Genomic DNA, 72,089 nt, shown 5'->3' on the forward strand with positions numbered 1-72,089 from the left:
AATGTAGAAACCTAAAAAATATTGACAAAAACCTTGCTCTGATTTTCATGCACTTACACTGTTCACATGATTTCCTTTCAAGGAAGTCTTGGCTTGAGCAGAAAATGTCTTATGGGAAGAGTGAAACTGATTGGGTTCTGCGGCTGCATGTGCTGCAACATTCACTCTTTGACATTAGATACCTTATGGACAATACATTTAGCTATCATCTGCAAGGGCGTACTTCACATGCAATTTTCACAAATGTGATTGTCCACGCAAAGTTTGGATAATACCCTTCATTCTCACAAGAATTATTCCTGTGAACTTTTTCACAGATTTTCCTACCCCAAAAATAAGATGCATGGTTCAAATCTGCATTAGTTTTTTCAATGGCACTGCTACTCAATCTAGATTACACAATATCTTCTTCTTGAACAGCATGTTAAAAGCATTATTTTAAGTGTCAACATCTAGTGAAAAGAATAAGATTACTCATTATTGTGACGTTTTACTGTTTAGGCTTCAATCATAAGAATTGAGTTTTCAGGAGGCCAGACAGTAAAGAAATACGGACAAGTCTGTTGCTAAGCAAAGTACATGGAACCAGAATATTGAGTTTAAATATAGTGATGCCCAAATATTGCAACAAAAATATTGATGACCAAAATATCAAGAACAATACTATTTAGGTAAGTATTAGTTTAATATACTTCACATGTATGTACCGTACCCTGATTATATATTTATTTTCAAGGATCATAGATGTGGAGTTAAGAATATTACATCTATATTCATTAGTACATGCCTAATTCTTTGATATTTGGTTGTCAATATTTTTGCTGTACTTGTGTAGCGCTATGTTTCTGTAGATGAAATTGTGATAAACAACCCTGTGAAGCATTTGGTCATGACTGAAGACAAGGACGCGGATGGCATATTGTTCACAAGCTATTTACCTAATGGTACGTTATCTATATCCTAATAAACAAGTCAAGTATCTTAAAATTTGCGTTCTGTTGATGTTAGACTCTGGCCTCACATTAAAGATATGGCAATAGTGGAGAGACACGACAGTGACCACAATGCGCTCTTTAGAACTTAATCTACCTACACGCAAGCCATCAGGCAATAGGCCAGACCATTTTGATAATAGGCTTCAACTGACCACAAACAGATGGGCAATTAAATAGAGTGTCATTAAGAAGAATAGAGACAAAATAATAACCATTTATGATATGGTGGAAAAGGCCCTGGGTGAGCTACTTAAAGTGGACCTGACCCGGGGGCATTTATATAGAATCCAAAAATAGGGTTGCCGGAGGACTCCACCATCTTGGTATAATAACACTTGAGAAGCAAAAAGTGGCATTCTTTGGAATATCATAGCCACAGGGAATAGGGAAGGCATTGCCCCTATTGAAATTTGCATAGATGCAGATATTGGGATATATCACTTCTTGAAATTGTATATCGGAAACAAGTTAAGAACCTCTAGAGATCTGTCATGGAAGCAATCTATAGTAGATATATGGGAGTACGGTGATAATGAGGGATACGGTCGCATTACCGGTAATTAAGTAATTATGGCTTTTTAAAGAATCTCACCCAACAAAGCTTTGGGCATTGACAGAATACCAGGTGAGTTATATTTGTCAAATATTGATGTGTGGGGAGCGTATTTTTTGGTTCTTTTCAATGTCATATTGCAAGGGATGCACATCCCTCACTTATGGTTCGGGGCTGACATAATACTAATCTATAAGAAAGGCTGTCCCCATCCAATTACAGACCTATCAGTCTTATTAATACTATCTAAAAGACATTTAGTAGAATAATACTGGGAATACAGCAAGAATGGATGGATGAAAAGGAGATCGTAACCCCCTACAGGCTGGTTTCTGTAATTCCACCTCTTCCATTGACCAGGTTTTTAGATTGCAACTTTTTTACTGGAAAACTGTCACCTTGGAGAAATGCAGACTTTACATGGAGTTTGTTGTTCTGAAATCAGCTTTCGACTTAGTACACAGGAAAATTTGATGGCAAGTCCTGGCTGACATGGGCGCTCCAATCTACCTTTGTGCAATTTTAAAAAGACTACATGAGCAGAACTATTCTCAGGACCATTGTGGCAAGCTGGGGGAAGTTACTAACCCCTTTCTGGACACCAGAGGAGTCATGCAAGGGTGCATATTAGCCCAATCACTCTTCACATTGTTTATCAATGATCTTCTGCCTTACCTGAATCAGTGTGACAATGATGCCCACTACCTGGATAAAATGAAGGTGCCCCCCCTTAATATTTGCGATGATACCTTGCTCATTTCCAAATCTCCTCTGGGCGTTCAGAAGATCCTGAATCATTTAAAAGGTTATTGCATACCTAGGGGTTTGAAAATAAACATTGGTAAGACAAAGGACATGGTGTTTAACCCATGTTGCTCTACACGAGCTAAACCCACATTAAACGGGACTCCCCTAGAGCAGGTGCACACATCTGAGTACTTGGGGATTACCTTGAATTAAAATATCTATTGGCAAGCACATATCTCCAAATGTAGACTCTCTCTTGAGCGACATAATGGTGGGCTGCTGACATTTTATAGGGGTCCTTTCATAAACCCATCTCCCCGATAACGCAAATCTATAGACTCAAGGCCCTGGGCTCTACATTATATGGAGCAGAGCTCTGGGCACACAAGACGGCTAACGCACTGTCAGTGACAGTGAATAGGCTCTTGAGGCAGCTATTTAACTTACAAACTAGTATGCCGCTGATTCCACTAAGATTTGATACAGGGGTTACATTGATTGTGGAAGGGATTGCCATCAAGCCCATATTATATATACTGGAGAAGGATATGGGCTACTCCAGTACTGCACACGTATCATCAAGGGCTGAAGGAAGTAATGGAAATGCGGGGGGCCGGTGATCTACCTTGACGAGGCATATCAGTGATACACTAGGCAAAATAGGGAAAATACAGATTATGGGAAAATCCTGAGGGAACATGCATGCATACATCAAAAAGAGACCTAAAGGAAAGTTTCAAAAAGCCAAAAGTAGACAGTCTACAAGCAACTTCTTCTCTGGGTGCATTGACGGATGGGTCTCTACAGCATAAGGCCGTATATAAAGTAGAAACGTTAGCGGATGAGATGGAGCCCAATCTTGCCAGAAAGCTGTACCTGCAGTTTAGACATGGGTCACTATCCCTGCATGCCTTCTCAGATAAATGGGTGTCTTCTTACAGTGAGGGGGATCAGGGATGTCTGACCTGTGGCAGGGCTACTGAAACCGTGGCACACATTATGTCCTTTTGCCCCAGGTGCAGACTGGCTAGGTCAAAATGGATCATGACTATTTGTAGGAATCTGGGGTTTGCCTGGCATACGGAGGCTCTGAGAATACTCTAAATTGATACAAGTTAACACATTGTATTTGCAGTGTCAAAATATTTGTTTGCAATACAGTGTATCAGGAAAAAAGTGAATTCCAACTGCTTCAGTTGATATAGGATTATCATTGGTAATGCCAGAATATAAAAAGGCACACGTGCTTATGGACTTAAGTAAAAGAGTTTTTTACCAATATTTGACTCTGGTAAAAATAGCATTTATATTGTCTGTTAGGATATACATGGGGATATGTACTTCTTAACTTCTTTATTTGAGGGTAACCGTCCACACACTACAATCCTACATGTGGATAATCATAGTAAAAATTGCGACAATCTAATTTCTTTAAGGCTTTTAATGTTCTCAATGTTTTTAATGATGTATGGAGCAGGAGGTAAATTGTATCTTATGTGTGTATTTCAATATATATTAACTTGTATGTCTAATGTTTGAAACAGATTCCTGACTTTTATGACTTAAAACCGAAATAAAGATTCTATAACGGTAACGGAAAATTTGCGTTCTGCTAATACAACGGTTTAATAAAAAATAGAACTAATATGTTGTTTTTTTTAAGTGAAACAGAAGCACTTCTTCAGCACACTTGATTTGAAACCATTGATGATGATATGATATTATTAAGACACAGAACTGTATCAGCTATCTTAAGGTCAACATGCCGGAAATTAAATGGAAAAACTAGTCACTTTGCAAAACAAACATGATTCATGGATAAAACCACTTGACAAGGATGGATATGTAGTTCTACAAGATCTAGAAGACTGAGAAAATGCACTGAAACCTCCATTGCTGGAGAATGTGGGCCAGTCTGAAAGGCCCTTTGTGAATTAGCTGATTAGGTTTTTTTTTTTATCAAACTTGTTTTTATTGAATTTTCCAAGACATTTATCAATGAACATGGTAATACATTCAATCGTTCTACTTGCATACAGCTGGGGCAAATCTATTTCATTGTTCAGAGTCTATCGGTTGCTCAGAGTCATTTCCCTTCCAAATGTCTGATTACGGATTACCTTGAAGCATACATTACATCTCAAATACATTATCTATAACAGTGAATCCTCCCTTCCTCCCCGGGTCCCCCCCATAAATCTGTTTCCTGTAAAAAGTCATTAGGATGCTGCTTCTGAAACTTGGCAGAAAATTGGGGAGTGCAAGAGTAAAATGGAAAAACATGTTAAACAGGAAAATAAAGTAGGCAAAAAGGAAAGACAATTGTTTTTTTTTTTAAACGACTAGTCTAAACTAGCCAGGGTCCCGGGCGACTTGGGGATGTGATGCGGGTCTTGGGGTAAGCTCTAGCGTGAGTAGTGACCTTGCTTAAAATTGGAAAAAGTGCAGCGCCCTAACCCAGGTGGTCAGTGGGAGACCTCTAGATAGGTAGCTGACCAGGAGACCCGAGGCGTATTCAAAACTTTAGAACTCATCTCTGTAGATGTCGCTCATGCGCTCCATGGTGAGCGCTTGCCATAGGCGGGCTTGCCATTGTGTTATAGCTGGAGCTTCTGTCTTCTTCCAGGCAGCAGCTATTGCTGTCTTGGCCGCCCCCAGACACAGCCACATTATGGCTTGGTCAGCTTTCGTTTGGTATTTCAAAGGCGGATCTCGGAGACCCAGAAGTGTAAAGTCGGGAGAGTCTGGGATGGGATATCCCAGTATTTCTTTAATTTGTGTCAGGATTTCTGCCCAAAAGGGGTGAATTGTCAGGTAGTCCCACCAGATGTGGTGAAAGTCACCCAAAAGGCCTCACCCTCTCCAACATAGGTAGGTTGTGTTAGGGAATATCTTTTTAAGTTTGCTAGGGTATAGATACCAATCATATAGTATCTTGTAGTGCGCTTCCCATTGGGCTAGGGAGTGGTTGTGACGCTTTATGTCTCTCCATAATGCTTTCCATTGTGTGTCTGTGATATCATGGACTAATGTGCGTTCCCAGAACTTGAGATATCTTGGGCGCCCGAATGGCAAGGTATGCAGTAGTAGGGAGTAAAGGAAGGAGATGGCCCCTTTTACTGAGCCAGCGCCCTTCACATAGCGCTCTAGTGTCGTGAGATCTTTCCTTGCCCCCTCTCTGATCTCGGCTTCTCGGGCCAAGTGGCATAGTTGGAGATAAAGTATTCTGTGTGAGGTAGATTGAAGTCCCTTTGACAATGTTCAAATGTTAAAATGTCCCAATTATGGAATAAATCAGCCAGGGTAAGGCAATTCCCCTCCCGCCATGCGTCAAATGGTCCCGGCTGTAGTGCAGGTGGAAAAGCTGGGTTATAGTGTATGGAAGTGAAAGGTGATGGAAACGTTGTCTAGTCAGTCTGCCTCAGTATGTTATCCCAGGTTTTGAGAGTCATTCTGATGGGGATATTTATGTAGGCATTTGCTGGATGATCTGGCTTTGGCTTCCAAAGAAGATCACATATCACCCTCCCTGTGATAGCTCGGTCCATGTGTAGCCAGTTTATCTGACTCACGTTGGGATCCTTTGACTATGAACTTGGAGTTGTGCCGCTTTATAGTAAAGGGTTACAGCAAACGAATGATGGATGGAATGCTGACAATGCAAACATTCTCCCCAGTCAACCGATATGGGTTAAATCCATTGTTCTTTTGCCCACTACGCCACCCCAGTTTGGACCCAGCCATATGCAAATCAGTCTTGACCCTGTGCCCCATGGGAACAGTCCAGACCAAACTGCCAGGCCAGGTCCTCCCTGGACTGGAAACAAGCATCATGGGACTGGTTTCAGGGTATATCACCCTTCTTCCGCCAGGCTAGCTTGAATCCAGTGGCACAGTGAGCAAGGGACCCAAATCTGGGCATACCCATCCCACTTAGGGCGAAAAGTGTTATAGCAAACAAATGATAGATGGAATGCTAACAAATGCAGACAAAAGATCTGGGTTAAATCCATCGTTCTTTTGCCTACTACGCCACCCCCGTTTGGACCCAGCCATATGCAAATCAGTCTTGACCCTGCGCCCCATCGGAACAGTCCAGACTGAACTGCCAGACCAGGTCCTCCCTGGACCGGAAACAAGCATCCTGGGACCGGTTTCAGGGTATGTCAAACTTCTTCAGCCAGGCTAGCTTGAATCCAGTGGCACAGTGAGCAAGGGACCCACGTCTAGGCATATCCATCCCACGTAGGGCGAAAAGTGTTACAGTAAACAAATGATGGACAGAATGCTGACAATGCAAACATTCTCCCCCAGTCAAAAGATCTGGGTTAAATCCATCGTTCTTTGCCCTTTACGCCACCCCAATTTGGACCCAGCCATATGCAAATCAGTCTTGACCCTGTGCCCCATGGGAACAGTCCAGACCGAACTGCCAGGCCAAAATAGACATAGCGGCTCCCAACGTTTTAGGTCGGCCTGAAGTTGACGGAAAAGCAGCTGGTAATTAGCCGCAAATAATCCTGAGATTTTGGGGGTCAACTTTATCCCTAAGTAGGTCTATTCCCTCTTGGCCCACTGGAATGGGGTTGAGGTCACAAGATCCTTCATCTCTGCTTCCGTTAGTGTCAGGTTAAGGGGGAAGGATTTCGGTAGGTTAATCCTTATATGAATAACTCTAAACACACAGACAGAGAGGGGGAGGTAAGCCAACGCATGCCTCCCAAAACTCTAGGAAAACAGACTAGTGTGGTAGCTGCAGAAAGGGTTTTACCCATTAATGATTATAAATCATCAGTACCCTACTTGTGCTTGTTAATCCCTAGCAAAGGACCAATCTTTTTGGATGTTGAACCCCCACACACATCATGTGGCATGCTGCATCATAGGAAACCTCCTCCCCTATTTTCGATGTTGAGTTTGCCCTAGTGGTCCTATCTTACCAGGGTGGGGAGAGGTTGCCTATGATGAAGCATGAAACATGATGTGGGTGAGGCTTACTCTTCCAAAAAGATTGGTCTTTTGCAAGGGATTTCCAAACCCAAGTAGGGTGCTGATGAATTATAACCATTAATGGGTAAAAAAATATATTGCAACATATTTAATTCTGGTATATGCATGAAAATATATTAAAGTGCCCATAGTCAATAGAATTAAAAACCATATTTGATATTTTCCTTACAAATCGATAAGGCATGTTTATCAGACTAAAATAAAACACGGTTAACCTTCCGAAAGAAGTGCCTAACCACATTCCTCTGAATAATTTGGATAACATATAAAAGTGACGGACATTAAACATCAAATCATTATGTGTTCATTTATTTTAAATGTATTATTTTAAATTAAGTTCTTACATATGCTAAAGTCATGCAATGGTGGCCTCTCTGATTTCAGTGTAAATTTAAATTCCCATTGCGAAGGGCACGCTGTGTTTACATGAAGTTACTATGTGTATTTAAATGCATAACGTCCTCCTACACGCCATGAAGGAATAGTGTTGCAAACCTCACCTTACCTTCTCATCTGACTGCCTAGAAACAGTTTTCGGAGGGTCAGTTCACGATTGTTGAGCAAGCTTTCCTCTTGCCTCGCGAGGGAGGCCTGGAGAAGTGTACATGGTTTATCGTCCTTTGATTTCCCAAAGAAAATCAATACGGTAAAGTAATTCTTTCCTGCGATCTTTCCATTAGCCCGGCACTTCGGAGAGCAGTCAGAAGATGTTCATTTTCTTTGATGTATTAGACTATTTCAGTGGCCTCAGACATTAATAGGCCTCTCATCCTGAGAGAGTACATACACCCTTTCACATCAGATGCGAGTAGAACTCGTTTAGAAAAAGTGAAATAAAGTCTTTTTTTTTTTTTTTTAAATGAAAATCACCTGGAAATTTTATTTCTTCAGGATTCACTGTAGAACAAGACACATATGTACTGTATTGTAATGTATGGAATGTGGCAGAAGTTGTCATAATGCGACCCCTCCATCAGCTTAATTCCACAACAGTGAGTCCATGCGTTCAGCTACATTGTTCTGCATCGAAATACACAAACAGCTGTTCAGTCAAAGAGGATTTCCAATGAGTACGCCTGTGCCATTCTTGTGTTCTTCAGCAATAAATAGGAAAATGTCTCCAAAAGATACGTGCGATATGGTGTGCTTGAAACAAATGTTACTTCTAAAGGAAGCAATTACATACATTTTAAAATGGTGCCAAGTTATTTAAGCACCATCTGTTTCAGACTGGAAAATATGAATCAACACAATTGTAATGCCATTTAAAATGGTCCACTGACATTTAAATGGCTACTGTATTCAAAATCGTAATTAAAAGCATATCATGTGTTCATTAATAACAAAGACATGTGCATTTGAGCCATTTAGCAAAATTTCAAGGCATTTTAACTTTTGCATTAGCAAAATATTGTTGGCATGATTTATGTAAGGACATTTTAGTTTTCATAATTAGTGATTTATCTTGTAGGGAGGTTAGTATTATCAAAGTTATGTGAGAAGCCTAAATATTTTCAGAGCTTAAATGTAGTACTTCCCAAAGGTTTACAGATGACTTTGTAAAAAGGTGCCTTTTCAGCATTTTCTCCTTCCATATTTTCTCAACTATTTTAGAATTTCAGTTCATTGCTGCTCAACCGATGAAACTTTAGAGCAGTCAAAGCATTGCTATATCCACAAAATAGAATTTCCATTCGGACAGCAATTATTTCTGTAAAACACACAAGATGATGGACGGAATGTTGCACATTGGCAAAACGTTTTCCAGCCCGATCTACCAAGCCATGTCTTCCCTGGACCAGAATCAAGCATCCTAGGACCGGTTTCGAGGTTTCACCCCTCTTCAGCCAGGATAGCTTGACTCCAGTGGCGTAGTGAGCACAGGACCCACGTCTGGGCATACCCTTCCCACATAGGGTGAACAGCAAAACACACAAGATGATGGACGGAATGTTGCACAATGGCAAAACACTCACCCCCAGTCACAGATCTGGGTATAATCCATTGTTATTTTGCTCACCACGCCATCCCAGTTCAGACATGGCCATATGCAAATCAGTCTTGACCCTGTGCCTCCTGGGAACAGTCCAGCCCGAACTGCCAAGCCATGTCTTCCCTGGACCGGAATCAAGCATCCTAGGACCGGTTTCGGGGTTTCACCCCTCTTCAGCCAGGATAGCTTGACTCCAGTGGCATAGTGAGCACGGGACCCACGTCTGGGCATACCCTTCCCACATAGGGTGATCAGCAAAACACACAAGATGATGGACGGAATGTTGCACATGGCTGGGTTCAAACTGGATCGGCATGGTGAGCAAAAAAACGATGGATTTAGGCCCGGGTCTCTGAACTGGGGAGAATGTATGACATTGTTCTGCATATTGTCCATCAACTGTTGTTTTTGCATTTGTCACCCCGAGTGGGAACGGTATGCCCAGACGAGGGTCCCGTGCTCTCCATGCCACTGGAATCAAGCTATCCTGGCTGAAGAGGGGTGAAACCCTGAAACCGGTCCTAGGATGCTTGTTTCCAGTCCAGGGAGGACCTGGCTTGGCAGTTCGGGCTGGACTGTTCCCATGAGGCACAGGGTCAAGACTGATTTGCATATGGCTGGGTTCAAACTGGAATGGGATGGTGAGCGAAAAAACGATGGATTTAGGCCCAAATCTCTGTACTGGGGAGAATGTATGACATTGTTCTGCATTCTGTCCATCAACTGTTGTTTTTGCATTTGTCACCCCGAGTGGGAAGGGTATGCCCAGACGTGGGTCGCGTGCTCTCCATGCCACTGGAATCAAGCTATCCTGGCTGAAGAGGGGTGAAACCCCGAAACTGGTCCTAGGATGCTTGTTTCCAGTCCAGGGAGGATCTGGCTTGGCAGTTCGGGCTGGACTGTTCCTATAAGGCACAGGGTCAAGACTGATTTGCATATGGGTGGGTTCAAACTGGAACGGCATGGTGAGCAAAAAAACGATGGATTTAGGCCCAGATCTCTGTACTGGGGAGAATGTATGACATTGTTCTGCATTCTGTCCATCAACTTTTGTTTTTGCATTTGTCACCCCGGGTGGGAAGGGTATGCCCCAACAAGGGTCCCGTGCTCTCCATGCCACTGGAATCAAGCTATCCTCGCTGAAGAGGGGTGAAACCCCGAAACCGGTCCTAGGATGCTTGTTTCCAGGCCAGGGAGGACCTGGCTTGGCAGTTCGGGCTGGACTGTTCCCATGAGGTACAGGGTCAATACTGATTTGCATATGGCTGGGTTCAAACTGGAACGGGATGGTGAGCAAAAAAACAATGGATTTAGGCCCAGATCTCTGTACTGGGGATAATGTATGACATTGTTCTGCATTCTGTCCATCAACTGTTGTTTTTGCATTTGTCACACCGAGTGGGAAGGGAATGCCCAGACGTGGGTCCCGTGCTCTCCATGCCACTGGAATCAAGCTATCCTGGCTGAAGAGGGGTGAAACCCCGAAACCGGTCCTAGGATGCTTGTTTCCAGTCCAGGGAGGACCTGGCTTGGCAGTTCGGACTGGACTGTTCCCATGAGGCACAGGGTCAAGACTGATTTGCATTTGGCTGGGTTCAAACTGGAACGGCATGGTGAGCAAAAAAACGATGGATTTAGGCCCAGATCTCTGTACTGGGGAGAATGTATGACATTGTTCTGCATTCTGTCCATCAACTGTTGTTTTTGCATTTGTCATCCCGAGTGGGAAGGGTATGCCCAGACATGGGTCCCGTGCTCTCCATGCCACTGGAATCAAGCTATCCTGGCTGAAGAGGCGTGAAACCCTGAAACCGGTCCTAGGATGCTTGTTTCCAGTCCAGGGAGGACCTGGCTTGGCAGTTTGGGCTGGACTGTTCCCATGAGGCACAGGGTCAAGACTGATTTGCATATGGCTGGGATCAAACTGGAACGGCATGGTGAGCAAAAAAACGATGGATTTAGGCCCAGATCTCTGTACTGGGGAGAATTTATGACATTGTTCTGCATTCTGTCTATCAACTGTTGTTTTTGCATTTGTCACCCCGAGTGGGAAGGGTATGCCCAGACGTGGGTCCCGTGCTCTCCATGCCACTGGAATCAAGCTATCCTGGCTGAAGAGGGGTGAAACCCTGAAACCGGTCCTAGGATGCTTGTTCCCAGTCCAGAGAGGATCTGGCTTGGCAGTTCGGGCTGGACTGTTCCCATGAGGCACAGGGTCAAGACTGATTTGCATATGGCTTGGTTCAAACTGGAACGGCATGGTGAGCAAAAAAACGATGGATTTAGGACCAGATCTCTGTACTGGGGAGAATGTATGACATTGTTCTGCAGTCTGTCCGTCAACTGTGGAGAAGTGTGGCTCAATGGTTAGAGCGGCAGACCCTGATGCAGAGGTCTGGCCCAGGACCAGGGTTCAATTCCCCGCCTCGGTGGGTCTTGGGCTCAAAAATTCCATGAACCTGATAATTCTTGCCTCGGTGCCTATTCCAAGCATGGAGTCCCACTCTGCAACTCTGGGCAATAGCTTGCTTAATCTCCACAACGGCCCCCACAACGCTAAGGATGCCTGGCCTCCACCTTGGGGGTTCCCAGGAGTGGACACCTCACAGGGAAAGCCAGGATGGGTTCCACAGCGGTATTCGTACAAGCGCCTTGAGACCCTTGCGGGTGAGTAGTGCGCTATACAAGTATCAATTTACATTTACAATGTATGACATTGTTCTGCATTCTGTCCATCAACTGTTGTTTTTGCAGCAATTATTTCTGTGCCTGGCTTTATTTGAACATTCTCTATGAATGTTTTCTGGTCGAAAACCAGTGATCAGTTAAGGACTAGCAAGTTGGGGTGGAAACCGAATCACATAAGGGAAGGAGCCCTGTTTAGACCCTTTCTCTTTTGTGAATGAGGGTGGCAACTTTCGGTCGGGGGAAAGGCAGTGGCCAATGTGACCACTCCAACTCTCAATCAAGTTTAGAAAATAGATATTTTTTTTTTAAGTAGCCCCATTTTTACTTTAAGGAAATTTGACTGCTTAAAAAAGAGTTACATTTTGAAATGGAGTGACATGGATGGTGGTCTTCTGTCCCTTGCAAACCACCATCACCGTGATAGTCAAATGCAGGAGGTCCTGATTTGTGACCTAGCTAATGAATATTAATTAAGCAGGTCACTTTGCAAACACTGTGATTTCCTATTTTGTGAACTGACCTACTAGTATATAATCTGGTTTGCAAAATCAGATTGAAATTGCAAAATGGCAGTGAGTAATTTGGGACCACGTTTTGCAAATTCTGTCTTAGTACATCTGGCCCCTAATGCCATGAGTAGCATAAGATACCTAGTCACAGCCCTAATATGCTTAGGTTAATTCACAATTTTCCAAATATAGTATTAATTGTTGAGGTACTACCTTAAAGGTCAAGATAATGCCTCAAATGCATAGGCACAAACTCAATTGCCATGGCACTGTCCCAATTCACAGGTGATGAGGTGGATTTTCCTGAACCTGGAAATTCTCATATGGTCATCATACAGAATCCTCCACTTGTTGTATGGACCTTTGGTTGTCGACTGAAAGCGTTTCACAGGAGCTAGCATTAGCAACACATTTCAATTGCAGTAAAACCAATTTGGCTCCACAATAACAACAGAGACGGTGATGTCTAAACCATAGGTTTTATTGGCAAAGTTTAGTCAGTCACAAAGATTCATCAATTAATGAAGTCAATGTATTCTGAACCAGCACAAAATCATATATGTATGCAGTCTGATTTTGTATATTATAAGAAAAAGGATCCTACAAAGCGCAGAATATAAAGTAGATAGGTTCCGTAAAGGAACTTCTCTAATCTAAATAAAGCTTCAATGTATCAAGAGGAATTCAGAGAGGAAAGTGTGTCAACTTCAGAGAAACCAAATTAAGATTCTCATGGGTGAAATTGACATTCAAACATGAAGATCAGCGCCCTTAGCAAAGGGAATCTGCAGAGTTGAGAAAGGTCTTGTCTCAGGAAAGTCAGGACAGTATCTGTTATCCCACCGACTCCCTCTGAAGGGTTCAATGAGAAGACTATGTTCTCTGGGAGTAGGTAGAATCCCCAGATTCTCAGCATCAAACATAGAAGGTAAAGCTGTAAGGCCTTGGAGTTGGTAACAGTCAGTCATGCCTGGTACAGGAGGCTCTTTCACATCAATACTTAATACACATCACCAGCCAAAATTTAATTAGGCAAGCTAAATCTCACAGTTCTCTTCAACAAACAATGCCTGGACCCAAATCATAAGTATACAAAACAGTGATGGGTGGAAGGATTGAATTAATCTCAGCCACTGGTAATCACTCGGGCCACATCCCAATTCCTCATTAGTTTGCACACCATGTCCCTCAGTTTGGACCCAGCTATATGCAAATCAGTCTTGCCCCAGCTCCAATAGGAACAGTCCAGACCATACTGCCACGCAAGGTCCTCCCTGAACTGGAACACAAGCAGCCCAGGACCTGTTTCGCCCTAGTTATGGGCTACTCAGCCTGGCACAGGTTGGTTCCAGTGACACAATGTGCACTAGAGCCACATCTGGACACACCCGTCCCACTTAGGATGACACAAAAAGTATGAAAAACAATGATGGAAGGAATGCTTGAATTAATCTCTCTCACTGGTAAGCACTCAGGCCACATCCCAATCCACTGTTATTTTGCACACCATGCCACCATAGTTTTGGACTTAGATATATACAAATCAGTCTTGACTCTGCTCCGATAGGAACAGTCCAGCTCGAATTGCCAAGCCAGGCCCTCCCTGAAATGGAACGCAAGCAACCTAGGACTGGTTTTGCCCAAATCATGTAATACACAAGCACATAATAAATAAGGGGAGAGGAGTTGGCCTAACGGCTAGGGCGGTGGACCTCGAATCTGGGGAACTGGGTTCAAGTCTTGGCAACGACGCTGAACATCCTGTGATTCTGGGTAAATCACTTAATCTCCCCGTGCCTAATAAAAAAAAATGAATGTGTCCTCATGTAACGCAACTGGTGCTATGTAAAGCGCTCTGATACCCAATACCTTCCAGTCAAGTTCGCGCTATATAAAACTGTGTAAAATAAAAAATAAATTAAAAAAAAGAATTGGTAACCTATGAATACAGTGAGCATGAGAGATCAAAATGCACCAATCCCTCCTCCGATGGCTAGAGTAGCCATCACACAAAACAACAAACATTTCTAAGACCAGCTTTAAAAATGAGGCCTCTTCTGCTGTTTATGTCTAAAATCCTCCAGCTCCTTCATCTCATCATAGAATGTACACTACTTATCTTCCAACTCAGCTTCTCTCTTCCTTTTAATCCTCATTCCTTTTTCTACAGAGCATTCTTTAGTCTTCATATACTATAATCCCAACAGCATAGCAAATAGGCAAATTACATAATCACTAATAATTAAAATTGTCCTTAATAATGCACCATAAAGTCCACACACAATATTGCTAAGCCAACTACCTACAGCACAAAATCCCTTCCCAATCGCTTTCCAAGTACCTGTCACTTCTAACTCCTTCAATTCTGTTGATACTTTAGGAAAATTCTCAGCAATCTTCTTAATCTATTTGCCTTTGTCTGGGATGTAAGTGCAGCATTGCTGAACATTTAGCACCCAACATAGTCTGCCCTCTTTTGCAAGTAAAATGTCTAAAGCAAGACAATTCTGCAAAACCATAGATCTATAACCTAACAGCTCAGAATCAATAGCTTTCAATGCTCCAATTATGGTAGTAGCAAGTTTATGTAATAATGTTGAAAGCTTTCTAATCTCCACATCATTTAGAACAACACCTACAGAGGGTATCATGACACCAAAAATATGTCCTACTATTTGTGAAGTTATGCTACTGCGCTTAGGCCAAACAGGAAATTCAACAGCCTGGCCAACTAATGTTACAGAATTATACACAAGGACACATTCATTTTTGTTAGGCACAGGGAGATTCAGTGATTTGCCCAGAATCACAGGATGCTCAGCGTCATTGCCGGGACTCTAACCCAATTCACCAGATTGGAGGTGGACCGCCCTAGCCGTTAGACCACATCCTCTCCCCATTTTGTACATGTACAACAAAATATATATTTACACCAATTTCAAGACTTGACACCCACAATCATCCCTCCTCACCCACATAACTAATGTCCCCACCCATAATATTCATCCTCCATCCATTCTCCTCAACCTAGGATAATCCACCAGTCCTCTGACTTGAGGATGGCAGGCCAATTGGCAGCCTCTTCCCTATCTCACCTACTTGCCTAATATTGTAAAGGTTTTGATCTAGCAAGCCATATATTGTCGGCCTGCTGATGTTGGTTGCCATAGATTTTTGCTAAATAACTTGGATTTAGGATAGCACACCTTAGAGTGCCCACTTTCCTTATTACAAGGCCGGGATATTTGCAGACTATTCTCATCCTTCGATAAGGCTTATGGACTCTCTGGGGAAAACAAATGTGCAGATATTTAAACTATTAAATCACTTTAACATTATTTCATATGGGGTGTTATATTATGTTCCACCCTCCATTATCTTCTACAGAAGTGTTGTGACGTACCTGTGAGTAGACATGCCTGGTGCTAGAGTTATTTAAGTGCTGGGCCATAGTACATTTACTACTGCTTTACAAACATTAGACTATAGTAACTTTAGAAGTGTAGTTTATTAATAGCAATGGTCTTACTCTTTTCCCTTTAATAGCCACTCCCCCTTGTTACTCCCACATTTACTAGAAAAACATATACGCATGTGTGTGGGGATCTCTGCCATGCTGGTGGAGATTTCTGCACAGAGAAGAGAGGAGAGATGGAGGTCTCCGCATGCAGGTTCATGAATCGCATTTTGAAGCACATGAAGTCATGAAGTACTAATTTATGTGCTACAAAATGCAGTTTGTGAATATGCCCATACCTTTTTAAATTGTGGGCGCCCTCCAGTATCAATCAGATATCAGACTCCAGCAAAAATGCTTTTGGTTGTTAAGCTGCGTACATTACAACCTCCACTGCCACCTATCCCGGTCTGTCCTGGCATCTTTACTTATTTGCGGAGGTGCGGAAGTACATAATTTCCTCTTTTCTGGGTCTCACATATGTATGAGGGCATGTTAATCCACAGCATGTCAACTTCCCACTATCTACATCCTTTTGTAGCCAACCTGCTTCACAGGGTGGGGTTTCATCATCTTTGCTCACCATACCCAGGATGTTGCATGTCTCTGTTATTGACTTGGTGTAGATTGACCTGCCATTTCCTTGGTAGGTAAAAACAATGAATGTCACCATCTGCAATCAGTGTCCCTTTTCATGCTTTCTCCCCTTAAAATCTGCTTTTTATCCTTCAGTCATATTTATTTCACAGTGGGTGGTGCAGTGTCTTTACCATTCTCAACCCAATCTGCAGTTTGTGCTGCTAAGTGGCTGCTACCTTTATACAATGAGATTCCCCATCACCTCCGTGTGGGCTTACCACAGAAGCGGCCGCTGTGTGTTACCTGCATCGCCACATCGTGCCCCTCTCTTCTGCAGGCGCAGGCTCCCAGAGTGCACTGTGGCCAATCCTGATGCTGCTGTCATGCTGCTGAAAGCAGTGTCAGGATTGTCCTGAGCGCGGATGATTTGCACTCCGAGTTAGACTAGGAGCCCGTGCCTGCTTTCTCCAACCCAGCAATGCAGGTCGGGTTGGGGAGAGCTTGATGGTTTGGCTGCCCTGAGACAGTGGCCAGACCGTCATGCGCACTGAATACCAGTGCAAAACTCTCCTCCACCAGCCTGTCATCACCCTGGCCCTGCCTACAAGCCTCAAATCTGAGAGAAAAAAATAAAACAATAATAAACAAGGGTTTGGCTGCTGGCAAGTGGGGCTATGCTCGTCCGCCATAGCGGAGGAGCCACTGCTGGCTTACCCTCTTCACCATGCCTTTTGTTTCTCATCCTCCTTCCTTTTAGCCACTACTTTGACTCCAGCCATCTTTATTCAGGCATTCACCATTCAGATTTTGGGACTTCCACCCTCACCTCTTCGGTTTTCCTTCCCAGTTTTCTTTCTATCTTGACCTTCAAATGACTATTTATTTTTGGCATTAAATTCCAAACACTTCTGGTTTTGACTCAATGTTGATTCAATTCCTTGAATTTTGTACTCAAGACCATGAACTAATACCATGTGAGAAAGTTAAAACAGCTGGTAAAACATTAAAAGGTGTGAAAACAGGATTGATAACAGCAGCAAGGAACCATGTAGAAACGCAAGCAAGGCAAGCATCCACTGTATATGATGTCCTCAACTGATGTGTAAGTCATCTTACAAATGTGCAGAGTTGAAGGTAAGTCGAAGCACTCTGTACTTGTAGGCTCTCGATATACCATTGCGGCCCCCTTGAAAAATTGGAGCTAGGTCAATAGTGTCAAAATACCAGGCTGAACCAGTTTTGCTAAATTATATGTTTTTGCTGTGTAACACATCCAGGTCATTCCATTAAATAAGTTAATGGAGACGGAGATTGGTAAGAATACTAACAAAGGTATCAGTGGCAGCTTCTGTGGCATTTAAGTGGTGAGGAAGAGTGGGGGAGGACAGCGCGGGTGAATAAAAATAAAAAAATAATGCTTTCCTGCATTCTGCCGCATCGGTGCTCTTCTGGCCTCCGCACCGCAGCTCCCGGCATGCCACCGGGTCCCCTACGCCAATCCAGGTCCTGCTTTCATGTTGGTATTACCCAGCATGAGAGCAGCACTGTGATTTGTGTGAGTGCTCTAGTTAGGTGCTCACTTTGGGACTATGACCCACTGCTTTTTCTCCACCCGACTGTAAAGCACAGCTCGGGTGGAGAGATATCAGTGTGCATGATGGTTTGGCCAGCCTTCGACAGCCAGACAAACTGTCATGCGCACTTGAAGCAGTGCCACCACTCCTCCTCCTTTTTGGGGCTGTGTTGACATGAATGGACGGCCTCACCCTCGACTCACTGCAGGAAGTAAGCGAGGAAAAAAAATAATAACCTTTGTTATTATCATTTTATGTTTCGCTGCTCAAAAGCAGTGGGGCGACACTCCTCCACCTTAGCGGTGAAGCCGCCGCTGTACTACATTCTTACTGACTCTTTCTCGCAAGTGGAAAATGGAGCAAAACGGCAGAAGAACATTTGTGTGAAACTGAAACTAGAAGGCTTGCCACGACAATCATTGAGGGGCGAGGCAGAAATAAATACAGTGTTACAATATGAAATTTAAAAGCTGTTTTCAAAGATTACATTCGAACTAAACATCAAGGGAAAATGCATGAAACCTGCTTTGGGGCAGGTATTACAATGGAGAGATTCATCTGGAACTTGAGCTGAAACATTGCCTTGTCAATAGAGAGCAAATACTACTCAACATCTACTTTCCTATTCACTCCTGAAGGGAGCCTAATTAGGCAAAAGTGAGGAAACTGGGTGTGGTTCATCACCTGTTCATGTGGCCATTCTCTATTATCTACCTAGAGTAACCGGATAAGATAAGTAATGTGAGTGAGTTAAAATAATCTGTTCTGCTTCATTTTGAGCAGCGATGACCATCTTTTTCCTTAGACAGATATCAGATTTATAGGGCTGTGTTCGATAATAAAGGCAGCTATGGTATTATATGTATATGTATTATCAGAAGCTAAAGTCCAAATAATAAATGCAATTATTAGTTATAGAACTCACAAGGATGCTGCTGTAATGAAGACTGGAGCGAAGGCAGGTTAAGTAACACCTTTATTACGGTCTCCACTCTGCCACCAACGGCCCTCAGAGCACAGGACACAGTACACTCAGCATTCTTCTCAGTCAATCTGCTCTTGTCAACATTCAAAGGCAGCCTCGAGCTCAACAGCAGGAATGTACCAATATGAGGAGAGGAAGGTGGGGGGGGGGACAAGGTAAGACTAATTACAAGATGGACAAGGGAGAGACTAATAACAAGTTTCCCAAAGTGTCCAACCATAGTAACCATAAAAGGGTTATAACAGATGCGTTCAATTATCTGATTTGCGAAGTCACTAACTTCTGTTTTCTGATGATTACCCTTTCCATGCACCTTCCAGTTCTGACGTTAGCAATAGGTTAACAAGGTAGCAGATAGTCATCATTGGATGAATTTGCCTTCAAGGAATGAGATCCGGATTTAAATTCCACGATTGTCCCTTTAAAAAAAATAAAAATAAAACATAACCTTTCCATTGACTTTGACATAAAATGCACCTTTGGTCTAGATAGGAATGGAAAAAAGGGCGTGATTAGAAGATTTTGGCGATAGGATACACTGCCACAAACTCTACATTAATTCTCGTTTAATTAGATTGTGGTGCCTTGATGCTGCTGACCATGTTTGTTGAATGCTTTAAGAAACTGAGGCTAAATGAGTATGTTTTCATCTTGGTAGTAAACCTCTGAGAACGCAAGCCACAGCCTTGCACGCCCACAGTTCATGTTTGCCTTGCAGGTTCGGAAACACTTACATAATATTGTATATGAAATTCAGCAACACAAAGAAAAATAATATTAAGGCTGTCCTATTAAAATGTAACTAGGGAAAAATGAAATGCATTAATAAAAAATAGTGGAAAACAGTGAAAGGGTTTTAGGTCTCGAGAAACACAAAGATAGCTTGAGGGAATCATGGCATTGGTGTTCGTGCTGCATGCAGTTAATGGAAAACGCAAACTAGAATATGCTCTGTGGCGTCAGATCTATGGTGAATGGTGTGTAGGTCAGTGGGACATATGTTTCATAAATTGTGGGCATGTGCTCAACTTCACAGCTCAAACTGCAATTTTAACATTGACCAGGAAAATACATAATTTAAAGACTAGAGCAATTTAAGCAATCTACTTCAAATCCTCAACCAGCATCTACTGTCAACTCTACTGGCCTATGCTATGCTAATCCAGCTTGGATATCATGCCTTATGCCCTTCTAACAGGATTGGTCAGACCACAAGTCGGTACCATTCGAAATCAACACCAAGACCCTACCCTAACAGCTCACTTCTCAGACAAATAAAATCTTACTAAGGAATTTGATTTCATTATTTCAGATTATAATACAACTGATGATGAATTTAGATGCACTACTGCAATTAATTTGTCGTCAATCTAAACCAATCCGCCCATAATTTATTGACAATCTAAACATTTAAAGAAGATTTCTCTGGACTACAGAAAAAAACCTCCATTCCTCTAACCCCAAGGAAATCTACAAATCTTAAATGCCAAAAACTACTACATATACAATATCTTCTAATAATTGTGCTGTAATTTGTTTCAAATACATACATGAAAACATGCATTTCCCAGAAACAATATATCTTGAACTATCAGTCAACCCGTGTAAGGAGCTTATGTCTTTTCTCACTCATTTCAGAGACATAAAGACCTGAAGACTTCATGTCTAACTGACATCATCAACCTGGAACCATGCACCAAGAACTCCACTTAAAAAATTCAAATCTCCAAATAACCACAAACACACATTTCATACTCGGTGCCTCAATGCATAAAATCACACTGTACACCTCTTTACTGAACGAGCATCTTTTGATGACTTTTAACCACCACCCTCTCTTTCTCTGTGTTATCTTACGCTATGTTATATCGATTTGTAAAAGCACACTAATCGCCCTAAAGGATATCCAGGCGCATGGGCAGGTGTGTAGGTGTGTGGTCCTCAAGGTTCTAACGGGAAGCAGGGTTTCAGCTTTTTGCAGAACGTCACTTTCTTGCGGAACTCAAGCGTGTGAAATTCCTTGGTTTTACAATTAACCAAACTCTGACTCTAGTACACTCTTCAATAAGTTGGCCAAATCAATACATTCTTTTGTCTATGCTCTGAAAAAAAACATGTCATGACTCCCAATCAGTTAAGAACCTCTGCCCATGTGTTGATTAGTTCTCATTGAATCCACATGACTTTTGGGTGTCACACACTCTTCCTTCTTCACTTTCAAGGACATTTTCCACGCCCCCTGCTTGGCTGATCAATTCTTTAAAGGGCATTGGATCACAATGCACTATTGCTGAAGGGACTACATTGGCTACCCATCCAAATCTGGCTCACAAGGTGTTTCACTTAGGTCACCTACACAACACAAGCTGGCATAGCTGCTTATGGTTTCTGATGGTCTGAGGGTTCCTGCTCCTTTTACAAGCCCGCAGTCTGCATACTGCCCTAGCCTCATAGCAGTCCCTCTCCAGAGCAGCTTTTAGCTATTTGAATTTAGTACCACCATCCTTCCATCAAAATCTAATTGTTTTATCTGAAAGAAAATATTGAATATATACCTATTCTGTCTTTGTCTTAAATGATTGTGGTGTATTATCTCTTTCTTGTCTCAATGCATAAAATCACACTGTACACCTCTTTACTGAACGAGCATCTTTTGATGACTTTTAACCACCACCCTCTCTTTCTCTGTGTTATCTTACGCTATGTTATATCGATTTGTAAAAGCACACTAATCGCCCTAAAGGATATCCAGGCGCATGGGCAGGTGTGTAGGTGTGTGGTCCTCAAGGTTCTAACGGGAAGCAGGGTGGTGTATTATCTCTTTCTTGCCTCAATGCATAAAATCACACTGTACACCTCTTTACTGAACGAGCATCTTTTGATGACTTTTAACCACCACCCTCTTTGTCTTAAATGATTGTGGTGTATTATCTCTTTCTTGTCTCAATGCATAAAATCACACTGGGTGTATTATCTCTTTCTTGTCTCCTCGCTTTCCCTTTCTTTAGCATAGTTTTTGCTCTATCTCTCCTGCAAGAACTACCTTCATTACTTATACTGTATTTTTGCTGGATAACTGAAAAGCACAACTACTGCTCCAGAGGTACAGAAGCACTATAAAAAAATCAAAAGCAAATAAATAAATGATGCAGAGTTCCAAGTAGTTACCAAAGAAGTACTAACTAAAATATTGAACATAATAATTTCAGTTGTTTTACAATCACGCAGTGGACACGCCGAATATCCGTCATCAATTACAAGCACTTTGATTTCTGATAGTTCAGTAGCAGTGAGTTCATCATCAATTGCATATACAGTAAAGGGAAATATCCCAGATGCCTTCAACTTCCGCAAACTGATCGTTGATAAACGTACTACTACCCCTAGGGATAGGTACCATAAATAACCGCGTGCAAGGCCTCCAAATTGTGTTTTTGTTAAAAAGAAAAACTAAGCCTATGGGTCTTCTCAGCATGACTGTGCACATTTTTTGCCATGGGTGCATAGTTAGCCTAAATGTGGCAATTATCTGCTACATCTAGTAGTAGGAGAGGATTTCTTATTTATTTTGACAATGCATGCATCACAACCCTTTGCAGGTACTGTAAGATGTCAGTGGACCGTGACAGAATCCTAGAAAGAGCCCTCAAGAAGAACTAGGGGGCATATTATCAAGCACGGCGTTAAAATGATCGCCGCTTTAGCGGCAGAAAACTGCCGCTAAAGCGGCGATAATGGGCTTGATAATATGCCCGTGAGAATTCCAATAGAAGCCCATGTTGACACCAGAACATGGGCTTCTATGGGAATTCTCAGGGGCATATTATCAAGCCCATTATTGCCGCTTTAGCGGCAGTTTTCTGCCGCTAAAGCGGCGAAAATTTCAACCCCGTTTCTTGATAATATGCCCCTAGGTGCTGGGGGATAGTAGATGGACAGTAGAAGGTGTTAAGAATGGTGGGCAGGCAGGCCAGGTTCTCTGAGTCCACATGAAATACTGTGGTAGGGGCCAGTGGGACAGTTGGGAAACTTGTTGGGTGGCTGGGATGCATTTTAAATTTCAGATTGGGTACTTAAATCTGCCACGCGACCAAGGTTTTTGCAGCTGGAGCCAGAGTGGACAGCTGCCAGGCACAATTGAGCCTTCCCTTGCCTTGTGCAGCTCATATTTACACTTTTTTACAGTTCGACTAGCTTTGCACAGCACAAACCTATGCATAGTTTTAAAAAGGTTTGCAAAGTTGTGAGGTATGAGGTCTCACTTGATTGCAAATCTCTATTTTCCAAATGAGTAGACACACTCCTGACAACGCCAAAATGTATATTCTCAATTATGATGAAAAATGGTAACTGGAAAAATATACACCGGACCCAGGATAGAATCCCAGGCCTGGTGTGTAACAAAAGTATTCACATTGTCTTACAATACCTAAAATATTAGCGCTAGTAACAATCCAATATATATATATATTTTTAAGCAGGGCCCTAGCAGTAGTGGAACCTGTGTTATGGTCTACAGTTTTCTATCTCCATTGTGATCCAAAGAAGAAGAAACACCAAAGACTAACTGATAAAAAAAGATGATGAAAAAGAAAGAAACAGTAAAAATGAACGCTGAGGGGAGCAGTGGTAATTAAAATATGAATGTAAAGAGGGCTTGTTAAACCAAAGGAGGGAAAAGAAAATGAGAGAGGGAGGGAAGGAGGACGCGGGAGGGTAAAGACAGAAGGGGAGTTGAGGCAGTTGGAGAAATATTGGAATGCGGTCAGGAAGTCTCTAAGAGGTCATACTAACATTTTAGAAAAAGAAGGGGAAAGAGGAAGCATAATCGGGCAACGAAAAGCACAAAGTCAAAAGCAAAGAGGATCCTCTGCAGTTAACACGCAACATATCTGATAATGTCAAACAATTTTACAGTTAGGTTAACTAGTCAAAAAGGAATAAAACAAAAAAATTACAATACTTAAAGGTTGGCTGCTAAAGTTAGGCAGTTTAATATAAGAGGCTTCTCAACAACTTACAGAGATATCAATTCAAGATCCCAGGAAAGAACTAAGAATTGCAAGAGGATTATTTCTTTAATAAGAAAGTCTGGAAATCCATATTTTTGCTGTATCCCCCATGTTTTTCTCGAGCCATCTGGATTTTTTTTTCTTCGGCTGTAGCTAATACCTGCTTCTCAGTCCTCAACAGCATGTGCTCTGTTTAAAGGAGCAACTCTTTTTACTCTAAATTACCATAATTGCCACACTGGCAAATAAACTGTTTACATGCAAAAGTACTTGTAAATAGGGCCAATAGGTAGCCTGCCTGAACTGATTTAATGTCATATTCATATTGCTGGCTGCGTTCTTGTAATGTAATGTAATGTAAAAGAAACTTGTAAATGCTCGTGGGTGTGTCCTGGGGAGTTCCCGGGGAGTTCCAGGAAGTGATGTCAGGAGCGAATGCAGACCCGAGGCAGCGATGGAGACGCTGTGCGGGAACTGCAGGTAGGCCCAGAGGGGGAGAGAGGTTCAGGCAAGCACGAAACAAACAAACAATTTTTAAAATGATTCTTAGATAAAACTCCCGGCTTTCCGCCTCAGGAGGTTGCTGCACGAAAGGCGCATTTCAAAAGATTATAGAGGATTCCAGTGGAATATATTCCATGTTTCTCAAGTTATTGAAGATACGAGGACGTACCAATGCATTTACTAGCAAATAATGATTGAAAATTAGCCATTACACTGGGCTTCAAAAGAGCTTTCTTGTTGGTAAACTTGGCCCCCACGTGGGGGCGCCAGAATGCAGAGCTGCAATATGGGTGGAGTTTTGTAGGCCTCTGCAGGCTGAAGAAAAGGTCCGACATTTAATCCATATGAAAAATAGGCCATCTAACTGAGAACTAACTGGGAGTGTGCCCCTAACATGCATTCCGGAAGAATGTGGGGTAAACTGACCCTGACACTCACAATCTACTTATCAAACAACCCTGACCAAGCAGACCAGTTGGGCATGAGCGACTGGGTTGGACAGCAGGCGCTGCTGAAGACTGTAGACCGGGTTCAGTGTGCTACCATCATCTTCCTCCATGGCGGCCACTTGAAGAGTGATGCCTGCCCCTGGAGAGTCTGTTAGTAATTGTGCAGGGACTTGGACGGACATGCTGGAGCTGGTGGGGGCTCCTGGGGCATCTGGTACGGGCCATGCTCTGGGGTCTACTGTGGGCTGGCGCCCGGCTGCTCCTCTGTCTGGAAGGTCTAGAATGTGGCTGCTGGGAGGTGGCCCGTGCTCACTCCTGGGAGCTGCCTGTGGACAGAGTGGGTCCTGAGGCCAAGGGCTCCTACCAGGCCCCCATCGCAGCAGCCAATGGAATGAACATGGAAAATTAATGTGTCTACCATTTCTGATCGGGCGAGGGATGAGTGAGCAGGATGGGCCCTCATAAGTCTTGAATGTGTGGCTGGAGGCACTACCTGGCAAAGTTGGAGTACTTGTGACTAGGGTGGTCTGGCCTGGTTTGACGCTGTGTCCCCCTCTGGGGTGAAAGACATGAACAACAGAAGCCTAGACTAGCGGGACTGAGGCCTCTCACCCACCATTTCCCTCCCAGGCTGGGTCACTAGTGTACCCCGGATCTGCTTGTGCAGCGCTGCATTAATGGGAAGTGATGGGGCCCAATTTCTTGCACTTGTAGGGAAAGCCATGAGGATCTGTCACTGGAACTGCTGCCATTGTTGCCAATATGTAAATTGATTACTTTATTTGATCCCCTGGGCGACCTCTGTTTCTAACTTGGTGGAAACACCCTTGGAGTGGCCTCCCTAGGCAGGTAACTCCCTGCCAGGCCCTCGACCCTGCACCTTATCTGGGAAAACATTTGCTGCAGATGGAAGTCACGCAGGGTGGACCTGATAGACTGCCTGACAGCCACCCCTTTGTTTCACAAACAATGGAAAAAAGACAGTAAAGCATGCCAAAACAGCATTTGAATCTGCGCAGGTAACAAGGCTGATAGGTCAAGAGGGGCTACAAAGCAACAACTCACCTCAGACAAGCCAGGGGGCCCCACTCAAGCAAGACCTCTGTGCCCTTTTCACTGCCATGAAACAGAGTCTAATCTAGATTGACTCAAAGATTGATACCTTGACAGACAGGCTTGACCAATGAAGGAGCGTATTAATAATCATGCCGATAGGCAATCTCAAGCAGAGGATGCCAGATGCAGAAGACAGTGCTCCAGGGCATTGCTAGAAACTGCTGCACATGGAACATGTTCAGGCGGTGATCAAGGCTAAATAGGACAACAATTTAGGGATTCTTGGCATCCACTAGCATTGTTGAAAAAATGCTGAAAACCAGCTGGAAAGTGACTTTATCTGGCATGTTGAAGGGGTAAGAGTGGTTGGAAGGTACAGAGAGGGTGAAGTCCATCTATAATGTTACCATGCTGATCCCACAACGGTTCATAGACACTTACCTATACACTTTTGTCACCTGGATAGAAATGAGTGATTTCAGTGTTCTAAATTGGAATGTAAGAGGCCTGAATATTCAGCAAAAAGCTTGCAAGTTGTTTGCTTACATAAACAGGACACAATATCTACTGTGCTTTCCTAATGGATAATCATCTTACAGACCGAACATCATCCAGACCTAAAACAAAGTGTGTGAGTGCTGTGGACATGGTGTCATACTCTGCTCATGCCAGACGGGCTGCTATCATAATTTGTAAGGGTACACCATTAAGGCCGACCCGACGGACCTCAAGCACTATAGACCCATCTCTTTGATCCCCTTCCTAGCCAAAGTAATTGAGAAAGCCATCAACGCCCAACTCTCTGAGTTCAGTGAAACAAATGACATCCTGGTCCTCTCCCAATCGGGCTTCAGAAGCAACCACAGCACCAAGACCGCTCTGCTCATCCCTACAGACTACATCCGCACCCGCCTGGACCGAGGTGAGACCGCAGCCCTCATCCTCCTGCACCTCTCGGCTGCCTTCGACACCATCTCCCACCATACCCTCTGCACAAGACTCCACGACGCCGGCATCTGCAACAAAGCCCTAGAATGGATCCTCTCCTTCCTCACCGGCCAAATGCAGAGTCAGACTTCCACTGTTCAACTCAGAACCCACAAAGATCAGCTTCGGAGGGCCTCAGGGATCCTCCCTGAGCCCCACCCTCTTCAAAATCGATATGGCCCACTTGCAGCTATAGTCAGAAGCCTTGGACTCAACATCGTCTCCTATGCGACAACACCCCGCTGATTCTCTCCCTCACAGAAGTACCCACAGTCGCCAAGAGCAACTTTCACAATGCGAAGGACAACTGCCTCAAGCTTAACTCAGACAAGGCCAAAGTGCTCCTCCAACTCCACCTGGAATGACTCTTGGTGGCCTGCAGTGCTCGGTATCCCCCCACTCCCATGGACCATGCACGAAACCTTGGCATCATCCTGGACTCCTCTCTCTCAATGAACTGCCAAATCAAGGCTGTTTTGTCCTTCTGCTTCCACAAACTCTGGGTCCTTGATAAGATCGTCAGGTGGACACCCACTGAGTCCAGGATAATGGTCACACATGTATTTATCAGCAGCAGACTCCACTACGGCAATGCACTCTACACCAGCATCACCCAGAAACTCCAAACAAAACTGCAGACTGTCCAGAATGCCTCCGCCATACTCATCTGGAACATCTCACACTGCAACCACATCACCAGCCACCTGAGAGACCTTCACTGACTATCTGTCAAAAAAAGAATCACCTTCAAGCTTCTCACGCATGCCTACAAAGTCCTACACAACGCCGGACTTGCATACTTCAACCACCACCTCTCCTTCTACACTCCCACCAGACATCTCTAGTTCCCCCAACTGGCCCTGGCCACCATCCCATGTATTTGCAAGACCACAGCTGGAGGAAGAGCCTTCTTCTACCTCTCTGCAAAGACCTGGAACTTCCTGGCTCTTCACCTCAGGCAATCACCATCACTGCCGCAATTACGCAAGGACCTCAAGACCTGACTCTTTGACTGAACTGCAGACCCCTCCCCCCAATCAGTGCCTTGAGATCCTCATGAGTGAGTAGTTGTGCTGTATAAGATCACTGATTGATTGATTGATTGATTGATTGATTGATTGACTGATTGATTGACTGAGGCCCCTCTAGATTGAAGGTGGCTGAAAGGGCTGATTCTTTATTCTACATGGTAACTTACAGGGAATCATTCTGGCCATAGTCTGCATATAGGGCCCCAACATGAACTGCTCATCCTTTTACCAGGAAGTGTGGTTGAAAATAGCTCAACTTAACCCCCAAACAATTCTGTGGGGAAGGGGCTTCAATGTTGTCCCTGATCCAGGCCAGGACAGATCCAGTGTATTTCATCCGCATCCACTCTCGTCAACAAAGATTTAAACCATAATAGCTGAAAATAGCCTAATACAAATATGTCACTCAAGGCATTCTCTGGCTAGTGAGGGCATATATGTCACAGTGTACATAACACCTGGTCCGACATCGATTACTGGCTGGGGACCATAGATGTTTACTTCTGAACCTAATGAGTAGAACATCTGTCTAGAACCCTCTGTGATCATGCATTGATCCTCATAGAGATGGTCCTCCCGAACCTAAGCCAAAGAGCCTTCACTTCGATGCTACACCCCATGCACTGCAGGATTCTCCGAATTTCTACAGCCACCTATGTATATGTATCCCACAATGAAAAGTCAGTAGGTAGTGCTTGCACCCTCTGGGAGCTAAACAGTCAGGGATCTTGAAAGCCCTCCAGGGCCACCTTGCTGGTATCTAAGTGGAGATTCCCGTGCTTGAAAATAACTACTTTATAGTGGAAGACTCAATAGTATTGGCAACAATCCAAACTAAACTTGTAGAATATAAGGAAGTGACAGAGAGGGAGGTCAATTACATGGGAAGGGATTCCAGGAGCACAAAAATGGGTACGGCGAAAGGCCTGGCAGAAAAATGGGGGCCAGATCTGACATCATTGACATGACTCTGGAATACGGCTCTGTGGAGCGCAAGGTTTATGAAATTCTGATCCAGCACAGGTAGACTTCACTTCCTACATAGACACCATTGGGCAGGCATGCTAGCTGGTACACCCCACTGTTAGACCTGACATCCTTGGGTGGAACTCCCCCAAACTTTTTGCCTTGACCCTTCCTATTTTGCAAATTTCATTTTTGTTTGCTTTAGGGCTCTGCAGATTACCACTGCTAACTGTAGTATCTATGCTGGCAATGTTATGACATACTCAAGGTTCTGTCATTACCTTGGGGATGGAATGTGCATCTTTGAAGTGTAGAGCGTTATTACTGTTATTCCCTGGAAGCTGTCTAGATGAGTAGTAATAAATACGACGTTCCTGAATCAGCAAGTAATTTCACATTTTTTCCATCAACTATTATATCAACAATAGGATCTGCACACTCCTCACAATCATCTTTGACAACTAGCATTAACTTAAATCACTCATGGAACTCACGACTTCTGTGTCACTTTCCATATTTCCATTCTCCTCCCACACAGCATTAATATTTCTCCTAGCAGTACACACCTTAGAGAAATGACCTTGTTTGCCACAATTTCTACAAGCAGCATTCCTAGCAGGGCAAATACGCGAATTTGGGAAATGCGAAAGAAAACCACATTTGGAACACACATTCTTCTTTTGAGCATAGAATTGTTTCTTATCCTGTCTATTTGTAGGCAGTTTCCCTTTACACTCATTAGTGTTTTTCTCAGACCCACTATTCTTTTCCACAACATTTTTCCCCTCATTGACAACCCCAATCATAGTTTTTTCTGATCTAAGCTCATTTGATGACATTTGAGAAAACTCTATGCTCTTGACTATGGAGACCGTTTCTTCCAAAGTAGGATTCTTCAACGTTAATAACTTTTGTTGAACTTTTTTATCTCTACATCGTACCACAATTTGGTCCCTGATGAGCTGAGACGTAAAATTTTCAAATTCACATTCAGAAGCTAATATACATAATGAAGCAACATACGACACAATACTTTCAGAAACTTGTTGTTCCCTCGTAAAAAACTTGTGCCTGGCTACCACCAAACTTTTCTCAACATCAAATTGTTTTTCTAACATTGATATTGCTTGATCAAAATCATTCAATGGTTCGTCACCCTCTGCTACTGCAGGTAACGATAAATGTTCTAACACTGCCTGACCCTCAAAACCAAGGTTGTGTTCCAGAATAAACCTCTTGCGTTCAGCATTAAATCTAAGGCCACCAATGGCTCCTAAATATTTAGTAAATGCCCTGTACCACACTCTCCACTCTACTGGTGTGTCCCCTGGAAGCTGTAGGAAAGGGGCGGGTGCTTGTACATTCTGCATCCTTTAACAATACAATTAAAAAGAGCGATGCAGTTTGTTATAAATACGACGTTCCTGAATTCAATCTGCGTTGTGGGTCACTTCACTAACCCATGCTCAAGTGTCCATGCTCGCTCTCTAAAACATGGTAGAATTGACCTACACTCAATTGGCAGATTTAATTTAATGTAAGTCCTTAATAAATGGTGCTACATGTACCCAGGGCCTGTACATTAAATGCTACTAGTGGATCTGAAGCACTCATTGTGCCACCCACTAAAGTAGCCTTTGAAAACATGTCTGAGGCCTGCCACTGGAGCCTGAAGTGCAACTTTTAAACTGCCAGTTCAACCTGGCAAACTACATCTTTTGCCAATCAGAAGCCTTCCTTTTTAATCCATATATGTGACCTCTATGGTATGCCTTGAAGGCTCATAGGGCAGGGTGCATTGTATATAGCTTTTTGGCCGATGCCCAGTGGAGCTACTTGATAGCTTGAGGAGATGGGCTGTGGACTACCCCTTTTGCCATCACCTACCCAGCCGGACATTGGGCAGACCTTACATTGTCTCTCCATCGTACTCTCCCTCCTACCCCTTTACTCCACCCACTTTCTCCTTTACGCTCCATCTGTCCCTCCTATTTGCTCTCAAATTGTTTTCTCATTGAGACCTAGCCGCTTGACTGATGCCCGGGGAGCTACCTGATAGCTATAGAGGAGATGGGCTGTGGACTTCCCCCTTGGCCGTCACCTACCCAGCCGGACTTTGGGCAGACTCTCCTTCGTCTCTCCATCCATCCTATCTCGATCCTTTCTCCCTCCTATACCATCACCCCACACCCTTACCCTTCTAAGCTCCATTTATTCCATCTTACGACGCTCTTGAAATGTTTTCTTGTAACTGATGTAACTTGTAACTGATGTAATTTTGTAATTTTGTGGATCTTTATGTAAAGGGCTCTGATACCTCTGGATCTAGCCAGCGCTATATAAAACTCAAACAAATAAATAAATAAATAGAAAATGTAGGACATTTGGGTTTACGTTTTAGATTTCCTGGTAGTGAAAATCTCCTAAAGTTGTTTTTCCCTGTTAAAAGGCCTATCTCTCCCACAGGATAACATTGGGTTACCTTTATTACACTTAATAAGTGATAACTTTGCGAGCAGATGGGAAAATGAGGTTTGCACTCAAACACATTGTAATTTAACATTCTTTATAATAGTAAAGTGGGATCATAAGTCACAGTTCTAAAAATCCAACTTTTGGAAAGTTGCAATTTTCTTGCCCTAAACATTTGGTGCCTGATACCTGTGTCCTGGGTTACATGAATGAAATTAGCTTGGGAGTTGGCCTTTGTTTATTCCTCCCAAACAATGAGACAAAGGGGGACTAGGTGTTGAGGCGGAGCTGTTCCCTGCCCCACTTACATTTCAAAGGGCTGCCTCCAGCACACACACACAGGAACCTGATGCCAGTCTTTTGTAACCCTAGACAACTTTGAGGCTTGGTAGGGGGAGGGAAGATCCTCCCAGAACCAGATATGGGGGTAGTATAGGGAATCCTCCCACTTCAAAGGCTGGCACCAGGAATAAAATATTGGAGCCTCGGAGCAACTCATCAGATCACTTCTGTACCTGTGGAGGACTCTGAAGAAGGACTGTCCTGCTTCCCTGCTGCTTTGAAAGACTGCCCCACTGCCATGCTGCCTGAGGAAGGATGCCTGGACCTGTTTTTTTAACCAAGGACCACCAAAGTGACTCTAAGGGCTAGCCGGCTGCCCTCCTATGTGAGCTGCAAGCACATACCAAGCTCCTGAGACCTGTCCTATATCTGCCCAGCTGACCGGACCTGCAACGGGCCTGATTGAAGGCCCACTGCCCTATGCTGGATGGAGTCCCTTATCCCTAAGAGTTGCCTCCTCAGATCCTGGACCTCTGGCTGGCATCAGAGAGCAGTCATCTGTAAAGAAGGGAGAAATCCTGGGTGTTAAGCTCTTCATGACCAAGAACATGCCCGTTTGTGCTGAGACTCTGCCGCCCACAACGACCTCCATCGTGAAGCTCCTATGAACCCGACTCTTCGCACTACAGGAACCATCAGAGACGATCAGCAATGCCAGATCTGCTTATTAAAATGTACTCTATTTTTCTAAATTGGTGTGGGATTTTTCTTGTGTGGAGAAGGGTCTTTTATGACTAAACAGTCACATTATACATTTGCTATCCTGCCCTAATCTCTTTCCATTTAGCACAGAATTCCTTAGATTTAGCCATTTGTCAGAAATCACAATGAACTACTATATCAGATATGTTTACCCTCACTTCATCAGCAGCTGAATGCACTTGTGTTTACCTCCTCAACCCTTCTTTGAAAGAATGAGATCGTGTATGCTGTGACAGATATTTTCAATCGAGGTAGAAATGGGAAATGCTTACTCTTGCATTTGAGAAGGGAGGCATCATGGCAACCAAATTTGAGCTGTATAATCTAGGTGCACAAGCACATTCCACACACATCTGGCATCACCCACTACTGTCGAGACCAATGCGACCTGCCCCCATCCTTTCAATACAATCATTTGCTCCCTACCCAATCGTCCCGCCTGGGAGATAGACGTAATCCAATGATCAGATATATGCACTGGCCATCCCACTGGCTCATAGTTCCATTACAACCAAGCAAAAAGCTTGCACGACGTTTGTGCACTTATTACAGTTACACAAACTTGCAGTCCTATATCCAAAGGACACATTCCTCACCTTTGAGAGTGTCAGTGCAGTCGACGATCATAATCCACTAGACATCTTTCTGTTCTTTCAACTCTGCAAAAGCTGAAAAATTATTAATCATAATTTCCCTGAGAAGACATGGTTGTTCCCCGCTTTGTTGCTCTTGCTGAAATCCACATCCCCGAGACGACTAGATATCGAAACCCTCTGCCACTATGCAGAACACGCCATTCATCTGTACTCTGACTGTCAAATCAAAAATGTCCCAGTGGAAATTTGCTGTGCCCAAACAGTCCCTATCTTTAACCCAACTATCAATTTAGACTAATTCATGTAAAGTTCTAACATAGAACATATTACACACTTGAATGTATGGACAGGCTGGCCTTAGAAACAATGGCATTTGTTCCGGATATGGCACCCTACTTGCTGACTCCTACACTTGGCATGTCTGTGTTTGGAGGTGGCAGCTTCCTGGACTTACATTTTGCAGACAATAGATAGGTGCTCTGGGCTCACATATGACAATACTTGACTGCGTCATCCCTTTGACCATTTCACAATAGCGAGGACACTAAACAGGAGAAGGCTGTCACTTTTCCAGCTTATCATGGCTGATTGAGATTAGATTTTGAACACAATGATATGGGATGCTATCTGCATATTTGACTGGAAGATTTGAGGAGTTTTATTCTCATAGGCATCTAAAGCCTTGAAGAAGTCTATGGCGGGACGAAACATTTGTTGGCTGTATGCTGTTGAATTTGAAGTTTTGAAGCTATTCTCCAAACAAGGTTTGATACAACTACCTGGAGTCGTGAAAATGAAGAAACTATATACTTATGGACTACTTTGTGGAAAATGTATGAGTTACAATCTTCGCATGCTCCAGAGTTCTGTTGACTATTTAGTAAATGTAAACGAATTCATGTAAAGTCCTATACTGACCATATCACACACCAGAGAGTATGTACAGGTTGAGCTTGGAAACAATGCCATTTGTTGCACAATAATTGCTGACTTCCTTCACTTGGCATGTCTGTGTTCGGACGGGGGGGGGGGGAGGCGGGGGGGGGCCTTAAGTTTTGCATACAATAAATAAGTGATCCAGGCATACTTACTGCAACACTTGACTGCGTCATCCCTTCAATCATCTCACAATAATGCCACTGGTCAAATATAACAATCTCCCAAAGACAGCTGGCAATCTGAGGTGAAGGTGGGGTCTGTTACTAGATAAAGATGGCCTTTTGCGATGCAAACAGAGTATACTGCTCCTTATAAAGACCTTAATGGGCTCTAGGTGACCACTGGGATAATAAATGTGGGATATGTATGCTTCAGTGTTTCCAATTCTAAATCAATAATAGCCGGATTTTGCTGCAATTATAGTCCTCTACTCTGTACCAGGTGTTGTTGCTTATTTTATAGTTTTTCCCCACAAAAACTAATAAAAACAAACTTAAAATTTTCTAAAAAACAAGTGGCCGCTTGCATAGCTTAACTGACTCTATGGCTCAGGTGTCCCCTCTTTAACATTTATTCACATATGGAAATTGTCCATCTTGCTTTGTAGACATCAGGTTAAAATTGAGATTTCTGGTGTCCATAGACAGAACGGGCTTGTCATCAAGATCAAAATCATGATCGTAGTGCCAGATGTACTAAGAGATAGGTTGCAAAAACTGGTCGCAAATTGGGCACTGACTTTTTTTCAAAAAGTTTGCAAAATTACTTAAGTACTAATCAGTCACAGGGGTGTTACAGAACGACCCACCTAGTGAATATTAATTAGGCAGATCTCTTTGTGACCCATGTAATTGACTGCAAGCACAGGAATGGATGCCTGCAAGGAACAACAGACCACCATTCCTGTGTATGCATTTCCAAAGTAGGAATTTTTTTTTTTTTGTTTTATTAAGCAGCCTGTCAATATTAACGGAACTGATGCTGCTTTTACAAATACAAGGTTTCTCATCTGGCAAAACGTCAGGGTCTAACATTTATTTGGAGTGAACTTAAGGTCAGCTTCTTGCTCATGATTGCATAGCTTTGTTGGATACCTGAGTTGTCTGCTCTTTGGTCAATTGCTTTCCTCCCTGTTCTTCTGTTTGTCCCACTCAGAAACATGTTCAGTAACAAAATGTTCTTTTTCTCTTTTTTTAATTTTAGTATTGCCAACTATGTTTCTCCATTCCCTGCTCTCGATCCAACTCCCAGTGTTAAATATTTTAAAAACTGTTTGAAAATCTTAAAAATTGTTTAACATTTTTATATGATTACCCCGCAGCTGCAAACTGCTGCAGGGCTGCTTGCTTCCTTTTTCTACTCTATCCCCACAGTCTCTTTCCTTACTCCATGATGTTCCGGTCACTTTCCCCTCCCGCACCGCTCACCTCAATCGACGCCACGCCTCAAATCCCCCTGTATTATTTCTTTTATTTCTTTATGTATTTACGAGGCCCACCCAGCATCAAAATACTGTTGGACTGCACAATTTCTTTCTTGTGCTTTATGTGCACTTCTTTTTGATTTATTCAAATGCAACTTTATTCGATTAGTAATCATAAAAGCATACAAAAATAAATACATCTTCCAAAATGTCATTTTGTGAATAATAAAATCTGCTATTATGAACACATAAAAACAGAAAAGATATCACATACTGAGTAATAGCGAAAAAGGGACTAAAACACAATATAAAGCAGCATAGTTCATCATATTCGTACACCAAATTGTCATACAGAGTAAGGGAATTTCTTTCTCTTATAGCACCACTAATATATAAGGGAATTTGCATGGCAAATATATTCAGTCTCAAGGCTACATAAAAACTTACAAGCACCCTGGAGCATTGTAAAATTCTTTGATAATAGGACAGGACGCAGAACATGTTTCCTAATTTCTCTGTAAAAACTACAGAAAAGTGTAAAGTGCATTGAAGATTGTACTGACACGCCATCACACGGGCATCTAGGAGTCTATTGGACCATATGTCTCTTTTTGGGAGGGCTACAAGACGATGTACAATACCTAATCAAAACCTGGTGAGGTAAAATATTTTCTGAACATCTGTGACCGTCACAAGGTATCCCTACAGCCCAGATTGCAAGGGCCCTTCCAGGTAATTGATTGCTGAGGTTTTTTGCTTTTCTTTTAGTCACTGCGCTCCTACTCGCTTATGGATAGGAATTGCTTTAAGTTCTTTCTTGCTAAACTGTAGTATATTTGCTGGTATCTTACTAGCACATGCATCAAAAATGCCATTTGCGATTCCTTATTAGCGAAAAATAGGGATTCGCTAATAAGGAATCGCAAAAGCCAATGCATGTAGAAATCGCTTACAAAATAGCGATTTCTAAATATTTCTTAATTGCGAGTCGCAAATTGCAAGTCGTAATTAAGGAATACCTCCCCATTCATTCCTATGGGCCTAGAGGCCCATAGAAATGAATGGGAGGACGTTCTCAATGTGCGATTCTCAATTAGAGAATCGCAAATTGAGAATGCAATTTCAAGGGTGCAAGGGTGTCAAAACGACACCCTGTTGCACCCCTGAAATCGATCTGTGTACAAATGTTGCGCACACACATGTCTAAAGGACATGTGTGTGTGTGTAACCTACCACTTTGAAAAATGCACTTTCGTGCATTTTTCAAAGTTTTTGCAAATTACCATGAAGTTCAACCTCATGGTAATTTGCGCCCCCTATCAGCGAAATCGCGAATTATTTTACTTTAATGCATTGCATTTAAGGAATCTCAATTTGCGAATCCTTAAATGCAATCGCAATTTGAGAACTCACAATTAATTGCGAATTCTCAAATTGCGAGTGCCTTGACCCTTCATGCATCGCAAATGCCCTTTTTGCGGGCGCAAACGGGCGATTTTTGTGAATCGCACCGTTTGCGCTCGCAAAAATGGTTGATGCATGTGCCCCTTAGTTTGGAAATCTGCATAAATTTCCTTTATTAACCTGCTGACATGCATCAGCCAAGGGATTTTGTTACAGTACTCAAGGACAACGCAGTCATTAATCACTTCCCTTGAGAATTTCATGCCTGGATTATGCCAAATATTGTGTCAGCCGGTAATCACACTGATGTGGCCGGATTCTTGCCTGCCTGATTACCTCCAAGAATCCTCTCAGGTCGCCAGGATCTTTTTATCTGCTAAATAGTGTGGAGGGGAGGAAATATAATTATCAGAACATAATCACCAAAATTAGACTTCATTTGGAATGGACTACTGACTCCGAATCTAAAATTTATAGGATTTTATTACAACCAAAAATAACTGAACATACAGACACCTCAATACAAGGTGCAGGAGATAAATGGGCACTAATACAAAGGCAAGCCTACGCAGGATTCTCATCCGACTCAAAACAAAGAGAACCACTGACTCCAAAATCATCAAGAAAGCGATTGTTAAGCCGATATCCAAATTAGGAATCATCAGTCTAAAAAGGAAGCGTTAGTCTATCCCTACACTAGCTCTAAGGTGACATCCCTACTTAGCATTCCCCTTCCCAGGCAAGAGAATCAAAACGTGTCAGAAGTGAAGACTTCCTAAGACGTACGTTCACTTAGTCAGAGCTCGATCTAAGATGCTCTTTCTTGCTTCCCGTCTAAACCTCAACTGCTCAACCCACGGGGCACAGTCCCTAATACAAAACCCCAAAATCGTAGAACACGCCCTTCGGCACACCTCTTCAGCCAGGTTTTCTCCCAGTAGTTTTCCTATAACTTTGTCTGGCGTCCAACGACGGTTAGCTTGACCTTGGGTCCCAGGCACCTTCTCCTCTGAAAGTATCATCCTCACATTCCAGTGAACTCCCCTGTTGGCTTCTTGCAGCATCCTACCTCCTAAAACAAAGACCTAGTCTCACTAACGAGCTAAATGTCCTTGCACCTGCAACAGAAACATGGGAACAAAAACATTTCACGTCTCCAAGATTTTATGTCTCTCTGCAACCCAAAGCCTTTACCAAGGGAAATCATTTTCGGCCTACAATGTTAGCTAACTTAAGAAAAGAACAGGCCTTTCTCTTTACATATATGCGATCAGGCCTTTACGCTATTAGACACATTCTAAGCATTATTTAATTATTCTCATGTACATGAGTAAGCAACTTGCACATGTAATTCTAACATGGCACACGTTAACCTAATACATTGCGTTGCATGAAAACTAATCATTATACATTTTACTGAATACATTCACCATGGTTTGCAGCGTTACTCTTCACAAAAGCATTATTACAATTCTAATCACCTCTATGTTAAACGATTACAGCAATACATTTCTATGGCACTACTTAACATACATCGATTAATATGCGGGTGCGGACTAACGGTGAATATGATGCACCCCTACAATTTCAGAATCACATGACGCTCTATCAGTTTCCCCCTTTGATGACAAATGTCATCACACCATCACACAATTACTTCCCTTGGAGAAAAAAACACCTAAACAGTGCTAGTTGCCATCCTCCCCTGTCGGAAACTCTCCATTCTCTTAAGATTCTGGTATTGACTGTCCTGCAGTCTAGCCATTCGCATCTCACTTGCTCTGAGAGCTCTCTCAATTCTGTTTCCTCTGTACCACTTATAGGCTCTAATGAGACCCCACAAGCAGATCACACAAACAACAACAATAATGAGAGGCTTCAACACGAATCCAAGGAACCCTTTTCCCAAGCTCCCAAATCAACTTCCCACACGACCAAATCCTTTACCAATCTTTTCCCACATGCCTTCCTCAGTCAGATCCCCAATCTCTTGATGAATCGTAGTGATGTTATGTATATATTTCTCCAGATCCTTGCTATTGTCTGGAATATACGTGCAACATTCCTGAACTTTCAATAATTTACAGACTCCACCCTCTTTTGCCAATAATACGTCTAAAGCAAGACGATTCTGCAAAACCATTGTCCTTATCGACAACATCTCTCCATCCACCAATAGCAAAGACTTCACAGTATTCATCGACAACTCATCAACCACAGTCGCCAACCTTCTAATTTTCACATCATTCAAAATCACGCCCAGACTTGGTATCATCGCTTCAAAGATATCACCAATCACTGCTCCTGCACTTGCAGCTCTTCGCACCTTAGAATGATGTCCAGTTTCCAAAAGATTCAAATCTTCTGCATGATAGATTTTCGGAAAAATAATAGCCAAGTAACATGCACCATACCAATTCGCAGGCAACCTCACATAAGCATTCCTTCCGCACACATAATACACTGTTGGAATAACTTGCACCTTGCAAGAAGTTCTTAGCAGAGTCCTCCATGGTAAAGATATGGTCACACGTACTTTGTCCTACCGGAACCTTTTCATAATAGGTCTGAGGACGTCTCACACACAACTTCCCATCTTACACCTGATCTAACACTATGGGTCCATAACTCCCTTTTGATCTGTGCAATCTCTCCTCATCTGTCCAATCCACTGGACTCTCCCCTGTATTTTGTGTCTGTGTTAGTTTTCTACATCTATCTTCTACTTGACCAATTAACTTCTTCTCTGTATCTGGCAATGAACATGTCAAATTATGTCGGTGAGCATAAGCCGTATCCAATTCCAAAGACGGTATGAAATACTTCCGAAGTCTGTCTTCTGACTTATAATAATCATATTTATTCAAATGCTTATAAGCTGTAACTTCAGGAAGTACTGCATCGTAATTGGAAAATAAATACTCAAATTGTCTTCTCTCATAAAAGATACTAAGCAACAAACTACAAGTAATTCCGTAAGTTAGTGGAAGGTGATGGTATCTAATACCCTCATCTACAGAAGAAGGTAGTTGCATGCACACATAACAGTCTTTCGCATCCATTGCATCCACATACTCATACAACAGCTTTGCATAAGCATTAAGCTTAAAGTCACTTCTAGACAGATCTACGTGAAATCTACAACTTTCTTCAAGTAACAAAGCTCTTTGAGCTCCTATAGTAACCTCTTTCTGGCTAGAGGTGGTAGGTGTAGGGGTCCCCTGTACCTCCCCCTCCTGCTCATGTGAAACGATATATGAGGCTACAACTATCGCGACTATAGCAGCTATCACTACCCCTAAGAGTGTACCTATCACTAATTTAGATCTACGGTGAGTATTTCCAGCATCTGCCATCTTTGCAGCGTTCTAAATGTTCTTGGCTCGACAGCAGCAAGTAGGAGTCTCTCTCTCCTCCAGGTACTGCTTGTCAACCAGTTCAAACAACGCCTCAAAGCTGGATATCATCTTGCAATTTTCAGTTCCTTATTTTCACAGTCAACAAAAAGACTTCCCTAGCCCTCCTTCATTTGTTTCGACAGAAAGTCCCTACCTTTATTCTTCTTCCACTCGGCCCTAGGTTATCTTCTTCTTTGGACCTTTATGTACAACAGAGTCCTTATCGTAAGTCCAGAATAAGATCAGCTCCCAAAATCTCTAAGACACCTTGCAGAATTTCAAGACAAAGTACCACTAACTCCTGGTGCGGTGGTACAATACCAAAAGTCGGAAAAACCAGCGTCTCCAGAATTAATTCACGAACCTTACTCAGAAGTGGTGGATTCGGAACATTGAGAGTCAGTATTCCTTCGATTTCCAACTCTGGAACTCGTAACAACACGTCTATTTTCAGGTTCGGAGAATTGCTGATCAGTGTCAAGGACCTCAGCCTCCCCGTGCACGGTATGCCTGGCATCAGTCACAACGTATGTCCACTCTGGTGAGGCGTACCTTTGACACGGCACTCTTGCTCTCCTTGACCTTCTCAGATTGGTCTGGGCTTGCTCTTCGTCACTTTGCTCAGATTCAGACATCTCAGAAACTGGTGCAAGGTCTCTCTGAAGTGCCAACCCCAAGTTCAGCCGCCTTTGACCCACGAGCCAAACTCTTTCTGCTTCTGTGGCACTTCTGCTCTCCCTTCTGGTACCCTGTGCACTACTTCCTTCTTCAACAGAATTTGACTCGACTCCACCCACAGCAACACTTTCTCCGCCTGAGTCAAATTCGGGGCTTCGATTTGCACAACCCCTTTCAGCTCGATCTAGTGCACAACCAACTGCATCAGCAACCCTCACAGCTTGGCTTGCCCTCTCAGATGGCCCTTCCACCTCAGCTGGATTTTCGTTTACGAGAGAGGCTGTTTTCTTCCAGGGGTGCTGGGACTCTGCGGGTATGGGAGGCATGCACCCAGTTCGGCAGTCCCCCATACTTTACTGCTGTGTTCATGACCAGTATTACCTGGTACGGACCATGCCACCGAACATCCAGGCAACTCTTCCTCACGTGTTTACGCACAAGCACCCAATCTCCCGGGCACAAGTCGTGGCACAGGTCACTTGTGGCTGGAACAGTTGCTGCTTTCACCTGCTGGGACACAGAATGGACTACATCAGCCAGTCCCTTACAGTAGTCGTGAACCAAGTCATCAGTGATGTTAATCAAAGCAGTGGCAGGTATCGCTGGTACTCGCATTGCCCTCCCCATTAATATCTCATGAGGTGATAACCCAGTCCTCCTATCAGGAACACTATGGAGGCACATGAGGACTAAGGGTAGTGCATCAGGCCATTTCAAGGATGTCGAAGAACACACTTTTGCCATCCGTGCTTTCAAAGTCCCATTAACTTGTTCCACATTCCCAGAAGCCTCTGGTCGGTAACTGCAATGCAGTCTCTGGTCCACATTCAAGGCAGCACAGAGCAATTTCATGATCTCGCTATGGAAATGCGTCCTTCTATCTGACTCCAAAGAGGTCAGGAAACCGACCCTCGGGATAAGCTCTCTCAGCAACAGCTTAGCTACAGTGAGTGTGTCACATCTGCGTGTTGGGTAAGCCTCCACCCACCTTGAAAAGACAAATACCACAACTAAGATGTACCTCAACCCATTGCACTTCGGCATCTCAATAAAGTCCAACTGCATCCTATTGAAAGGCCCTCCTGACCTCCCAATATGGCTCAAAGTCACAGCAGTTCTCTTTCCCGCATTCATCTGCTGACAGGTAACACATCTCTGACACACAGCTTCAGCTACTGCACGAAACTTCGGATTGTACCATGTCTGCCTGAACACACGCACCATCGCATCTCTGCCAAGATCTACTGCACCATGAATCAGTCTTGCCATTGGACTCAACAGACATTCCAGTAGCACAGCTCGTCCATCACTCGAAACCCACACATCCACATCTCCCTTCTCACATCCTGCTTGTATCCAGCTATCTCGTTCCTGATCGGTAACCTCATCCTGCAGTCGCTTTAACTCCTCCCATGTATCGGCCATGGCTAACATCATGCTGAGATCGGTTCTTTCTTGGCTTTCTCCAGTATACCCTCCAGTAAATATACATCCTTGTTCTGCACAAAACCGGGCAACTTCATCCGCATAGCAATTCCCCATCGACACAAAGTCGCTTCCTTTGGAATGAGCTGAACACTTGACAACAGCAATCTCCTTTGGACATTGCAATGCTTCCAACAACTGTCTCACATATTCCCCATTTCTATTGGGCGAACCAGAAGATGTCATAAACCCTCTCTGTGACCATAACTGTCCGAAGTCATGAACGACACCAAACCCGTACTGACTATCGGTATAAATCGTTATCCGAATCTGATCAGCAGCCAAGCAGGCACGGGTCAAGGCAATGATTTCAGCTACCTGTGTGGAGTGTACTCCCCCTAAACAAGCAGCTTCAACCACCCCTGTGATGGTACATACAGCGAATGCTGCTCTCAATCGACCAGCACTGTCTCTTAGACATGAACCGTCCACGAAGAAGATTTCATCAGGGTCAAGGAGCGGTTCATCAACAATGTCTGGTCTCGGTTTGGTGCACAGTTCAGTCACATCGAGACAGTCGTGATCCTCACAATCTTCGTCATCTACATTTGGAATAGGCATCAATGTCGCAGAACTTAAAACAGAACACCTCTTCAAAGTCCCATTTTCTGCAGCAAGTATAACTTGCTCATAACGTGTCAATCGGTTGTTTGTGAGGTGCTGTGCTTTAGTCCTTGAAGAAAACAGTGGTCCTAGACAAACCTAACTACGTCTAACTTAAGTCTGTAGTACATTTAATTTATACAGACGGAAGTATATAACTTAAAGGCACATCAACAAGAAAAAGAGAAACTACCAAATATGCAAAGTCATAAAATAGTGGGCCACCAAGATTCATTGATTCTAGCAAAAATCAATTTATTTCTCATATCTGATATACTTCATTCAATGAAAGCATGTACTGTTGCAAAATATACGGTATGACAGAATTGATACGATTAAGATCAAGGGACAGAAAGAAAGTAAGTGCTCATGTCCAGAGTAGAAAGGGGGTGAAGAGAAGAATCATCGAAAGATACATCAAAGCAATGGACATTAATTATCAACCAAGGAAGTCAGCAAGGGATCCTTCAATTATAGGGCCTACCCCTATCTGTAATACAGAATCTCAGTAATTTATGACAGTCTTTTTTTCTTCACAGTGTAGCTTCATCTGTGGCTGAGTTATGGGGGAAATTAAATTAGGGTGTAGGCCCGTTGGGGGAGTTGACGTCAACGTTTCAACCCTATACACAAAAGGGCACGTAGACTCCTCTGCAAGCGGGTCTTCCTCAGGACGATGTGTGGAGGGGGGAGGGAAAAATACCACAATGTATGGCAGTTTAGTGTGAATATTCGGGTGAGTGGTCGCTCACCGGCATGGGGCACAGTTCACCAGTGTTCTGCACTTAATCATTTTGTATATCTATTATCTTTGGTACAGTTTCATTAGTATTTCGTGATGCCACAGTTTTTACGCTGTTTATGGTTGGGACATCCTAGTCTCATGGTGGGTGGACATCACAGGTTATCCCTTACATGAGGGTGGTTCTGGTCTTGGTGGGTGGTTTCCCACTTCTTTGTGTTGTGTTGGTAAGTCGTCTTGCGCTGCACGTCTTGTCTGTTTGTATGTATATAAGTTGCCCTGCGCCTCACATGTTGTCCTGTGTAAGTCGCCCTGCGCTTCAGATGTTGTTGTGTGTATGTCGCCCTGCTCCTCACGTGTTTTCCTGTGTAAGTCGCCCTGCGCTTCACTTGTTGTGTGTAAGTCACCCTGCACATCACGTGTTGTCCTGTGTAAGTCGCCCCGCGCTTCAGATGTGGTTGTGTGTTAGTCGCCCTGCGCCTCATATTGTGGTACACGTGTATCTGTAGTGTTGGTTCACCCTTGTTGTCTGTTTCTGGCCTCGGGTGTTTGTCGTGGGGTGAGTGCAACCTTCACTACATTATTTTCAAATGTTCATGGGGAAGTATGGATTATTGCTAGTTTCTAATTTAATTGCTTGACAATTTTTATTTCTTCCCAAAAATACGCAGTGTTGGTCTGCTTCTCTGCATTTTAACATAGTTTCTGATTTGATCATTTATTTCACGCTTTGATATGACTCGATCTTCATGAGGGAGGATTGGGTTTTGTATGCATGTTTCTAAATGTCGTATTTTGCTACTCCTTTCCTTTATTTGCATTGTTCTCTCTTTTGTGATGCTTTACTTTTAGCTGCATCCTTGAGTTACAAACATTACTTCTTTTGTGTATAGTTCTCTGCTTTAGTATTTGCTTTCATTTTAAAAGGAAAGGGATAATGTTATATCCTGAGTATTACATTTAATTGTAATCAGCCTAGGTCTTCCTAGCTGCTCAGCCAGAGTGAGAGATGGTAACGGAATGTTGGTGTGACTGTGATGAATGGAATGCCTGGGTGCCTGTGTGGATGAGTGGTGACAGTTGGAGATGGGCTGAGCAGCTAGACAGGCTGCTCCTGGTGGGGCTGGTGTAGGAGCTGGTACATGGCTGATCCTTGATTGATACCACTTGACTTTGAACGAATAAAGAAGACTTAGAAACTTACAACATGGCTACCAGTGTCTTCATGTACAGAGCACAACAGTTTTCTTCACCGATCAATACCCAGGTCCTTTTGACTTTTTCAACTGGGTTGACCCCATTTATTATAGTGTTTTAGTCCTTGTCATCAACAGTTCAACGGAATGTGGTACATAAACTGTAATTGGATGTCCCATTACAATACTCTCACATCTTTCAATACTGACACCTGTTGCAGTAACGGATTTAAGACATCCAGGCAACGCAGAAGCCACTGGATCTAAAGTGGCTGAAAAGTAGGCAACTGGTCTAAGGACACCTCCATGACTCTGAGTCAGAACTGCCAATGCGCAACCTTCTCTTTCACAACAGAACAATGCGAATGCCTTGTTGTAATCAGGCATTCCCAAAGCTGGAGCACAACACAAAGCTTCTCTCAGCCTCAAAAATGACCTCAAGCAGTCTTCGTCCCATGGTACAGGATCACTCACATCTTTGCGCGTCAGCCGTTGTAAGGGCTTCGCCTCAAAGGAGAAATTGGGAATCCATTGGCGACAATAACCAACCATCCCCAAGAACATTCTGACTTCTCTCTGAGTGGTAGGCACAGGCATATTCATAATAGCCTCAACACGGTCTGGTGACACCTTTCTCTTGCCTTTTTCAATTCGGTGACCCAAATACTGCACTTCGCTCAGACAGTAGTGCAATTTGCTCGGAGACACCTTGTGTCCGTTCTCTGCCAAATGATTCAGTAAGGCAATTGTATCGATCCTGCAAGCATCTTCAGTTTCTGACGCAACGAGCAAATCATCGATGTATTGCACCAGATCGGAGTTCTGCGGCAACACAAGACCTTCAAGATTCTTATTCAAAATCTGATTAAAGATCGATGGGCTCTCTGTGTACCGCTGTGGGATACGACACCACGTTAACACACAGTTCTCCAGCCGGAAAGCAAAAAGAAATTGGCTTTCCTCATGTAGTGGAATCGAGAAGAATGCTTGGCACAAGTCAATCACTGTAAACCACTCAGCTTCACATGGGATCTGAAACAGGATTACAGATGGATTCGGTACCACCGGACAACATGGAACGACTATTTCATTGATTTTTCTCAGGTCTTGCACAATCCTGAATTTCCCACTCGGTTTCTGTAGTCCCATGATAGGTGAATTACATGGGCTACCCATGATCTCTTTCAGAATTCTCTTCTTGATCATAGATTAAATTACAGGCATGAAATCTGCAATTGTCTCTGGTGACAGATTGTACTGGGGCGTCCTAGGGAATTCTACATTCGGCTTGACCTGGATTTTCACTGGGTCTACACCTTTGACCAAACCGATCTCTTCTCCACTAAGGTCCCATACATCAATTGACACAGAATCCCTCAAATCAAGTGGGAGCTCCTCCACTGTCAGCGCTGGGTACATCTCTATACACACACGCTGATTCGCAACCTTAAAGGTCGCATCATCATCCTTCGTCTGTACTTCCACTCCCTTCGGTGTGCAATAGATAGTGCAATTCAACTTGCACAACAGGTCTCTACCTAACTGGCAAACTGGACTCGAGTCGCACACCACGAACTGGTGTCGATCTTTGAAAGTTCCTATTCTCACAGGAATTGGCTTGGTCAATGGACTAGTCAGTTTCTTATTCGCTACGCCAACAACTTGGATCGATTGTCCCGAGAGGGGTAGGTTGGGAACTACTGCTGATCTTACAGTAGACCGGGTAGCACCAGTGTCAACCAAAAAGGTGGTAGGGTGACCATCAATGTCAGCCTCCACAAATGGTCCCCTCTGGTCTACCTCTAAGACTGCTCCAAGTGTTCAGTCTTCCTCCCCTCTCAGGCACCGTCATGCCAACGGATCCGGGCCAAACTCCTCACTTCCCTCAAACATGGGCATCTGCATGTAAGTTCAGACTCCTTGTTGCATGTCCTGAATCCTAGGTGGTTGAGGGATTTGCACTTGCGGGCTATTGGTCCCCCCTTTCACCATCCTAGATCTAGTCACAGTGGGAACCATTTCAGATACAGGTACCTGAACTAACTCTCCTTCCTACTGCACCTGATTCATCAGGATCAAGGGACACTTGCGTTTCCAGTGTCCGAACTGGTGACAAAGATGACATGCAGTGGTCTTTTTCAATGTCGCCACATCCATTCCTGTCTTAGGATCAATTGACTTCGGTCTTCCCTGACCTTGGACATTCTGGTTTCCTCCTTGGTTGTTTCCCTGCTTCCTTCCTAACGTTCCTCCGTTAGGCTGTCCCTGAGCTGTTTGCATCTGCACAAGCATCAATTTGTCCTTCAACTTCCTGTGCTTAGATTCTATCTCATCACTACAGTACCTAGCATAGCGTAAGATCTCGTCCACAGCCTTGTTCTGCCAACAAATCAAATGCTGCTGTATCATGAGACTAACCTCTGGCCTCAATCCCAACACAAACTCGAAACAAACTGTCCCATGTCTTTTGTATCTAACACATCTAGTCCCCTGTACTGCTTAAAAGCCTGCAAAAGTCTCTCATAAAACTCATGCACTTTCTCCTTTGGCTCTTGCACTGTCCGATCTATCTTGACCCAATAAATATCCTGCGGTGAAATTTTCGACTTCAACCACGTGATCACCTGTTCAAACTTCTTCATGACTATGGGTGACGGACCATTTGAAATTGGATCCCTGTCTGGCTCTGAGGTTGGCCACTCAACAGCAATTTTACATGCTGACCATAAGTCACTCGGAACCACGATGTCAAACAATGTATTCAAGTCGACCCACAACCCCTTCGAAATCTTAACAAACCGATCAATCTGCTTTAACCACTCCACCGGCTTTTCCCTTAGACGGGGAAAGTAATTCGTAAATGCAGCCAAGTCACCCCTACTCCAGGGCACATGCACATATCCTCCATTCTGTACCTCTCGTAAAGGGAAATTCCCCACCTCCGTCATCCCTCCCCCTGGAGGTGGCGTCTCTCCTATCGTTTTTCTAGAACTCTTCTTTTTGGACCACCTTTTTTCCCACTTGTCAAGCATGAGGAATGCACGCATTGCTATAATCAAATCCTTGATATGGGTTCTCAATCCCATGACACTTTTCTCTTCCAATTCTTGATCGCTATACTGCAACCTGTGACTTCCCTGCAACGATTTCGTTTTAGACAGGTCCACATCATACTTCTTAGCTAAATCTGACAACTTCTTATGTGCAGTTCTTGCCTTGCGAGTCACATCCTTCACTACAAAGAGTAACTCATCTTGTTCGTACATGTACGTTCTCTCAAGAGGCAAATTTCCATTTATTATCTCATCTACTTCTGCTTTCAACCTTACAACATCTAACATTCTTCCTTTCAGAGCTCCCTTCTCGACAAGCTGCTCCATCCCGTTCATCATAATCACATTCCCGTTCCTGAAACCTACTTACTTCTGACATGCTCATAGGAACAGAACGATTTACTATCGTGCTTCGTTCACTTTCTACCGTCCTCTCACTCTGATTCTGATTTTTCACTGGCGGTGCCCACATCCGCAAGTCTGGTCTTGACTCGGCCAAAGACCTCGGCCTCACTGGTCTCGCCTCTGCTTGTCCCCTAGAGGAGTCTGCTGTAGCTGTCAATGGCGTACTCCATTCTATAGGCTTTGGAGTGTGCTCCATTCCGCTCACTGATCCATTCCCCTCGATTACACTCCTCGCTCCGACAGCTTACTTTACTGAATTCCCAAACTTCTCCTGATCTGGGTCGTAAACAGAAACAATGGGCCCAATGGTAACCAGCACCTTTAGAGCGTCCGGTAACCTCACACCTCTCCCAACCTCAGTGTTTGCTACAGACTGATTTTTCATGTCCTCAGTCCCTGTCGAGATTTTCCCTTCTACTCTCACTTCTGACTGAGTCGGTACTCCACTAGTCCCTTCTGCTTGAGCCGACCTCCCTTCGCAGGAACCTGGATTGTATGGAGGTGGTCTCTCGGACAACAACCTCTCTAGTAGGCTATCAACGGTATCACTGTCATCATCATCATCCGTGCTCTTTACCTTCGAGCCATCCGTCTTTACCAATAATGGATACAACCTGTCTCCCTCTATTGTTTGCACTCTACACCTCTTCTCTACTGCATCTCACCTCGCATCCTGAAATGCCTTAATTTACTTTTTCACCCTTTCCTTACTTCGATCTCTTTTCCTGTCGTGAGCTGCTCTAATCCATGCATGCAATGCCTCAAATTGTGTGGGTCTCAGCAAAGGTCGTAAAGCTGCCATCACAGATTTCAACTGGTACAACACTTCCAACCTGAAAGAGCCATATCGTGGGAAAGCCAAATCACCCTCACCCTGGGTCATCTTATGCCAATTTTCAAGCCAAATTATGGTATGCAACCCCACATTTCTTGCCATGTAATGTGCCGGAGTATCCTCGGGAGGGGCTTCTTCTCCCCCACGAGTAACCACATGTTTGTCACCTCTACATAATTCTCGGAAATCTTTAAAACATTTTATGATGAGCAATTTTTGATCACACCCAATGTTTTCGTTTACTTCCTGATGTCAAACCCACCAATAGCAGCGCGACTCACACCAACCGACCTATCGCAGCGCGGCACCTTCTGAGGTCACTCGTCCTCCACTCGCAGCAGTTCCCCTCCTTCACAATTCACGTCTCACCATTGCATTCATCCCATTCATACGCTGAAATATCCGTTTAAGCCAAACAAGTTACTTCTCTGACTGTCCGTCCACAGTCTCTCGGAAATTGTCGACCTCGGCTGGCAACCATCTGCCCGCGAACAAACAGACAATCACCTCCGATAGGTTACAAATACTCGATTCCACTTACAACAACCCATGACCAGCGTCGGTTCCTCACGCACTCACACATTCGCTCCCCCTATCATGGTCCAGGTGATCGATGACGTCTCACGATCCCCTTTCAGTGGTCAACAAAATCTACCTTGGGTGTCTTCTACACCACAATCGCTTAAGCTACTCGTTGAGCCTAAGACTTTCCCGGGCTGCATGCGCTCACAGCCTGATCTCACAATCACTCAACGCTCTCTCCAACTCTGCAAGACATCACACAACAAATCAACACCGCAATCTACAAACATCTCACCCTATTCATACTCACTCCTCCACGAACTGCTGCTTTCTGCTGCACTGCTACTCTCCATCAATCTCCATCAACCGCCGTCGTCCGCTGCTCGCCATCCGATGAGTCACCATCACTTGACTTCTATGGGCCTCAAGAATCTCTTATCCTGATCTAGATCTCCCCTCACTATCAGAGATAACCATCCTCTGCTACCAACTGATGTGGCCGGATTCTTGCCTACCTGATTACCTCTAAGAATCCTCTCAGGTCGCCAGGATTTTTTTATCTGCTAAATAGTGTGGAAGGGAGGAAATATAATTATCAGAACATAATCACCAAAATTAGACTTCATTTGGAAAGGACTACTGACTCCGAATATAAAATTTATAGGATTTTATTACAACCAAAAATAACTGAACATACAGACACCTCAATACAAGGTGCAGGAGATAAATGGGCACTAATACAAAGGCAAGCCTACGCAGGACTCTCATCCGACTCAAAACAAATAGAATCACTGACTCCAAAATCATCAAGAAAGCGATTGTTAAGCTGATATCCAAATTAGGAATCATCAGTCTAAAAAGGAAGCGTTAGTCTATCCCTACACTAGCTCTAAGGTGACATCCCTACTTAGCATTCCCCTTCCCAGGCAAGAGAATCAAAAGGTGTCAGAAGTGAAGACTTCCTAAGAAGTACGTTCACTTAGTCAGAGCTCGATCTAAGATACTCTTTCTAGCTTCCCGTCTAAACCTCAACTGCTCAACCCACGGGGCACTGTCCCTAATACAAAACCCCAAAATCGTAGAACACGCCCTTCAGCACACCTCTTCAGCCAGGTCTTCTCCCAGTAGTTTTCCAATAGCTTTGTCTAGTGTCCAACAACGGTTAGCTTGACCTTGGGTCCCTGGCACCTTCTCCGCTGAAAGTATCATCCTCACATTCCAGTGTACTCCCCTGTTGGCTTCTTGCAGCATCCTACCTCCTAAAACAAAGACCTAGTCTCACGAACGAGCTAAATGTCCTTGCACCTACAACAGAAACATGGGAACAAAAACATTTTACGTCTCCAAGATTTTATGTCTCTCTGCAACACAAAGCATATACCAAGGGAAATCATTTTCGGCCTACAATGTTAGCTAACATAAGAAAAGAACAGGCCTTTCTCTTTACATATATGCGATCAGGCCTTTACGCTATTAGACACTCTATCGAATCACATTCTAAGCATTATTTAATTATTCTCATGTACGTGAGTAAGCAACTTGTAATTCTAACATGGCACACGTTAACCTAATACATTGCGTTGCACGAAAACTAATCATTATACATTTTACTGAATACATTCACTATGGTTTGCAGCGTTACTCTTCACAAAAGCATTATTACAATTCTAATCACCTCTATGTTAAACGATTACAGCAATACATTTCTATGGCACTACTTAATATACATCGATTAATATGTGGGTTCTGACTAACGGTGTCTATGATGCACCCCTACAATTTCAGAATCACATGACGCTCTATCAACACTGAAATCAATTGTATCTTCCACATAAATGAAATTTAATTCTCTGTGAGTAATAAAAAAGGTTGTAGCTAGTGGTTCAGCGAGTAGCCTAGCCAGAAATAGATTTTCCTGGGTTTGCAGAATGTTTTGACCCCTCGCCCCCAAAGGATTACACCATAGTAGCTGAAGGTATGCATTTACTCCTATTGTGTTGCAGCATTTCAAAGATAGAATTATTGCCAACTTTTCTAGCAAACCTGAGCAAAGCCTCAGTTGATCTAGCATGACGCGACTTTGCTAGTTCTAGGTGGGGGTTCCAAGAACCGGCGCTTGAGAAAAGTACACCCAGATAAGAAAAAGTCTTTACTTCTAATCATTTGTGTGCCCTGACAAAGAATGATTTATTTTTGAGTATGCCTCTTCCACACACCATAATAAAGGTCTTAGCTAAATTTAGTGTAATGTCATTGTGCTCCATATTGCCCCTGAAACCAGCAATCAGTTTTTGTAGACTGTTGGCAGTTTTAGACATCAGGACTGCATCGCCATCATAAAGGAGCTCTGAAGTAGATCGAGGTCAAATTTTTGGTGCATCAGCTTCTAGTTTCTGAAGCTTTTTATCAAGCCCATTCACATAGAGGGAGAAGAGCTTACACACCCTTGTTTTATCCCTCTTCTAACACTAAATCTAGGTGTACACTCCATCCCAAATCTTACACGTGAGGTAATTGAGGAGTACATCTGGGAAAGGTGAATAACAATATCCTTAGGAACACCCATTTCAATTAATGTTTTCCAGAGGGTTGAGTCGTTAACTTAATCAAAAGCACTGGAAAGATCGGCAAAACAGAGATAAAACCCTGCTTCGCTAAAGTATACTTGCTAACTAAAAGATGGAAATGTATACATTATTCCAGATTCCCTATGTCCTTCCTAAAACCATATTGCACATTTGTCAGCGCATGGTTGTCCACCATCCAATCATCCAGTCGATCTAGGTCAATCCTCCCCAAATTTAGCCGAGGAGTCCAGGAGGGTTATCGGGCGATTACACCTGAGATTCACCCTGTTTCCCTTTTTGAATATGGGGACAATGATGGAATCTGCCCAGGTTTGAGGAATAGTCCCTCGTGCAACTGCATTAAAACCATTTGCAAGGACTGGAGCCCATAGATTGGTAGCAGCCTTAAAAATATCAACTGGAATCCAGTCGGGACCAATGGTCTTAGAAACAGTGGACTTTCCTATGGCTGTAACCACCACCTCCACTGTGATAAGTTGTAAGGGCATTAGAGTCAAACCATTCATGACACTTTGGGTTGCATTCTGAATTGTTCACATGGGAGTTAAATATTTTAATTTATCCTTGTAACATTGACGTCCACCAGTTATAACCATAAATTAAAAATGGCCAGCATGTATCATGTGAAAGACCCAAACCCTTGTCGCTACGCATGCTTGCCCATGCTTTACAACTCACTTCACAAAGCTCGTTTTTGCATGCATTACGATATGCATGTGTATCGGCGGGTTTCTTTGACAGAGTTTTTCTTTCATAGAAGCAAAGCCAATACCTTGGCCTTGTTGAGCCAAGACCTACTGGCTTTGCGTGTTCTTTTTACCACGGAATTAGAAATTCCTGTAGGTTATGTATAGTGAAACTCGTTACCACACTAGTTCCTTAGAAATGGCTAGACATTTCCTAGCATTTTCTATTGACAGGTTTCCTCATTAAGACCGTGAAATATTTATTTTTGAACTGTTATATTTTCCCTTTCAGCCTGGCTCTGGTTACATGCAGCTTCTCTTGCCTTTGGCTGGTTTACAGTAGATTCTTCAGTGCAATTTATTTCGATGGCACTGTTAGCTGACAGAACTCTGCAAGTCTACATATCATAAGCAAGGTTATGATTTTATTAGTTTTATGGGGCTTATATTACCTTTGTGTGTAGTTTTCATTGAACTCTATTGCTTTAATTTTATGTTTGAATATACCTAGTTTCGACAAATTGCATGCAAACACTAAACACATATTGGCCTTTTCATTTTGGAATACAAAAAACAACAGTGAAATAAAGCTAAAATGAGTTTTTATCTGCCAAAATGTGAGAAAAATGTCCGACTAAAAATTGGATATGTCTGTAGCCACCGCTCCATATTATTTTAGTTATTTAAATATATCTATTTATAATCTTAATCATTTCTATGTGATATTCTGGTTTACAGACTCAGTGTCCTGACACGTGGCAATCCATAAACCATATATATATATCTGTGGATATTTACCTCAGAATGCCTAGTGCAGTCGTTTGCTGAGTGGCCCATTTTCTTCACACTTATACATTTCTTCCTGTATGTTTTCAAAATATCTCACCAAAAGCATTCCACAAACGTTTAGGTTTTATTCATATGTGATGATGTTTTGAAGTACCGCTCTATACATCTAAAATTATACTTGATTGAAATATCATTTTGAAATATTCAGTGTCCAAAAATCCCAATGCACTTGCCTCAACATTTGTGTTCATTAGGGGAGTTTAATTCTCTAAACAATATAAGAGTTAGTGAAACAACTGCGCTCATAAAGCAAAATTACCATTTAACCCTTTCGATGCGCATGACGGAGCGGTTCCGTCATGCGCATCGGTCGCGCTGTGCGTATGACGGAACCGCTTCGTCACGGCCCCGCATGCGCAACGAACCTTCAGCACGGCGCGGTAATCCGCGCCGCGCTGAAGGGGTTAAGCACGTAATTGATCATGCACCTGTAGAACAAAGGCGTTAAAAACGTTCCTATTAAAACACCAAGGGACTGCTTCATAAAGGCAAACTTACACTTTGGTGTAAGTTTACTATTTTTTTTGCTATTCACAAACTTCGAGTTAGATAGGGTTATGGGCAACGGCGGACGCAGTGACCGCACTCCCCTGCTGTGTTCTCTTCTTGTTTGTTTCAAAAGTCAATCTGGTTGAGTGTGCACAAACTACTCCGGCACCTGCCGTCCTTGGGTGCCAGCTGCGATGCGGTAATGAATGAACCAAAACTTTGGAGTGATGCACCACTCGATATTAGAAAAGGAGGTTGGTTAATAAGTCAATAAGTCATATGGTCTTGTTAGAGTTGTCTTAATCAATCCTTTATTTTCATAAGTGTCCAAATACAAAAATGCCAGCCAACGCGTTTCGTTCATATACAATGAACTTCTTCAGGGCATAGAATGACGGTCCTGGGAGAGACAATGTATGTGTGCAGTATGTAAACCTGGAGCAGACGGCTACCACCAATTTATTATCAGACTCTCCGCATACTGGCCCTTATCAAGGAGGCCCACGCAGCCATACTGCACACATACATTGTCTCTCCCAGGACCGTCATGCTATGCCCTGAAGAAGTTCATTGTATACGAACGAAACGCGTTGGCTGGCATTTTTGTATTTGGACACTTATGAAAATAAAAGATTGATTAAGACAACTCTAACAAGACCATATGACTTATTGACTTATTGACCAACCACCTTTTCTAATATCGAGTGGTGCATCACTCCAAAGTTTGGATATAAACTTCGAGTCAGTAGTAAGTTCATAACTTCACGACTGCGGAGACTTCGGAATTGGGACCATGCTACGCACATAAAAAGTTAGGCCTTTCCTATCTTTTACAGGCAGAGTAAGTTGTAAACACTATCAACTTGTAGTTTGTGAATAGCAAAAACATAGAAGAGTTACACAAAAATGTTTACCTTTGTGAATCAGGCTCCAAGATCCTTAGTGACCCAAAGCGTGAAGGATAGTAATGTAAACAGGTGATAAGCAGCGGTGTAAACATCAAGATGCCCTTTGACCCGAGCGGTAAAGGAGACTTGCAAATAATTTAACTTTGTGTCCCTGCAAAACTGGTAAGTTAAAGAAGCAGTTATGTACAACCTGGTGTGAATGCATGTGTGTCACAGCAAAAGATTCGATTAACACAATGCTTTAAAGAAGCAGCGGGCCGACACATCGAAATAGTGCCTGAGGACCAAGAGCAGGCAGAGCATCATTCAAGGCGCGGAGCTGAATGCTGAAGACTTTTGTCTTGCATTGTGCAGTACACTTGAGGAAACATTACGCTGATTAAAAAACACAAGACATTATTGAATTAACATATGGCTACGAGCAGACCACAGAGCAAGCACCTGGCTCATACACTGGGCCAAGATGTAATCATTATGCCAAATGGACCTCCACTGTTTCCTCACAGTAGTTTCACTGGGCTGTGCTCAATGATAAAGAACGGCAAAAGAACTGAAAAAACTGGCAACACGTTAACAACAGCCAAGGCATTAAAAATAACTGCGGTCCATAAGGGGAGCAGTGCACACAAACCCAAGCCTGATTGCCACCAGCAAGCAAACAGTGACAAATACTTATTGTGAATGGAAGGAAGTCTTACACTATTTGAGCAGGGGATTGTAACTAGTTTCAATACATGTTTTCAGAAACAGATAAAGCACTTTGTTTTTCATTATTGGAAACACTGTGACCATGCTGAGGGTGAATGTGGGTGTGCTTCGGTCATTACATTTTACACCCACCATTCACAAGGAGATGTTCAGTCACATGGCGCCATTTAATCCACAATCCTCTGATGCAAACCTATTGTGGACCCAGACAAAAGTGATTGCTGGATATTTTGTGGCATGTAGCCTTATAGTGGAGCTGTGCACGTCCATTATGTGACAATAATAATTACATTTGTTTTTGTCATGATGGTACAGACAGCTTAAGTTGTCTGTTGGAGACAACAATGCACAAAATGCTTTAAAGAGTGGGCCTTGGTTTGCGCCTCTCACATGATTTCATGGAGTGGTGTAGAGCAAAATGTTACCCCCCCCCCACACCCCCGCAGACTGGGATGAGGGGCTCCTTAGTTTCCCACAGCGCACAGCTATTTATTGGCCCTGGGATGAATGGGGCCCCCTGAAAGACTGTGGCCATGTGCACCACTGAGCTATGCCTCTGGTGTGAGTGTTTGTGCCTCGCTCATGATTGGATATCTTTTTTTTTACTCTTTGAACTGGAATAGAAATAATGAATAGGGTGCAAGAACACAGCTAAGTAGTGGCTGGGTTGGGATGCCCTGGATATACTTGTATGCATGGGCCTTATGTTCAAAGCTATTTTGCAGTCACAAAGGCTCCCATTCGCATAATCGGAGCCCTTGCGACTACAGAATAGCTTTAGAGTATGCTCAAACCCCAGATTGCGATTCGGTATCGTGTTACTGTATCACAAAATAGATTTGTGACTACATACCTAATCGCAGACTGCAAGGGGCATGTTTAGGGAATTCCTTCCAGTTTGCTATTTGGCATGTATCAATGGTTTGTGATGCCATTGATAGATTGCTGACACCTCATAAGAGGTGGTAACCCACTCTATTTAAAAGTAATCACAGACCTTTTGATCTGCTGACCCCAGCACATGACCATCCGAGCGATGGCAGCCATTTGTAGTGGGTTGTCATTTACGATCTACCTCACGCAAATTATTGAGGTAGGTCAACTTGCTACTGCGTACAAATCTGAATTTTGCAAACCAACTTGTTTGAACATATGTCGGTTCGCAAAAAACTATGCATTCAGTAATAGTAGGTGCACAAATTGCTACCACGTTTACTGAATGCATTCCACGACCATAAGTCCCCATGTGCACAAACCATGAGTCCAATCATGGAGGTCATCCTCTGACTAAGGAGGGAGGATGCCCATGTCAGCAGCAGAGAGCACAGCTTCAGCAGCGCAGTATGAGCTCTGTTCTCTTATTGGCTGTCGTATCTTGAGGTGGGCAAGCCACTCAAGACTCAAACAGACGGATTGTGAAGACTTTTTAGAGTGCAGTGAAAGTTCGTAGATGAATTTGTTGCTGGTTGTTTGTCAGTCTGTTGTGTCCTCAGGGTATTTGCAAAATTACTAGGAAAACGTCCCTCTCCAATCACTTTCAATGCACTCCACGAGTGGCCCATCTGAGCCACCGTCCTTTAAAATGGAAAACACCACAGTCAGATGTGTGGCAGTGTGAGCTCTGAGGACGAGTCTGTCTGCAGCCCAGCTCTGCACTAGACGTCGGTCTCAGTGAAGGCTTGTGTCTCTGTGGTTTTACCAGACTACTTACTTTTGGCAATTTCAGTAGTTGCCTTCACTGCTTACCTTTTGAGTGAAAGTCAGGGGAAGCCTGTGATATCAGCATAACATTAGAGAGTTCCGACCTCCCTTAACTTTTTTCGTGAAAGACATCTGTGTAAGCTTGACTTAACATGTGATAATGTGTCTTTATTTAACAAGGTATACCGATTAGCTCCTAAATGATTGTAAAACAGGAGGGAGAACAAGATACCCAACCACTGTCTGAACTGCACAGTCTGTAGCCAAGATACCTGGGAACAAATGCGGCTTCCCCTTTTGACCAAGTTGTGTGATTCTAGGTAAATACATCACTGTACTCTTCATCCTTTTCCTTGATCACATATGAGCGCCTTGAAATACATCAGTTCAGGGTGAACGCTGCACAAAAACATCTCTTGTTTAGTAGACGATAATGTTGCTCCATTTATAATAGCAATACGGGCCATACTTAGGGGTGACATGCAACAGAATTGCCTCTAAATGTCCTAATTCTATGGTTGTCAGCGTGGGGTGGGTGGTTTATGAATGTTGCTTGGTTCGTGTTCAGACAATATCACTCCTAATACATGCCAGTAAATGCAGTGTGATTAACCTCATGTACTACGGTAAAACTCTTCCAAATGTTTGTTTTAGAATGTTTAAGAGTCTTTATGATACTTTTAAATGAGGTTTCTTGCCCGATTACATGAGGAATATTTTCATGCCTGGCTCGTGCTTTGCCTCTAAGCGATAATTCATACCCCTGACTCGGCTTGTCTATGGCTTGCCCACCTCTTGTCATGCCCTGCAGGCAGCAAGCATGGCATGCTTCAACAGTCCCAGATTCCTTAAGGCTTCCTCTTTTAATAAGGCTCCCTCTCATTGGTGAAAGCAGCCTTGATTGCAGGAGGGGGCAGATTTAGCCACCGAAAGAAAACCCCCTCCATCTCATGCAGAGTGAACATGGAAACCCTACATTGTATCCCTAGAGATGTGCAGGAAGAGCACCATGTGCATGGCTGGTGGTACTGCGCAGGAAGGGAGACAGAGAGTAAGTGATGCAGACGGTCCAGCCCCCAGGCCATCTCCAGAGACCCAGATTCTGAGGAGACCAAGGTGCGAGACACATAAGTATCGTGATGTGATGACAGTAGCCAGTTTCTGAGAAAACTCACCCAAAAGTCTCATAAAGCTTCACAGACAGGCCCAGGGCACCATCCAACTCCCGCACAGCCAGTATTGCACCTTCTCAAAGAAGAATGCCAGCCATTTATTCAGCTTATCAGATTCTCAATGGGTCAGGAACTAGTACTTGAGGGGTGTTTTGAGTAGGCATCTCTGTATTGTTTTAGAGGCACGTTCTGCTGAGTTGTGCCATAATGATCATTTAGAAACTGTTCACACCGTTCTTCCAAAGTGATCACTTCATGTATTTGCAATGTTAGGTTTAATTTAGAAGGAAAGAAATGCTAATTTTTGCATTTTCGGGCCTGTTGTTTGTTAACAGGCCTTGCCATAAAAGTGCAGGTGGTGCAGGTTAAGTACTGGGCATCTCACAACCATAGTCCAAGCTCAGGCCATCCCTCCCCATTCTTCAAAACCTGACTGAGACTCCACGAGGACGAGACTAGGGCAATACACATTACGGTGAAGCGATTAGGTTCTCATTCTCATTAGGAAAATTAGGCAAAATGCTGCTCCTGCACGAAGTACTGTCATCACACCAGCCATGGAAAGACTCATGGACAATGACCAGTCTCCTGGACGACAGTCAGCTCCTGTCCAACCTGGGCCATCTTTGTGTACATTTACAATTCAGACTGCAGCTGATTAAGACCATGGACAAACACATGACAGTGAATATGACCTAGTCAAAAATGTTGCTTGTTCTTGTACTTTGCTCACAACCATTTTTGGACCCAATTTTTGCTAGCATGATTATGTATATTTTCAAACTGCCATTCAGTACCAGAGTTTGTATACACTATCCCTAAAACTCCATTGTGAAATTTGTTTCGCTTTATGGGCTAATTTAACTTTTTTTTGTAAGACCATTGACCATGGTAGAGGAAGCAGGAAATGCATCAGTGATGTGGAAGTTGGAGTCGTATGTGGGCTATGGTGTGTTTTTACACTATCCACATATATGATAAAAGAAATTGTGTTGCAACAAAGACCATCACTGTTCTCTAGCTTGAATGAATTTTCAGATTCCCAGGAAAATTGCCTTTGCCATGTAAGAAAACCTACTTTTACATACTAGATAAAGCCTCTGTAAAGGGGTGTTTAATTTGTAAAAATGTGGCATATTAGATGTTCTGAAAAGTATGCCTCCACAGTGAACAGTCACAAACAGAGGGCACTGTGGAGATAAAGCTCATGCTTCCATGAACAGGCCTAATTTTGAATAAAATCACATTTTCCTGTCTTGGGGAAACTGCTAGAATGATTATTAAAAGTTGTTTTCCAGTTCCAAAAATGTAATTCACTGGTGAAAGTGGAATGTTTTTTAGATCTTTAGTGGAAAGTAACTTTATGCAAGTATTCTATGTGCTGTCTGAAAGTAAATTGATTTAGAACCGATTGCCTCACAGCCCAATATCAACACTGCTCCAGAGAAAGAATACACATCTCTGGCTGGATGTTAATAACCCTCCACCAGGAAGACAAAGGCTTTGCCATCGACAGGGGAAAGGTAGGACTGCTGTTAACAGTGATTACTTAACATTGATTAGCCTTCTGGGAGGAGGACAGGAACAGCTGACAATGTAAATGGGAAGCTTTCACAGCTCTTCCTTTCAAGTGGAAATCCGAATGGGGCTATAAGGAACTGCATCCATTGCTTCCCAGAGCCACTCTAGATATTCAGTCTTTGTCCTAAACAGAAGAGACAATCAATTCCTGAACTTACAAAGTAGAGAACATCTCATGCATCTCCATAGGGGAAGAGAGAGACAGGTTCCTGGTCAACTCCAAATAGAACTGTTAGTTGGCCATTGTGTTTTCTTGCCACTTTTTGCCTCAGTACTTAAAGAAAAATCATATCTCACGTTCTCCTTATCCCATTATGTTGGTATGGTTTTGATCATTTAATTTTTCTCTATTTTCCACATTGGTTTGGAAATATTAGTGTTTTTATCTCCACTGGTAGCACCGCTTTTCACTGGGGAAGTGGCTATGTCTGGTGGCACAGCATTCGGAGGTTGAGTAGAGTCTCATGTAGAACTGCTTGTGTGCATTTATTACGTTGGTAAGGACACCCCTTTCTCAAATTAATACCCAAATTGATATTGGTTCTTTTTCGCCTCAGGGAGATGCACTTGCAGCAGGCAAGAAATCTAGGTTTGTCCCTTTTGGGTCTTTGGGAATGTAATTGTCTTGTCTTCTGGACTTTGCGATTATTTGATACCAGTTGAATTTTTCTGGATTTTGCTTGCTGTGTGAACCATTGCACTAGGAGTTGAGCAGATATTTCTTGGGACAATGTTTTTAAATAAAATATATTTTATTTATTTTCCAACTTTATCAGCAGCTGACGATACATAGAACAACATACATTGGCATCCTTTCTGTTACATCATTTATATGCCATCAGTTCAAAGCCCCGACTGTTCACATGGCATGTGTTGTCGATTTGCAATACACCAAGTCTTTTCTCAATATTTCACCATTCCTATGTGGGTGCTCATGTGCCGCTTCTTAGCTGGTGCTTAGCAGAATTACATTGCATGTAACATGTGGTGTCTAGTAGCATACCAATAGAAGCAATTGATTAACACAACTAGCAACTTAAAGATAAAACAAAAGGAAAACAAAATATGTGTTGAACTGGTGCCCCCCAACTCTTTCCCTGTATGGGATCTACTTAGTGTTCCTATGACTGCTGCCTGCACTCTCTTAAAAGCTGCATGCTTGTGTGCATATGTATGCTCGGTGTGACCGTTGACCAAGTATTGCGACTAGGTTGTAACAGTGACTGGTGTATGTTGCTTCAGGTCACTGGATGAATCCCCAGGGTAACTCCCCTTTCTGCTTTGTCAGTATTTTGCTGCACTGCCACCAGCATTAAATACCAATTTGTAGAAATAGGAATTTTGCTTATGCCCATTGTTTCTTCGCGCCGTATTGCGATGCTTTCCGCTTCGACCCATGCAAGAACAGAGTGGCGCCATGCCTGTAAATGTGGGTGGTCTGGTGCTTTCCATTTTTTGGTGATTAATCTCTTGGCTGCTACTATGCCTAAATCCAGGAATCTGGAAGTTGTTTTAGTGTTGCGGGTTCTGCGGAACTTGTGTTATAGGTATGTCAGCCATGTAAATGGTATATCCCGTTCAGTACAGCCATGCAGCTCCTCCGCCACCTGCCTCCAGTATGTGTGAAGGTGGGGGCAGCCCCAGAGCATGTGGACGAGGTCGGCATCGAGAGTGGCGCATCTTGGGCATGCGGAGTCAGCGCGGCCAAAGTAGTGGTTAACTTTTGCAGGTGTGAGGTATGCTCTTTGAGTGATATAATATTGTATTTGCCGGAATTTCATGTTTCTTGGAATTCACACTGGACTTTTCAGCACCTGTGTCCATTCTGTATATGAAAATTGGCGCTCAAGGTCTTGTTCCCATCTGCGACGGAGTGTGTTTAGGCTAATTGCTGTGTGTTGCTGAGGCAAGGCCGCAAACCACTGGGTGAGGAGCCTGCCCTGCCCCATGACATGAATATATTGCATGGTTAGGTGTGTCTGTGGTTCGGTAGCAAGGTCGCCCCACTTAGCGGTCAGGGAAGTCAGTTACGAGTGATGTAGTAGGAATCGGCCTGGAGGAAGCCCCTCCTCTTCCACTAGAGTCATATATGGGATAAGTGTCCCATCGCGAAATAAGTGCCCAAGGGATTGTAGGCCCGCCTCATGCCATTCCCGGAGTTTCGCAGCGATAAGTGTTGACTGACCTCTTTGAGAGCCCTCTAGGGGCAGTGCTGACACGTAGAGTGTTATGCTCCTGGTTATGCATAGGCTTCTACGGAAACACTTATATGCCATGTTAAGCAGTAGAGGCCCCTGAGATCTTGTGTGTGCAGTGGAAGAGCCTGATCAGGTGCGGTAGGGTGGGCACAGAGTTGCTGTGTCATCCTCATCATGCTGCCGGTCTGCCATCCACCTGGCTATCCATTGTAGCTGGGCAGTTAGATAGTAATGTTCAAAGCATGGGGCCGCAAGGCCTCCCTGGTCTGTGGGTAAGTATAGTCTTTTTATTGCTACCCTGTGCCAGGGGCTACCCCATATAAAATCTCTGCCCATCTTCTCCTGGGTATTGAAAAAGACGGCGGGGACGTATAATGGCAGGTTACCAAAATAGTATAGTAGTCTCGCTAGAGTTACCATTTTAGTGAGTGCTAGTCTACATGCTACTGTGAGCAGAAGCGTTCTCCAGAACTGCATCTGGGATCTAGTGGCTGTTAGGACCCGGCCTAAATTTCCACCGAATAGGTCTGCTGGCTGGCGATAGATTTTAATGCCCAGGTAGCGGAATGTATCTTCTCTCCACTGCACCCTCCCAAAGTTAAGAATGAGGCCCGGGTAGTGATTCCCATCAGCGAATGAATATATATGCTGGATTTATCCGCATTTACCCGCAGGCCCGAGACTGCTGCAAAATCACATAGGATCTGGGCTGACTGGCATGGTATGTTTTCAATGTCGCTAAGGAAAACTATGAGGTCATACGCATATAACGACACCTTCTGTTTGCCATCGCCCAAGGGGATACCATCTCATACCTGTGTACGTCTTGTCTCCACAAACTGCTCTATCGTCAGTGCAAAAATGAGGGGGGAAAGTGGACACACCTGCCTCATTCCCCTCTGTACTGGTATTGCACCTGATATATGTGGGCCCATCTTGACCCTAACTACCGGCTCAGTGTAGAGCAGGTGAGTCAACTGCAGGAATATAGACCCTAGGTTGTACTTCCCGAGTGTCATGAATAAGTAGTCCTATTCTAAAGAGTCAAAGGCTTTCTCAAGGTCTAGTGTAAGACAGCCTGCCCGTGGCCATGCACGTTTAGAGTCGAAAGCTATCCGGAAGAAACTGCGTAAATTGAGTGCAGTGTTGCGGGTTGACACAAAGCCATTCTGATCTTTATGGATCAGCTCTGGGATTACCTGCACAAGCCTGTCTGCTAAGACCTTTGTTAGTATGTTATAGTTGGTATTAAAAAGAGCAAGAGGTCTATATGAACCAACATCTATGGGGTCCTTTTCGGGCTTTAGTAGGGACACCAAGTGTGCCTCACCCATTGATGGGGGGAGACGCCGCTTCTCAACCGTGGTTACATATAGGGCCTGCAGATGCTGCACAAGTGACACCTGGTATGCCTTATAGGACTCTGCCGGTAACCCATCTGGCACCGGTGTCTTCCCTGTAGCCAAGGACCTTATCATGTCCCCAATCTCGTCTGAGAATAACGGTTTGTTCAGTATTTCACTGTGTGCTGGTGTCACCTCAGGTAGCTGTATATGGCCTAAGAACAGTTTCAAATTTTGCATGTTGCACTGTCCCTGGGATTGATATAGCTGTGTATAGTGCTGCACCATGGCTGCATGAATTTCCAGTTGTGTGTATAATATTTACCCCGTGCCCATACGCAATGCACCTATTGGCTGACGGGCGTGTTCTTGTCGTATTAACAAGGTGAGCATGCAACCCACCTGGTCTGCAGTGGCATGTGTTCGGGTCGGTTGTGCGGAATAGTTATGGCAGCAGAGGCGCTGTAGCTGTTCGGCGTGTTCTGTGCGTAGTGGCTCCAAAAGCCACGCATCTCTACCTCCACCTTCCCCCTCTGTTTCATACCATAGTAATTGTGTTTCTATTCTCATGAGTGATTCAGACAACTGTCTACGTATATTCCAAGTGGCTCCCAGGCAGTGTCCTCCCATCCCTACCTTTAATGACTCCCATTCTATTAATGTATAGCTTGCGGTGCCCTCATTGATCTTGGAATATTCCAGGATCGCCCTTCCCAGGGACGAGCGGAACGCTGGGTCTTCTAGCATGGCTGGCTGGAGTCGCCATTTGGGGACCGGGGGGGGCGGTCCGCTTCCCATGTGAGCTGCAGCAGCTGGGGGTTATTATCGGAGTGCGTCCGACCAAGGTATTCTATTTACTGCACCAGGGGAGCAAAACGCGTGAACCCACCATACGGTCTAGACGCACATGAAGTCCGTGCACTGCAGAGTAGTACGTGTGTAGGACGGAAGGGTACGCCATATGTCTAGTAGTGCCCAAAGTGTGAACCAGCTCGCTAAGACCTGCCTGTGGCTGTGGTTCTAGTGAGGGGTGGGAAGGATCTGTCCAGATCTACATTAAGTATGGAGTTAAAATCTCCCCCCAGCAGCCATGGGATTCCACTCCATTTGGCCAATATTCCAAACAAGCTGTCCCAGAAGGGGGGCTGATCTACATTTGGGGTGAAGATGGAACCCAGCAGTAGCCTTTGCCCATTCAGTCACCCTCTCACCAGTGCATACCTTCCCTTGGCATCTATTACCTCCTCCTCCTGTATAAATGGAACCCCAGCTCTTATCCATAGTAAAGCACCACGTGCATGAGCATCATAGACCTGGCCTCTCCATCTCCTGTGCATTCGCTCCATCTCTGTATGTGTCATGTGCGTTTCTTGCAGTAGAGCAATGTCTGTGGCCCTGTGCTGTAGGTAAGAGTATATTGAGTATTATGCGCCAGCGTGTGCATACTGCATATGTTCCATGTGACTATGTTTACGTGTGTCATGTCTGGGCATAATATTGTTCATGACGGCTGAGGACAGGCGGGGCGCAGCAGGTCATGCAATGTATGGGTGTGCTCCCGATTAAAAAATTTAAAAACCAAACATATGTTTGAACTAGAATGTGCATAACTATAAAGGGTGAATTCAAGCGCAGTATTCGTCCAAACTAAAGTGCCCAAATCTGGCAACAACTATGCCAGCGCGGTTTCTGGTCGTGGTGGGTGTGACGTGCAACTACCTATGATGTGGGAGACACTCGATATAGTGACCACATTATGATTGATCTTAGCCGGATCATGCTTGTAAGTATGTGTGAGGCGTGCATGTCACCGGCATTGAAGCTATGCAGGGGTTGTGTGTGTCATTATGCTGGGTGTCTCCGTGTTGTCTTGTGCTTGTGGAGGATATTGTATTCTGAAAAGGATATATCAGGTTAGTCTCTACTTGCGTGCACGTGTCTCTTCTCAGTTTGGCATGCTTGTACACATTCATATGCTGCCATCAGCCGTTTGTGGCATGACATCTGGCGGTGAAGGGCCCTCGAATTCATCAAGTCTGGAGGACGTCGAGCCACTGGCGATTGTTGGGGGCTCAAGTCATGATCCACACGCCGTTCCACAGCCCCGATTGTTGAAGCCACCTGTAGTGCCTCTTGTCTCTCTGCTCTGCTCAGGGTCAGGAGCTGTAAAAGTTGCTGCCACATTTTTGTGGGAATTGCCGCATCTACCCCGACGACGTCCTCTCCTGCCAGATCTCCACGGGGCATCTTCTGTGCATGGCCTTGCTCCTGTCCACAATCCCGACTCCTCCAACCAGTCCCAGACTTGGGTGGGTGAGTCAAAGAAGCGGGCCACACCTTTCGCAACCATGCGGAGCCTACTGGAAACAGTAAAGAGTAACCGAGACCTAGGTCACAGAGTTGGTGCTTCACTGCAGTGTAGGTGCTCCTGCGACACTGCGCTTGTGCTGTATAGTCAGGGAACACCATAACCTGGTTTCCACTAACTTTGATGTCTGCCAGCTTGCGAGTCTCGCTCAGCACCACTGCTCTGTCTCTATAATTTTGCAGTCTGAATGGAAATGGGCGCAGGCGAGCACCCAGGGGAGGCTTGTGTGTAGGCACCCAATGCGCCCTCTCGACCACAAACTGCAGTGAAAACACACTGGTTGGCAGCGGCTCTCTAAGCCAATGCTCAGCATACTCCTCTGGGTTGTGACCTTCCACGCCTTCTGGAAGGCCCACCACACGGGCATTTTTGCTGCGGGAGTGCCCCTCAGCATCTTCTACATTGTCTTCCAATGCGTGCATTAAGTCTAGCAGGTCCTACAGGGCCGCAGTATGACTCTGTGTGATCGGTTTCAGTTCTGTCACAGATTGTTCTTGTGAGCAGACTTTTTCTGCCAGTTTATGGGGGTCAGCGCACAGCAGGGTGAAGTCTGAAGTGACTTTGTCGATTTTGGACTCCTGAGAGGACCTCGTCTGGTCCAACGGAGCCCCAATCTTTTCTACTGCTGCCAGTACTGAGCAGGCCTGGGCATAGTTTGCTGAGTTTTTCTATGTGGAACTCTGCAAAGGTACAAAAAAACTTTGCGAAGTTCTGCAAGTGGGGGTGTGCAGTACTAACTGCAGTGTGTGCTGGTATTCCTGCCACTCGGGTAGAAATTCTACCCGAGCTGCAGCTCGCGCTCGTGAACTTACCGTTTGCGATCACGAACTTACTGTTCGCGAGCGGGGAAAAAACTCCGCTGCACATCGCGAAACGGAGTTTTCGGCACTGTGTGAGCTCCACGGAGTGCGGAGTGCAGAAAACTCCATAAACTCTGCTAACGGAGCGAAGCTCACCGCCCAGGCCTAGTACTGAGTCCAGCTTGGTGGAGAGCGCTGCGCATGGCACCACCCCGATATTGTCCCCCTCCACCTGCATTGACTCCAAGTTGGCAGTGCGTGGCTGAACTTGTTGAGTGTTTATGCGTAGGCGACCCGTTGCTAGTTGTTGCGCTGTAGGCATTTGCTGGAGGTACCTGGTAGTCGTTTGGGCCTCACGTTGTGCACCGATGAAGCCATGACGACTGGCAGGGCAATGATGAGTCTCCAATGAAGGACATGGCAAGACACTGCCGAGCGTAGACGCTGCTTGTATGCCCCATAACATGAACCCCAGAGGGACGTGAGCAGACTCTGCAGGACTTGTGACTATGTCCACCCTGAATCGTCCCACTGAGAGTGGACCCAGGCATCCTGCCCCCGCCGTCCACCTAGTCTAGGCGCAGAGCAGCCTTGGTGCCCACACCGCATCCCCAGCATCATGCCACTCACTTCCCGGGGGTATGTTTTATCTGAACCTCAGTGCGAGAGTGCGGCCTACTGGTACAGGGTTCTTCAGGGAGAGGCCGGGTCGCCGCCTTGTGCTTGGGCCACCTCCGGGCATCACGCCCTCATTTCACTGCCGTGGCTTGGGCCGGACCTGATCCCCGGACCCGGCCAGCTGTACTTCGGGTGCTAATATGTGCTGAGGCACCCGCTCCCCTCAACAAGCATCCCTCTCAAGGGAGTTCGACTGACCTGCGTCACGGGTGCTTGGCGGCTCTACTGCCTCGGTGAGGCTCTCACATAGGCTAACTTCCTCGTCCACTGCCGCCGCACCAATGCCGTCTGGTATGTGGCCTTGTTGTTCCCCAGTCTTGCGGCCTGGATTAAGAGCCCTTGCCCTCCGCTGAGCCTGCAGCCTGCGCCCTGTGTTGTCTCCACAAGTTACGCCCACAACCTGGGTGTTGATTGCTCCCTTCTAATGTGTGTGGGGCGCTGCGTTCTCTGCCTCCAGTGTCGTGGCAGGTACTGCAGTTGTATTGCCTCCGGTTGCCGTGAGAGTAGGTCCCGACCGTTCGGTGTCTTTCCCGGCTATGGTTTCATGTTGTGGCGTGCACCCGGGTCGTGGAGCCCCGACTTACTATACGCTGGGGCATTTACAGGTGGCGTGCAGGCAGCAGCCACTTGCCAGCTCCTCACTGCTTTCCACATTTTGGAGTCCACGGATGGTACATCTCAGCTGCACCAGCTCCCAGATTGCCCTGCAGTCTCTGATGAGTTGGTGCCGCCTCGGGTGTCCACTTCAGCGTGATCGCGCCTACTGCCTCCTGCCAGGCCTGCTCACGCGCCCACGTCTACCACCAGGATTTCCAGTGCCTGATCTGTCAGCTAATGGCGTGTTCGCAGAGGCCCCAGGTCACAGGCGGCTGCTGTCGGTATATTCCGGCTTTCTGTCACTTCATGTGTGCCTCGATGGCGCAGAATTGCAAATCTTAGCAGGATAAACGAGGAATTGGTAACGGAGCTCTGGAAGCTCACGTCCGCCCCCCTTCTTGGAACAATGTTATGATGTAACCATATTATGTGTATTTAGGTGGCAGGAGTATACTACATCCAAATTAATAACCCAGTTTCTGACAGCTCAGCTATGCTCAAATGGGTATACCTGTGTGTGACATTTCAATGCTATATGTTGCTCTCGAAGAGCCAGTCACACTGTCTTCACTTTAATCAGAATCAAGCCACAATGATGTATCTGGTGTAACCCCTACTGCTGCTAAAAGCCTCCTCCCATCTCCATTAGTTGGACTGACTACCGATCACTGCTGCAATTCAGTTTAAAATTCATTGTCTTGTTGATAAATTCCTCAATACATCTGCTCTACACTTTCCATCCATTTTGCTCAGTCGCTACCAACTCAACAGATCTCTTTGCTAGCTTAATTTGTCTCTTCTTTCTTCAGGTTCCGAGGATCTTCAAACCTTTGGTTGGAGAACTATTTTTTTCCCATCAAGCTCCTAAGGCTTGGAACATCTTCCCTTAGGAACTAAGGATGATTTCCTCTCATATAGACTTCAGAAACGAGCTAGAAATTCATCTCCCTTGTGTTGCCTTTCTATTACCTAGTACCAAGAGACCCACAATTGTAAGTGTGCTCTAAAAATCAAATTAGCAGAGCATAACATGCCGTGGACACTTTGACCGACACTTTATTATGAGTACAGCATGACAGTAATTTCTACACGATGTTGTAATTTTCAGAAATTACCCTGAATTTGCTCAACAGAAGACTTTAGAAACAGCGGTAGGCTTAGCTCAGCCATTCTCAGTTTGCTTATGTGTGACTTATCCATGTTTAAATGACTCTTTTTTCTGACATGTGGTGGTCTAAAAAGGGACTTCAAATGACTGCAACTGTCCCGATGTGCTGATGCAAGTTACAATACTGACCAAGCTCAGATGGAGCAGAGCATCACTTTAAGATGGAGATCATAAATCTGGTCTACCCCGCTTAAACAGTTAGACACAGATGATGAAAACATATCAGAGTTACCAGGTGCAACAACTTGGATCCTGTGAGCTTTACTGCCAGGCAGAGTGTGTATAATTTCCATCAGGAACCTGTTGTCAGAACTGCAAGAATATCTTACGGGTGTAGAGACTAATGGCAGCTTCATTCCTAAGACGAATATGTTTTCCCTATTGGACAAAGCAGAGTCTTCATTTTGAATTTTGCATTCTTCATGCAAGATGTCACCTTGTTTCAATTTCAGAGGTTTGGTACACACTCTGCTGGTGGGAGATGGAGATGGCATTCACAGAGGATGAATTGGGACTGTAATATTAAATGATACGCGTCTGACCACTTGTGTGGGGACTGCCTCGCACTATCCGCTACTCCGCTGTTGGCTGTTGCAGTATTCTATTTTTAAAATCGTCCCGTTTTGTCATTTATTTTTTTAGTTTAGTTTTTGGTTTTCCCCTGTTTTTAATTGTCAGCCACCCGCATACCCGCATCGCTGCCACCTCACTCGCATCCTAACTTGGACAATCACCGCGTTTTAGCGGGTCCCTGCCCACTGTCTCGTTCGGTGGCCATCTTGGGAGGGGGGACATTGCGTGAGGCGCAGGTAGCGCTCTAGTGATCCGAGTAGCCCGCGCTCGGCGAGCATAAAGCCAGGCAAACCACAGGTGAGCATTCTTAAACATCTGACCACTTGTGTGGGGACTGCCTCGCACTATCCGCTACTCCGCTGTTGGCTGTTGCAGTATTCTATTTTTAAAATCGTCCCGTTTTGTCATTTATTTTTTTAGTTTAGTTTTTGGTTTTCCCCTGTTTTTAATTGTCAGCCACCCGCATACCCGCATCGCTGCCACCTCACTCGCATCCTAACTTGGACAATCACCGCGTTTTAGCGGGTCCCTGCCCACTGTCTCGTTCGGTTGCCATCTTGGGAGGGGGGACATTGCGTGAGGCGCAGGTAGCGCTCTAGTGATCCGAGTAGCCCGCGCTCGGCGAGCATAAAGCCATCCATGCTGACGCGCAGCGTCATCACGCAGCGTCATCACCGGAATATCGCCGGAGTTTCGCCAGAGTCAAGCCCGTCTGTGCCCGTCCGGGCCCAGACGGGCCTAGGGCCTGTCATCATGCCCGATTCTGTGGCGTCATCTATGACCAGGCTTCGTTACGGGAGGGAAGCGCTACTGTCGTTGCGTCCACCACACCCCATTAGGTGTGGTTTTGCACAGATGGGAACTATTCCGTTTTTACCATGCAGAGCCTGCCCTTCCGGCCATAATTCAGTGGCTGTTAAATCGATCCTTTCTTTGGCTTTGCTAAATTGCCGGTCCCTGCCGAGTCACGCCACTGAAATTAATTCACTGATCTTAGACCACGAGCTGGATGTGTTGTTTCTTACAGAGACCTGGCTCTCCCCCAGCTCAGGTCCAGATATGGTCAGAGCACTCCCCCCGGGCTTTCATATAGTGCATCTTGATAGACCTAAGGGGAGGGGAGGAGGAATTGCAGTTCTCTATAGAGACACTATTGCCTGTAAGATTCAGAATGGAGGGGTGACTGACTGTGAGAGCTTACAGTTCTCCCTTCGGCTGTCACCGACAGTGTCCCTGGTAGGTTTGCTGATTTACCGTCCTCCTGGACCCCTGGGTAGCTTCTCCAATTCTCTCCTCGAAACGACTGCACTCCTTGCCTCCTCAACTGCTAACTTTGTTGCCCTCGGAGACTTCAATATGCATCTTGAGGACCCCACCTATGCCGCGGGAGTGGATCTGCTCGATGATTTTAAATCCTTTGGAATTAACTTGGCCAACTCGGGCATGACACATGAGAAGGGCCACTTGCTTGATCCCATACTTTCCAATCTGGATCACCTCATTTCATCTCCGGCTCTCGCCTTGCCTTGGACAGACCACTTTTTGGTGTCCGCGTCATGGCAATTCAATAGCCCAACTGCAGTGGCCTCACGGGTGTACACTCTGGAGAGAGCTTGGTCGAGGCTCCCAGTCGACACCTGGGTGGCCCACTTAGAGGCCACGCAGCCCCCTTTGGGAGCTAATCCAATAGCTGCCGATGCTATTTTTCACACCTGGCTCGTGGAATCTTTGGATACTCTCTTACCCAGAAAGAAACAACTTACGAAGGGGAAGCGAATGGGCTCTGCACCCT

Source organism: Triturus cristatus, chromosome 3_1 (assembly GCF_964204655.1).
Source record: "Triturus cristatus chromosome 3_1, aTriCri1.1, whole genome shotgun sequence".
Lineage (NCBI taxonomy): Eukaryota > Metazoa > Chordata > Amphibia > Caudata > Salamandridae > Triturus > Triturus cristatus.